General features: G+C 42.8%; 2 protein-coding genes and 2 long non-coding RNA genes across 8 annotated transcripts; 1 reads left to right on the top strand and 3 right to left on the bottom strand.

Moving 5' to 3' along the window:
• Positions 1 to 19,428: 19,428 nt before the first annotated feature.
• LOC124484731 lies at positions 19,429 to 22,151 on the bottom strand. The gene is made up of 2 exons (XM_047045801.1): positions 20,375 to 22,151; positions 19,429 to 20,091 (listed from the first exon to the last, which is right to left on the bottom strand). The coding sequence occupies exons 1-2, from the start codon at positions 21,829 to 21,831 to the stop codon at positions 20,061 to 20,063; spliced, it is 1,488 nt and encodes a 495-aa protein (XP_046901757.1). The 5' UTR covers positions 21,832 to 22,151; the 3' UTR covers positions 19,429 to 20,060.
• A 25,698-nt stretch (positions 22,152 to 47,849) lies between these two features.
• On the bottom strand, positions 47,850 to 53,327 carry LOC124483798. 2 transcript variants are annotated; one of them, XR_006957914.1, is made up of 4 exons: positions 53,273 to 53,327; positions 48,721 to 51,369; positions 48,532 to 48,612; positions 47,850 to 48,395 (listed from the first exon to the last, which is right to left on the bottom strand). It is a non-coding gene; the product is annotated as an uncharacterized LOC124483798 (long non-coding RNA). The 2 variants fall into 2 exon arrangements; XR_006957915.1 differs by having other exon boundaries at positions 48,732 to 51,369.
• On the top strand, positions 51,269 to 56,225 carry LOC124483797. Of its 2 annotated transcripts, XM_047044325.1 has the most exons (5): positions 51,269 to 51,385; positions 53,618 to 53,684; positions 54,958 to 55,175; positions 55,449 to 55,608; positions 55,942 to 56,225. In XM_047044325.1, the coding sequence occupies exons 1-5, from the start codon at positions 51,269 to 51,271 to the stop codon at positions 56,058 to 56,060; spliced, it is 681 nt and encodes a 226-aa protein (XP_046900281.1). In that variant the 3' UTR covers positions 56,061 to 56,225. The 2 variants fall into 2 exon arrangements, with proteins under 2 accessions (XP_046900281.1, XP_046900280.1); XM_047044324.1 differs by lacking the exons at positions 51,269 to 51,385; positions 53,618 to 53,684; positions 55,942 to 56,225 and adding an exon at positions 53,870 to 54,562 and having other exon boundaries at positions 54,958 to 55,679.
• Positions 56,226 to 57,080: 855 nt separating this feature from the next.
• LOC124484621 lies at positions 57,081 to 58,249 on the bottom strand. 3 transcript variants are annotated; one of them, XR_006957988.1, is made up of 5 exons: positions 58,218 to 58,249; positions 57,989 to 58,144; positions 57,586 to 57,813; positions 57,397 to 57,486; positions 57,081 to 57,306 (listed from the first exon to the last, which is right to left on the bottom strand). It is a non-coding gene; the product is annotated as an uncharacterized LOC124484621 (long non-coding RNA). The 3 variants fall into 3 exon arrangements; XR_006957989.1 differs by having other exon boundaries at positions 57,397 to 57,483; XR_006957990.1 differs by having other exon boundaries at positions 57,397 to 57,483; positions 57,760 to 57,813.
• Between the last annotated feature and the right edge of the window lie 13,840 nt (positions 58,250 to 72,089).

The following is a 72,089-nucleotide window of genomic DNA, read 5'->3' as shown; positions in this document are numbered from 1 at the left end:
TAATATATAATATAAGTAACCTAATTTACAATCTAACCTAAAAATACAGATAGTGCAAACGATACAATAGTGCAAATTGAAATGTGCAGGGTGTCATTGTGCAGATTGTGATTTAAAGTCAGTATGAGTCCTTGGCCTTGTTAAAGAGGCCAACAGCGGATGGGAAGAAACTGTTCTTGTGGCGTGAGGTTTTGGACTTGATGGACCGCAGCCTTCTGCCGGAGGGGAGTAGCTGGAACAGGGAGTGTCCAGGGTGGGAGGTGTCGGCCACAATCTTCCTCGCTCGCCTAAGGGACCTCGAGGTGTGCAGATCCTCGAGGGAAGGTAGATTGCAGCCGATCACCTTCTCAGCAGTGCGGATGACACGCTGCAGTCTGCTCTTGTCCTTGGCAGTGGCAGCAGTGTACCAGATGGTGATAGAAGAAGTGAGGATGGACTCAATGATGGCTGTGTAGAAGTGCACCATCATTGTCTTTGGCAGGTTGAATTTCTTCAGCTGCCGTAGGAAGTACATCCTCTGTTGTGCTTTTTTGGTGAGGGAGCTGATGTTCAGTTCCCACTTGAGGTCCTGGGAGAGGATAGTGCCCAGGAAGCTGAAGGACTCCACAGTGTTGACTGGGGAGTCACTCAGGGTGATGGGGGTGAGTGGGGCTGTGTTCTTCCTGAAGTCCACAACCATCTCCACTGTCTTAAGAGCATTGAGCTCTAAGTTGTTCTGGCTACACCAGGTCACCAGGTTGTCAGCTTCCCACCTGTAGTCAGACTCGTCCCCGCCAGAGATGAGCCCAATGAGGGTGGTGTCATCCGCAAACTTCAAGAGTTTGACAGACGGATGACTCGAAGTGCAGCTGTTGGTGTACAGGGAGAAGAGCAGAGGAGAAGGACGCAGCCCTGAGGAGATCCGTTGCTGATGGACAGGGAGTCAGAGACTTGTGTTCCCAGCTTAACGCACTGCTTCCTGTCAGACAGGAAGTCTGTGATCCACCTGCAGGTGGAGTCGGGCACGTTCAGCTGGGAGAGCTTGTCCTGGAGCAGGGCGGGGATGATGGTGTTGAAGGCAGAGCTGAAGTCCACAAACAGGATCCTGGCGTAGGATGCTGGGGAGTCCAGATGCTGTAGGGTGAGGTGGAGGGCCATGTTAACGGCATCATCCACCGACCTGTTGGCTCTGTAGGCAAACTGCAGTGGGTCCAGGAAGGGGTCTGTGATGGATTTGTGGTGTGCCAGCACAAGGCGCTCAAAATACTTTATTACCACAGAGGTCAGGGCGACGGGTCTGTAGTCATTAAGTCCTGTTGGCCTTGGTTTTTTAGGCACAGGGATGATGGTGGAGGACTTGAGACAGGCTGGCACATGGCATGTCTCCAGGGAAGTGTTAAAGATGTTTGTAAACACAGGAGACAGCTGGTCAGCGCAGTGCTTGAGGGTGGCTGGAGAGACAGAGTCCGGCCCAGCTGCTTTGCGGGGGTTCTGCCTCTTGACAAGTTTGTTAACTTCACCCTCCTGAATGGAGAGAGTTGTCACAGTGGAGGGGGGGAGGGGGGAGGCCATAGGTATCACTGAAGATCCATCAGCACTGAGGAGGTGGATGGTAGCTGGACCTGAGGTCAGCCGCTTGGTTCTTTAATATGAAGCATTAGCCAGTGCCAGGGAGGGTGCAAAGCACACCAGTCACCGTGAACAGACAGAACATGCTCAGATATCATTCCTTGATAGAGTGAATAAGCTAACCAGTGTTGTCGAGGATCTGGGGAATCCTTTTGCTGAGGAGAGCCATGATCTGTTTTCACTTGACACCAAGGATATTGCCAACCCAAGTGTCGCTGTGTTAATTCATACCCACTTTGAGAGAGGTACAGCCTGTTTCAAAGAGTTCATGAAAGGGTTTGAGGAAAAAGAGCCCAGGCTTTATGAGCCTGTCAAGAAGAACTACACAAACTTCTTCCATCATGGCTCACCCTCAGTCAATTGCTCAAAAGAGAAAGTGCTGAAGGAGGACTGCCAGCTTTTCTCCAAGCTTTTTATCTCATGTCAGAGCAGAGAATGTGATCTCAAAGAGTTTTTTAAACATGAGAATCAGCCATTCCCTGCTGCCTTGAGTGATGGTGGGAGGCTGCACACTGTTCAAAAAGCTCAGTTGGCAGCCATACTTGAGTCTCTTATCAGAATCTATGATACCAAACCAGAAGTAGAAACCATTATCATTGGTGGCTCTGCACTCATCAACAGTTTGCCCCCACGGAGCTCAAAGACATTTGACGACTATGCATCATTTGAGTTTCTCCCAAAGGTACAGGCATACGCTGTGAAATACGAGAGAACAGACATAGTCTTTGACGTGTACCAGCAATCAAGTCTGAAAGCAGAGACCAGGTCTAAGAGAGGACATGGAGCCAGAAGGAAAGTGACCAGCAATGGCAAAATACCAACTAACTGGCGGAACTTTCTTAGAAATGATGACAATAAAACCGAGTTGTTCCACTTCCTTGCTGACAAGGTTACACAAACATTGACACCAAATGTGCTTATAGTGACCAAAGAGGAGCAGGCTGTCAGCAATCATTCCATCAACCTAGATGAAGTCAGTTCATGCCCTCTGTGACATGCTTGCGTGTAAAAAGGGCTATACAAATAAACCAGGATCTTTGTCCATGCCAAGCATGCAGTCAAAAATGGCAGCAAAAACATCATGGTCAAAGCCAGCGATACAGACATCCTTGTTATAGCAGTCAGTGCTTTGTCAGTTCTTCAAGCAGCAGGTCTAAAACAATTATGGATTGCTTTTGGTCAAGGAGTTAACATGAGGTGGATCCCTGTACATGACCTCTGTCAGTGTATAGGAAGAGAGAGGAGCAGAGGAATCCTTTTCTTCCATGCCTTTAAAGGCTGTGATGTTGTTTCAGCCTTCCGTGGCAAAGGGAAGAAGACTGCTTGGCAAACGTGGGCTGCATTTGATGAAGCCTCTGAAGTTTTCACTAAACTCAGCCAATATCATTGTTTTAGGTTTGTATACATAGTACCCATAGCAACAGAATCTCCGCAGTGGAATACATGGCTGGATGAAAGTGTGACCCCTACAGGGGTTAGTGAAAAGAAGAAAAATCAAGGTAAAACTGAGAGTATCTGTATTGGTCGTCATTTCCAAACAGCTCATATTTAACATGGACGTAAAAATAACGGGATACATTTAATTTAATATTGTGTATTTTGTGTATATTTAATGCTAACTCTAAAACTAATATTAGCAGGCTAACACGGCATGAGACTTTGGAGGGAAAGGGGGGACATGTCATTTCCACCACAGTCATTTCCACCACGGTGTTCATTGTGGTGGTAAAGACAGGTTGTGGTGGAAATGACAATGTTTGTGCTGAACAGCCAATTATTTGAAATTTAAAAAAAAAATTACGTTAAGATAGTAATGAAGTATTTTATTATTTATTACAATATTATTGGTAAATAAGAGAACAATAGATAATTAAGTTTGACATAATGTCTTGGCTCTTTCTTTAAGATGGCCAGCAATACCACAGCACAGAGGTCAAGATCATAAAGAGAAAGAATAAAATCAGATCCACTTAAATATGCAGAGTCCATCAAAAGGGACAGAGAAAGATACCTGAAGAAAAAGCAACAAGGTGTTGTTAAATCTGTGACAGAAATGCCAAAAAGAGAACAACAGAAAATGAGAAGACAGTGGCGAATTTCTCAACAAAACAGACGTAGGAAATTGAAAATAGTCTCAGCAGTGAATTGTTTTATGGCACATACAACACCACCACAATCACCTGACAACATGAATGTTAATGCGGAAGACACCCCTGAAACACCTCAGCTGTGTGAGCACCACAGAGAACTCCACAGGGGAAAAGAGGGAGAAAAAAGGTTGCGAAGGCAAGAGCAAAGGTGTACAGAGATCATAATGACATTAAAGAAAAGCTTGCGGATGCCCTCAGAAAAGTTGAAAAATACAAAAAAAGTAAGTGTTCGACTTAGGAAGAACCTGGGGACCCTAGAGTCACCTAAAATGAAAACAACAGATGCAGTAAGGAAGCAAACAGTTAAAGAAAACACTCCTATTCCAAAATACCATTATGTCAGAAATAAGAAAAGAATATCAGAATGTTGAGAATCGTAAAGCTCGGCAACTGATCTGAAACATAACTGAACCTCTGGTCCATATGCAAGTTTGACAGATACAGTATTTAGCAAATACAATGTCTATTTAGTCAGATTCAACTTATTATTCCACATGATTACATTTGACGTCAGCACAGGCATTTAGCATATACGTTTTCTATTTCAAAATATATTGCCTATTTTATCTGTTAATCTACATTATATTCAACTGGTTATATTAGATTATGATGACATAAAGGGTTTGCTCTAGTTTGTACTAGTTTGCCCTAGTTCGTACTAGTTTGCTTTAGTTCAAGCTCTCCCTCCCCACATTGCCGCAGTCTCCCGGTCTTGTAGATTCACCCTCTACAACATCCGGAAGATCAGGAGATACCTGTCTGATAGGGATGTGCATCTCCATCACTGAGGACGATGCAATACACATCTCGATGCACTGCCAACGATCCGATACATTAAAGATACATTAAAGCAACTACTAATACGATACGATTCACCCCTATTGCGATGCAGTGCGATTCGACACAATGCGATTCAATGAGATGCGATACAAAGGGAATATTATGCTATGCAATTTAATATGGTACATAATGATTTACATTTATGCTATGATTTATTTCTTTGTCAAACTGGAAATCATCAATTAACTAAACAAGTGAAAGTTTTATTTTACATATTAAACAAAGTCTCTGACAAAAGAAGATAAAATAACATCAGGCCTGGACCTTGCCTTAAACCAGTTCTTCTTTCCTGTTGTATGTGTTCTCTGGATGTGAAAATGGGTAAACTATTACTGGCAGTCACAAGCTGCTGTAAACACTGTCATTTAACATCACACACGATTGGACTCATACGTCATACTGTTCCTACTCATTCGTCCTACTTAAGATTTTTCTCAATGACTCCGCTATCTCTCGTCTTACTTTGTCGTACACAACAGGGATTTGTTTTGTCGGAGAATAGCTTCCTATTCTTGCTAAGGGTACCGGTGGAGCTAGCCACTGACTGTAGCCATAGCTGAATCCGAGGGGGAGGCAGACGTCTCCACACAAACACCATGTAGCCTCTTCAGGTGACAACCTAAATTAGCCGTGCTGCCTGTGTACTTTATAACAGTACGATATATCTTGCCAATGCATGGGTCTTGTCAAATTGCCTATCTTTCTTGTAAAATCCGTAGTGTTGCCAAACCTTGGATTTATTGCAATTTGTAGTAACGTGTAACCCTTCCTCCGCCATGATAACACTCGCCCAAACACGCCTCCAACTCGCGCGAAACTTTGTCGAGAGACTTCGCGAGAATCGGCCACTGACAGCAGTGGAGATAAATGCGTGCCCAAGAAACTATCTAAATATAAAATTATTGGTCACAAATCATTGGTCAAATTTCTAAATACTAAAGGTGTTCGCATACACATAATTCTATATAAATACATCGGATTATACCGATGCAAAGATGTTAGAAACGATGCATCGCGATTTCATTCCACATTGTATCCGGGCCATCGCATCGTGAGCTTTTATGCCGATGCACCGATGCGAATCGGTGAATCTTCCCATCCCTACTGTCTGAGCATTTCACCTAGCTGCTAGTCCAAGCACTGGTCCTCTCCAAGTTGGACTACTGCAACTCGCTGCTCGCTGGTCTCCCAGCATGTGCAACCCGCCCTCTTCAGAGGATTCAGAATGCAGCGGCCCGCCTGGTCTACAATCTACCCAGACGCTCTCATGTTACCCTGCTCCTCATCTCTCTCCACTAGCTACCCGTCAACGCCCGTATCAGATTCAAGACCCTGGTACTGACCTTCCGAGCAGTGAACAGGACTGCACCCGACTACATCAAGTCTCTCCTGCAACCTTACACCCCCACCCGTCACCTACGGTCTTCTTCAGACAACCGCCTGGTGGTCTCACCGCTCAAGACTCCCTGGTCCCAACAGAAGCTCTTCTCCTGCCTAGCCCCCCAATGGTGGAACCAGCTCCCCACCTCCATCAGGGACACTGACTGTCTCCCCACCTTCAAGAAAAGGCTCAAGAAGCACTTGTTCCGGGAGTACAACGGCACTTAAGAATGCTTGGCTGGACCTGATGTTAGTTTCCTCCAGGATCAAATTGACTCCTATTGAGTGATTTGTTGCTCTTGTAGGTTAGTTATAACGAAGTTAAGTGTTGTACTCGCTGTGAAATATTTTACTGTTAATTGTTCTTCTACAGGTACAGGTACAGTTCTGGTTCATGTTGTTTTAATTTGTAACTTGTATAACTGCATGCTCTTATGGGTCTTCCCTTTTGGCACTTGTTTAGTTTTTTCACAATGTATGCTTCATGTTTTGGCTGCTTGCAATGTTTGGGACTACCTCGTTGTTATGATCAGTGACCTATGCTCTTTTGTAAAGCTCTCTCTTGGAAGTTGCTTTGGATAAAAGCGTCTGCTAAATGCATAAATGTAAATATAGTTCAGAATATAGAAAGCAGTGAAGAAATGATTTGCAGATTTCTAACACAGATTAATTTTTTTTCATTTTTTGGATTGTTTTTCATTTGAAAATATTGGTTAGATGTTACTGATTTGCTCTGGTTCACCACAGAGCAGTAGAAAATGTGTTTTTAATTGGAAATTGCCTATCTATGTCATTTCCACCACACACTGTCTCTCTTCCGCCACACCATGTCATTTCCACCACAACACATATTTTAAAGTAAAACATCAAAAACATACAAACAAACCAACGATATTCAGTGCTGTTTATAATTGTGCAGTTATGGGTTAGATACGTATATACCCTTTGAGAAATACATGATTTTGAGCTATGATAAGTAAATTAAATGTTCCAGTGACCTAGTTTTAGGTGTACTTAGTGTAAACATTGTAAAATATTTAAATGTACATTTTTGAAAAACAAATAACTAATTTGAATCAAATATATTTATAACAGAAGACATTTAATTATTTTCTCTTAAAAACACATGTTTTGTTATGTGATGGAAATGACAGTTTTCTTGGGCTGTCAGATAAAAATGGCAAAAAATATATATTGTTCAATACAAATCATTGCAGCCAACTTAAGGGAAGGTTTGTAGACAGATTGAGAAACTAACTGATACTAAAAAACAGTTTCTAGAAATGTTTTCATTTTCTGAAACTGTCTAGCTCAAAGAGTACCATAGTTGAAGAATTACCCTTATATATCTATGGTGTGTACTGTGTTCGATGCCACAGCTAAACTTTATGCCAAAAGAAACATTCTAATTTCCGGCGCTAATGTCAAACTTATCTATATTTTGGGGGGCATATTTTTGTATCCACCACCTGGCTGTCTTCACAAGTCATATCCTCATAACATTGCCCTCTTTCTGTTTTTTGATTTAGAATTGACCAAACTATAAAATTACGAAAATACTACTATGACGCTTTCTACCATGGCTGTTGCCTAAGACTAGCCCTTAGACGCGTACGAACATACCGCTATGTCCAGTCCTGGCTGGTCCCTGAAGCGTACGGACATACCCGTATGTTTAGAATGCGTCTTTAGAACGTCCAGTTTTCTTTATTTCGTCACAATAGAGAGTTCAACATTAGCCTACCTGTATATTATGAACATAAGTCTCAATTTACTGTATATTTTGAGAAAGTTTACCTTTATTATCTATATGAAAACGGTCAGACAATTTAGTTTAGCTAATGTAAGCTAACAGCTAACCAAAAATAACTCACGCTTTACTCATGTCACCTAGTAAACCATGATATTATCCGTTTTCCTTGACTTGGCTATCACTTTCAACACATTTTACTATTGTATAACCAACCACAGATCTAAATAATATATATACATTCACAAATATGCATCTAAAACATCCGACAATCGTCTTGAGTTTCATCTCGTTTACATGCCGCCATCTTAGATTTGTTTGTGTTCCGGCAACAAAGATGAACTTTGATGACATCCTACTTGACCCCATACACCTCAGTATTTTCTTGTGAGAAGAGTAGGTTAATTCGTTGACCCTTTGACGACACCCACAATGCATTGAGTACTGATCAAAAAAAAATAATAGGGCAGCCCACATGATCGGTTATAGCCAAGTTAGCTTGTTGACAGCTACACTATGATCCTATATCCAGGGTTCATACACATTGTGACCAACGGATTTCCATGACTTTTCCATGCCTTTTCAATGACTTTAAACCAAATTTCCCTGACCTAACTTTTTGTGAAATCTTGGTGTATACGTTAAAAAGTTGTATTACACGGCTGTTCGTAATACTCTAGAATGCTCCATTCACTTAAATAGGGCTTCCCAACGTTCTGCGGTGAACAATTTTTTTACATTTGAACTTTGCTATGCATATTTGACCGCTGTCAAGGGAAGTGGCCTTTTTGCCTCGGATTCACATCTTTCGTAGCACTCCGCAAGCAGTCCGGTAACTTTTCAACCCCAGCGTACTCCGTTGCTTAGCGACGTCAGCTGATTTGAAGCCTAAAGAATGTTCAACGTCTATGAAGTTCAATGTCTAACTATTTTTCTGCTGATCAACACTACGAACGATAACAAATAAATTGTGAAAAGACACACTGTGTTAAGTAATTTTTTTGGCAAGTAGCCGTGTAATAAGCGGCATAATGTATAGAACGCCGGTCATAGTCGGGAACATTAGCCCCTTCAGCCCACATTACCTCCGCAGTTAGGACATTTTTTGTCACAGCATCGGTTATCGAGCCCTGCTGCTAGGCGTAGCAGTGGACCTCGCTGTGGTGAGAAAGCCGGTGATGGGTGCTGCTGTAGCTTTACTAGCAGCACCCATCACCGGGCTGCTGTAGCTTTGCTAGCAGCAGCGCTCTGATGTTTGCTACCTTTGGAATGGCTAGTTAATGCCGCCTCTCCCATGTTTGAAATGTCGAATGATTTTCCACCACACAACCGACATTTTGCTCGTCCCGGGTCTTTGTCTGTTTAATGTATCTTTCCATTTGCCAAGCATCATTAAAGCTACACTTTCCTGGCATTTTGAATTATCCCTCGCGCTTCTCTGAGTTACTGTTGCTATGGCCATCTAACTTTTCAGTTAGTATGAGAGCATATGCCTGCTTATATTTTGAACATATTTCTTTTACAACATTAAATATGATTAGAACAACTTTCCATGACTTTTCCAAAACTTTTGGTATTTAATTTTTTTCAAGTACTTTTCCAGGCCTGGAAATAACCATTTTAAAATTCCATGACTTTTCCATGTTTTCCATGACCGTACGAACCCTGTATATCATATCCGATCACTGTGGGATAAGTTATATGAAAATTTCCAATTCGGAACAGTAATGACAGCAATAAGTTATACCCCTGATTTGCCACAACCTATAAAAAACCCACACAAACACATTTCTTAATTTTTACCACAGCATCCTTGAATTAGTTTCAGGTACATGTCCAGGAAAGGGTACAATTATGTCACTCTCACGTTACATATCAAGGAATATCATTAGCACAAACATTGATCCATAAAACATATCACATCAAAATAATATAAAACATTGATGCTGTGTAGGGGTAAGGCTTAGGGCAAGGCTTCTGTCAATATTCCATCAAAGATGTACATCATGTTTGAGTTGTGAGATGTACTGGCTATATTTAGGACATGATCCTTTACACAGGATCCACTATGGACATCCAGGATCATGATGGGCTTGGGATTTATGTTGTCTTGACAAGTCAACTGGCATTTATTGTCATCATATACTTACATTACACAATGAAACAGAACAACATTCTTCCAGGACCTAGTCATAACCTAGACAACTACAACAACTAAGTAGAATTAGGTATATAAAATTGGTCCAACAAGACAAGATGACATTTGTGACATGCCCCAAGACACAAAGAGGTGGGGATACTTCAAGTTCAAGTATTTTATTGTCAGATGCTCAGAACACCACAAGGTGAGACTGGGCACTGAAATTCTTGGGACAAGAAGGACACACAAGGCAACCAGGCATAACATATAAGTACATAGAACATAGATTACATCTATTACAAGCTAAAATATAGGGAACATCCTAAATATACAGATAATATACAATATGTGAATGTAAACATAAAATACTAATACCATGTGTGGACATCAGTTATTGAGGTAGCAGCCATATGCAAAAATGCGTGTGGGGTGCAAGGGTTTGTCCACAATGCGTGTGGCTTTGCGGATGCAGCATTAGGTATGTTTGTGAGGGAGGGAAGAGAGGCCCTGACTATCTTCTCGGCTGTCCTCACCATCCTCTGCAGAGTTGCAGTTTGAAGCAGTGCAGTTCCAGAACCAGGTCTTGATGCAGCTCCTCGGGAAGCTCTCTATAGTCCCTCTATGCAATGTGGTGAAGATGAGGGATGGGAGATGGGCTTTCAGCCACTGCTGGTACACCAAGGAATTAGGTGCTAGACGGTTTAGTTGATGTTCAGCAGAGATGGGTCGTTTTGTGCTGACCTTACTTGCTCTCCACACCTGAGAGAAGGCCATGTAGTACTATACATGGACAATTTGTACAGCAGTGCAACCCTCTTTTAAAATTTTCTGTCTCTTGGAACAGGGCCTGTGCGGGCCACCATTCACATTCACCTGTAAAATTAGAAAGGGAGACGTTCAATATATAGAAAACGGTCAACAGCAGGCAGTCAAGTGGTATGAGAAAATCCCAGACAGCAAAATGTGTTTGGGCCAGATTTGGAACAGGTCTTCATTAGCATTTGGCGCAGATCCACTAAACGGACCTGGACCGGGCTCATCCTTTCCAACGGCCCAATACCGGAACAGTTGGAATTACGGATCAGAGACAGATCTGGGCCAGAAGTGGCCCCAGTACAGCAAAATGTGTTTGGGACAGATTAGGACCAGGTCTTCATTAGCATTTCGGCCCAATACCGGAACAGGTTGGATTCATACTTAGGCTATCAGACAATTAAGGGCCAAACAAATACCCACACAATTTGTAATTTTCAAACGTTTATTTTAATTTTAAACAGGCAAATGAGAACATTACAACATAAAAAACATTTGTTATGGGAATATGTACCGGTTCATTTCAATTTTATTTCATAGTGTGTTGATGTTGAAGACTATATGTGTATAATACAGTGAGACTTTAGATATGGTATTGACATCCCAACTAGTTTATGTATTTGGACGTGATCACAGCAGTGTAGTACTAGGTTAGCTACAGACAGAAGAGTGGGTATAGTGGCTAGCGCTAACATGGCTACGATGTTGCAGCTAACACACAATGGACACGATATTCAGCAATGTTGGTAAATAATAAGCAAAGATAACCGATTTGGCCTGATTTTCACATTAGTTGTGGATGTTTAAAAGAACCTATACTACTGTATCAGCTAACCGTAGCTATGCTACTAGCTTGTCTAGCACGTAAGCTTCGTTTGAGTTTGTCAGAATAATGTGGTGTAAACTAAGTTTGGAAACTTTTATGTTTAGTATAAATATTTAACAGACTAACATGACATCAACAACAGTTTACTTTTAAATTTTTACTTAGGCCTACTAATAATGCACATACCAACAATCACAAATCACAACAATCACAAAGACGTTGCAGCCTGCGGTCTTCCACTATACTGTCAGATAGAGTGGCAGGTTTATGCGGGGGAAAAGTGTTCCGTTAGTTGTGGTGCGTCTGGTCTGCTTAGCTCCCGCAGATCCGGCCTAGAGCCATAGAAAAATACTTTTTATAATATTTGTATATGCCTCTGATCCGGCCCACGCCCTCCGGGCGGACTCGATTCAGTTGTGGCGCGTCTGGTCTGCGCAGCTCCCGCGGATCCGGCCCAGAGCCATAGAAAAATAATTGTTATCATATTTGTATATGGCTCTGATCCGGCCCACACCCGCCGGGCGGACTCGATTCAGTTGTGGCGCGTCTGGTCTGCGCAGCTGCCCCGGATCGGCGCCGCAACCGCCGGACGGAATGTCACAGCGAGAATTGCTATCGAGGTCTGGCGCAAATTTGGTGCAGATCTGCATAGTGAGTGCGACTGTTACGCAAATCTGCTGATTCTAAAACGGATCTGGCACAGATGTAAATGCTGGTGCGTTCATAACCCTATGAAACATTACAGTCATACATTACTGTCTTGTCATTTCAATAGTTGTTATATTGAAAAGGCTTAAAGTCTGGTTCATTCTATGTCGTCCATCAAGTATCTCTAGCCTTGATTTTCCAAACGAATTACACTTGCCTCATTTTAGCAAATGTTCCATCATCACGGAAATGATTGGCAGTAGATGGTAGCAAGAGATCACAAAACATAGCCATCAATTTAGAATGGATGTCTGCATTATTGTGATTGCTCTAATTAGACTAAACATAGCAAGTTACGAGCTAGCTAGCAAAAACATCAGATCGTGGAAATCAACAACAGGTCATGCTTTCATCTCAATATCATGGCACAGGTAGCCTATGTTTATAACTTGTGTGTATAAATAATGTACCCACCAGAAAGGTTCTCCCAGAAATATAGAAGCCAACCAAAAAGGTTTGAAGGTATCCAAGCAGCATGAGCTCAAGCTTGATTGCCTTTGGTCGAAGGGTCTGGGAGTCATTTTCCAGTCTCGCCTATGGCTCAACTTGTTTGACATTGAATCAATAGTTGTTGATCATTTACTAGGCTATGTTACGTTGTTTGTGTGGTCAGATTAAATCGAGTACAAATAAATGCAGGTGCAGCCAGTCAGACTAACTTGCTAGGATGCATCATTTTATTTTCCTTACTTATTTTGTGAACACGGGCAGAGTTGCCAACTCAGTAGTTTTACGAGACAGAAGCCAGCTAGAGAAAACAAAATGATGCATAGCAATCAAGTTAGACTGATTGGATGTATCTGAATTATTGTGTATTTGTTACAGTTCGACTACACAAACAATGTAACATAACCTAGAAAATTAGCAACAGCTAACTTGTTGATTGACACTTTACTACACTATGAACTATCTAGTTTGGCCAACAAATGAACAAAAGAAAAATACGTCACGAGAAGGTGGGATAAACAAAATAACCAATGAATAGGGGTTCTTCCGGGTCACTAATGCGTGGTGCAAACTAGTGCTGTGTTCGAAAACTTAGACAGCTGTCTTAATCCTTGATGTCTTACTAGACAGGTGTCTAACGAGACAGCTCTCTTCGGGGTAGGGTATCTTAAAAACCATTGTTTTCGAACAGCCTAAGACAGGATGTACGTCATCGCGCTGTGTGTACTTGTGTGCTCGCACTAGCGCACTTTGTCAGACGGCAGTCAATTGCATTGAGTTTATTGTCACACTAAGTCAAGTTAAGCTGTATTTAAACTTGTGTTAGATATAGGCTCAATAACATTTGTGTTTGTATTTCACTCATTTGATAGGATTATGATTAAACACAGCAACTAGCTAGTGTCTGCTCTGCACTGCAATGCTAGGTACTGTACGTTATCGAAAAGTCGGAGCAAATTTACAAATTAGGAGTGTTATGTTAAGGATAGTGTAAACTGGGTGTTGAGAGGAAGAATGATACACGGTTAAGCATCGGACCAAGTTATTTGTAGTTTAATTAGTAATGATGCAATCACAAGATACACAATGAAAACAATACACCAAGATGTCCGTAGTCTAGTACAATGAATCAGTCGATGATGCAACAGCAGTCGTCCCACCAAAACAGAGTATAAGATTAGAACGAACGAAGGCCTTCGTTGAGAAAGTGGTTGTGACAGAATATCCGAGAAAGTTCTGCCCCTCCCAAGTTCTGTCTCCCCGCCCTTGGGAGACAGATCTTGTACTCCCCAGAGAGGGAGGTCTGGTGAGTGGCCATTGGTCAGGAGACCTTGGGGTGGCTATTGTTAACCAATTAAATGTCCAGGGCGTTCATGCTGGCGCAAGGTGGGCAGTCCACGGACCTGGTGATGTTAGGAGAGGGAGGGGGCAGAGAAGACCCACAGGTCTGGTGTTGTTCAGGGAGGGGGGTGGACAAGACCCACAGGTCTGATGCAATCCAAGGGGGGGGGGGGGTTTGAGTTCTCCAGAGTTGAGAGCAGGTCATCTCGAGGTCCTGATGATATACGGGGTGGGGTCTTCAAGGGGAAGGGGAGAGGGTAAGACCACTCCTAGGTCAGATGATGTAAAGGGGCAGATGGGCTCCAAGGAGAAGGGGGGCATCCAGTGAGAAGGGGGGGGGGCAGGGTCTCCAGGGGAAGGGGGCATATTATCCATAGTAAGAACTGTCCGGTCTGACTCGTCCTGAAGCAGAGAAGAGTTATGTTCCCAGCATCACCTTATCTCCCAAGTTGACACTTTTACTCCCATGAGCTGACTAGCTCATTGTGCTCACACCAGTCCCTGAGCGTCACGAACTCGCCTCCCAAGTCAGTTTGCCTGACATCTGCATTCTTGTCCACACACCAAAGTTACATTTCAATGTTTCTTATCTGTTACTTTATTAAATCAATTGATCACATTCAATATTTGTATCTTAGTTATTAGCATTACAAAACATGTGTGTTTACATATTCATATTAGATATTGATTGGTATAGCAGCATTGATCAGCAGTATAATGCTATCATTCCCTCACAATCCCTCCTTTGACACCACTATGTGGTGTCAACATTAAAACTGGATATTTTAAAGTTTCATGGATCCCTCCTTTCACACCCTCTAAAGGGTGTGACAACACAAATTTAAAATATCCCAGTCTGGCAGTAAAGGCAAATCAGTTGTTAATTAGGTTAAACATGCGTAAAACACTTAAGCAATGAACCAAAATACAGTCAAACTAGATGTTAAAATGCAAAATCAGTCGATAACTAGGTTAAACATGCGCATATGGTCATCAAAACAGTCAAAATTTAATATTTTAAAGTTTTCATGGATCCCTCCTTTCACACCCTTTAAAGGGTGTGACTACACAAATTTAAAATATTATGAACCTGTGTGAGCAAACAATGGAGGTTAGTTCAGATGAGCAATAAGAAACAGTCAGTCAGATTACAGGAAGATATATATAACCTTTTTTTTTTTTTTCACTAGAACTCACCCTCCTTTCACACCCTCTAAAGGGTGTGACGACCATATCTTACGATCAGTCAATCTGTTAAACAGAACATTAAAAGAGTCAATACATGTAGAAAGAAACTGTTAATTCGGACAGGATATTTTAAAGTTTTCTTGGAATCCCTCCTTTCACACCCTTTAAAGGGTGTGACAACTAACACAAAATTTAAAATATCCCGTTAAGGAACACAATGCTTAGAACGATAATAATGAGACTATGCAGCGTTATGGCCAAGTGGTGTGGACACACTGGACACAGTGGGAAAACCCACCGACACTCCACAGAGTGGACATTCGACATCCATGTACCCACGGCAGACCTGAACATACTCACAGGTCCCCTTCACCACATACATACAACTTTAGCCAAGCTTTTAGAATTGTAATAAAATAAATTTGAGAACATTGAATAACAATCAAACTGGATATTACTGATTAAGATATGTCCCAGTGTAAATAAGGACGTGATTAGTGAAAGTAAAGGGGTTCAAAAGATAATGCCGTGAGGAAAGAGAACATGGCCCTAGCGACAGCCGTCGCTCCAGTCCTGTCCACTTGTAGCCTCACAGAAACGCTCGATCTCTGAGTGAACTTCAAATTCCAATGCCCTCCTCCAGATAACACTGTGCCTGCTGCCCTGTTAAAGTGTTGGTCAGTCTTCCAATCAGGTTCTTAGCGCAGGGTATGAAACAGCAGCTGCACATGATCAGAATGACTACCGTCGCTGTCACTGCCCCCACCACTGAGACAATAGTAGATGTCCATTTACCGAACCAGGACTGCAACATTGATGTGAAGTAGTTGTCCACTCCACTGTTCTCGGCCAGTTCCTTACTCAGAGACGTCAGTCCCTTCAATGCCCTGGATACGGAGCCATCTGGTGCAGTGTTGTTAGGGACAAATGTGCAGCACAGGGTTCCAAAAATCCTGCACACTCCGCCCTTCTCGGCCAACAACATATCCAATGCCATGCGATTCTGCAGTGTCATGGTGCTGGTTCGGTCTAGCTGCTCGGCTAGTCCCCCTATAGCGTCTCTAGTAAAGTTCACAAATCGTTGCTGATTGTAGTATATGTAATTTATCCACTCCATGTTTTTGTTTATCGATGGGAAGATGAACAGTGACTCAAAACCTGCCAGAATCGGATTTCTTGCCTTGTATTCGTCTGGAACTCCTCTTGGTACGCCTATAGCATCCATCCAGATACCAGAGTCAAATGATCCTTTAACTGCCCTTGTCTGTCTCTTGATGTGGCCAATACCTCTGTCTGCCAGCCTCTCGATCTCATCGGCCGTCCGTGGAATGGCATAGAATGGCATTACAAGCTGAATTGGCGCACACACTCCTGTCCAGTCATGAGGCAATATTGGATACAATGTCGTCCCACAGAGCCACCACACATCCGCTCTAGGATAATGCATTTCATTCAGAATGTCGAGTGTGTGTCCACTTGGTGTGTAAGTTTGGTTGCACTGTGTTAGGCGGCCGACATCAACGTGCCCTGACAGTTTTCGAATGCAGGTGTATCTTCCATCATATGGGGTGAAATGGGGCGGCCTTGCCATGGGTACTGAGGGAAACAGCAGTTTGATAGTGGTGCAACCTTCTGGGTGTAGCTGGCTGAAAAGTTTCAACAGGCATTCAAACGTTTTTTCATCATCCCTCGGGGTGATAGGAAAAGGTACCGTTCCTAGTAGTGGCCTTGCGGTCCCGCAAGCCACACAGTTTTTAACTCTATGCTGTTCCGCAGTGTACATCATCCAGTCTACCCACTCATTTCTGTCGGTGTATCCTGTTTCAGCTACAATGGTGTCCTTGAGTGTGGTCTGTCCTGAGTTCTGGGCTTTGGTGCTGTCTGGAAATGTGTTCTTTGATATTATGATCTCAAAAGTTCTGATTGTGTCTTTTCCCTTTTCCTCCATTCCTAGACAGTAGCTTCCCCTATCTCCTTCGTAGGGATCTTTTAGGGTGACAAGCAGTGGGTTGCATGATGATTTAGGTTTGCAGTCCTTGGGAGCCTTCCCTCTGCTTATAGACAGTCTCTCCAGTTGGTTTATGTTTCCATTACTGACCCTTTTTAGCGCAGTGGCAGGCTTGTATCCCCAGTCATGTGGTCCAGTGTTCCATCCGATATCTCCCCATGAGCTACAGTGTGTGGTTATTCCCATGTAGATGTTTACTGAACTGTAGTACTCTTGACTGCCCCAATTGCATGGTAACATTTCGCAGAGGTCTACCTTCAGTGTCGCTGTTTGGCCCAGGGTGTATTTCAGGCTGCTTAGGCACTCAGTGGTTGTTTTGAGACAACCCATGGCGCAGACGAGCAGTCCCCAAAAGCACAATCTAGACATATCGATGTGTTGCCGCGGAATGTGTGAAGTGAGGAAACCGGTTGGGCTAGAAGAAGTGTCGTATGATTATTAAGCATATGATGAGTACGTCCACTTTTTCGATCTGGACTGCAGCTCTGTCTCGTTCTGTCCTCTTCCTTAAACTTCAGGTTTGTCGGTGGGTTTGTCTTCAAGGCAACACAGATCCTTTCTAACTTCCCCCAGAGTGCGGGAGGGGGCCTCCGCCGATGCACAGTGTGTGAGGTGATGCCAATGATCTCCGTTTTTTCCTCTGACTTTCAAAGCGTGGGAGGCACGTTCTGTTACCTGCCACGGACCTGTCCACCGAGGTTCAGTCCACTTTCGTTTGTGTACTTTAACTCTCACCCAGTCTCCAGGCCCTACTGCTGTGTCCTGGTGCTCGTCTGCTTCCTGCTCGGCCTGCCGCACCTGTGTGGACAAAACGTTGGTAAGGTCCGTCAGTGCTTTCATATACTCAGAAGCCTCTATCTTCCATAAGTCTAGAATTGGGCCCCTGCCCCCATCCCTAGGCGGTCCTGGCATGGGTCTCCCAGTCAGCAATTCATGTGGGGACAAGTGTGTCTTTTCGGATTGGGAACTTCTCATTGACATTAGGGCTAGTGGTAGGGCATCCACCCATGACATCTTGGTGCCATAGCAGATCTTAGCAGTCTTCCGTTTCAATGTTCCGTTCACCCTTTCTACTATTCCTTGTGATGCCGGATGGTATACTGCCCCAAAGCTGTGTGTTATTCCCAACTGTTGCTCCACTTTTGCCAGGTGTTGGCTTGTGAAATGGCTGCCGTTGTCTGATCGTATTCTTGCTGGGACCCCATATCTGGGTATGAGTTCGTTCTTTAACCATTTGATCACGGAATTCGCGTCTTCTCGTTTTGTGGGTATTGCCTCCACCCACTTTGTGAATCTGTCCACCATCACCAGCATGTATCTGAAACCTCGTACTACGTTTTCTGCCCCCATGTCCGTGTAGTCTATGCATATTTCTTTAAACGGGGCCTCCGGAACCGGGAATCTCCCCATCGGGCAGGTGAAGGTTTTCTTGTCATTAAATGCCAGGCATGTGTCGCATTCGCGTACATAGTTCTCGACTAACTCCTTCATGTACGGATGCCACCAGTCTGTCTCTATGGTTTTTGTGGTTCGTCTTCTGCTTTCATGGGCTGGTCCATGCGCTTGCGCTATCAGTATTGTCACTAATTTTGCCGGTGCTACTAATCGTCCGTCGTGTGCTCTCCACAGTCCATCTTTTTCTGTAGCTCCTTTGTGTATCCACTGGCTCTGTTCGTACACTCCTGCTTCCTTTTGTATCTCCACTAGGTCTTGTGTGGTCAGGGCTGGTCTGATTGGCTCGGCCAGACACATCAATTGCTTGGTGTATCCTCCTGCCATTTTGGCTGCTCTGTCGGCCGCATCATTTCCTTGGGCAACATGATTATTGCTTTTTTGGTGTCCTGGACATTTCATTATGGCTACCCTAGTGGGCAGCAGTACTGCCTCGAGCAGTCTCTTAAGAGTCGTGGAGTGTCTGACGGCGGTTCCATTGGTCGTAAGAAATCCTCTCCTTTTCCACTGTGGCCCGTCTACATGCACTGCTCCATGTGCATAGGCTGAGTCGGTGTAGATGTTTACGGCTTTCCCTTGGCTTAATTCCAACGCCCTTGTGAGCCCGTGGATTTCTGCTAACTGTGCCGATGCTGGTTGTGGAATGATTTCTGCTTCCCAGGTAGTGTGATTGTTCCATTTGCCAGTTCCTTCCTGCTGAACAACTGCATAGGAGGCCACATTTCCAGTGTTTCCCTTGTAGCAACATCCGTCGCTAAACAGTGTCCTGTCCGGGTCTTTTAGTGGTGTGGTGGTAAGGTCGGGTCTTATCTTCAGATCCTTCTGAGATACATATTCACAGTTGTGTGGTATGAGTTCAGCAGGATCCAACTCAGGGGCCATGTTGATGTTTCCAGTCTCATAGAAAATGTGTGGTTTTGTCAATGTCCCACATATTTTTGCTTTTCGTACTGCAGAGATGGTGAAAGCCCTTGAGGTAAGAAATGACACCACCCCATGTGTTGTGTTGACTTTTAGCGGGTGGCACATGACAATGTGTGCTGTCTTTTCGATGGCCTTGGCTAAAGCCGCCAGGTGTCTGCCGCACCCTGTTTGTCCCATTTCTACATTACTAAGTTTTGAACTGTGATACATAAGTACTCTTCTTTCTCCCTCCTTTCTCTGAAACAGAACTGCCGTAACAGTACCACCTGTTTCAGAAACATCCAGATGAAATGGTTTTGTGTAGTCCGGGGGACAGAGGTGTTCGGCCTGTCCCAGTGCTTGTTTGGTGCGGATAAATGCTTGCTCGGCCTCTGGTGTCCAGACGAGTACTTGTTGGTGTTCCCTGATTCCGGCAGTGTTGAGTATGTCCCTTAGTGGTTGGGTTAGCGACACGTAGTCAGGGATGTGGTTTCGGCTGTATCCGGTCAATCCCAGAAATGCCAGCATGTGTTTGACAATTGTTGGTTTCCCATGGTTCAAAATGGACTCCTTTTGTGAGTCTGTTAGTGTCATGCTGTTGGCTGAGATCAATCTGCCCAAATACGTGACTGTTCGTCTGGCAATCTGAGTTTTTTCTTTCTTCACCTTATATCCTTTTTCCGCCAGCACTGTCAGCAATGTTCGGGTTGCTTCGAGGCACTGCTCAGCCGAGGTCGCCGCTAGTAATAAATCATCCACATATTGGATAATTACTGTCCCTTGTGGCAGGGTAATGTCTGACAGGTCATCGCGCAACACTAAGTTAAAGATTCCCGGGGAGTCCTTGTATCCTTGTGGCATGCGGTTGTAGGTGTATCGCCGTCCATTGTATGTGAATGCAAACCAGTCCTGTACTTGACGCAGCGGGATGCAGAAGAAAGCGTTCGCCAGATCTATGACTGAGAAGTGGGTTTGTTCTGGCGACAAATTCATGAGCGAGACATAGGGATCTGGTACGACCAACAGTCGCGTGTTTGTTACATCGTTGATTGGGCGGAGATCATGCACCATTCTCCATCCTTTTCCTCCTGCTTTTGGTACTGGCAGTATTGGTGTGTTCCATTGAGAGTTTGACGGCCGTATCACTCCAGCTGCTAGCAACCCGGCAATGGTCTCGCCAATCCCTTCTATCTGTTCTTCTTTGAGTTTATATTGGGGACGCCAGATTGGTGTGTCAGATGGATTCTTCAGTGTCATCCCAATCTCGCTGGTCACCTTCCCTACATCATATGGTCCTGTTGTCCACAACTTGTCTGGGACATCTTTTAGATAGTGGTCCGTGTTTGGGTGATTTGTGTGTTCCCGTCCATGGTCCCTTTCCAGCTCCACTTCTTCCATATCTCCTTTGTTGTCTTGTGTGTCAGAAATTCTCCACATGTCTCCTGCGGCGTTCACATGCAATTTTGGTGCTGTTGTGGGCAGCCATGTCATCGTCAGTGCTTTTTTCACCATTGGACCGAGACACCTTGCTTTTCCTCCTGCTGCAACTGATAGGGTGATGTGGGGCACAGATTCAGTGGTCAGTGTGTACCATGCCATCTGGTCAGGTGTTAGTTCACAATATGCTGCGACTCCTTCTTTTCCCACATATATGTCTCTTGATCTGATTGTCTCTGTTTTTCCCTCTTTGTGTGTCTGCCACGCCTCCTGATATACTTCGTCTGGTGCCCGTAGATAGTTGTATGTGCAATGTGGGGGGTCCGGGGGTGGTCCGTATGGATGTAGTTCATTGATCCATGCCTTCCAGTCCATGTAGGTTTTGAGCGCTCCTTTCGTTTCTCCTGGCGGAGACAGTCTTGTCCAGTATATTTGCGTCATTTCTGTCATTCCTACTGGTGTCTTTGTGTTAGTGCCCATGAACAGTATCCTCTGGCCATCACTGATTGTTTTTGATGTTTCTACTCCTGGCATATACAACGCCAATCCTTTTGTGGAGCAGGTGATGGTAACTCCTATTTTCAGCAGCAGGTCTCTCCCCATCAGGTTCATGGGGCATTTGGGGGCATGCAGAAATGAATGTGTCAGTGTTTGTGAGCCGACTGTGGTGATTAGTGGCTGGGTGTACCGCTGTTCTTCGCTTTGTCCCGAGTATCCAACTGTCCTGATGGTTTTAGAAGAGAGTGGGGTTGTCCCTTTTAGATTGTTCAGGCATGACACTGCCGCACCTGTGTCCACCATTAACTCCACTTTTTCTCCATCAATCATGCAGGTGACCATTGGTACTTTACTGGCTTGGATGTCACCTGCAGTCGGATCCTCTGGGCCTCCTCATTGGTCGCCATCCCACTGGTCCAGGGTCCATGTCGCGACCGGCATCTGTGTCGCATTCGGTGGCTGAAGCAGAGGCAGACCCGCTGGTTGCTGAGTTTGTTGCGGCTGTGGTACCTGTAGGTTCAGAGTTATTTGGCCTCTACCTCCTCCTCTCTTGTTGTAGCCACCTCTTCCTCGTTTGTTCTGGCCTTGAGGGCATTCCCTGGCGAAGTGTGTCGTCTCTCCACATGTGTAGCACGCTCCTCGCTGGCCTCCTCGTCCGCCGCCTGTAGTGTAGGCATATTGAGGGGCATTTTGTGGAAACGCCGATGGATACTGATATTGGGGTTGGGGGTATTGGGGTTGGGGTTGTTGGGGAAGAGGGTATTGTGGTTGAGGGGGTAATTGGGGAAAGGGGTATTGTGGTTGTGGAAGAGGGTGTTGTGGTTGGGGAAGAGGGTATTGAGGTTGTGGAAGAGGGTGTTGTGGTTGTGGAAGAGGGTGTTGTGGTTGGGGAAGAGGGTATTGAGGTTGTGGGGGTTTTGGTCGCACTTCCACTGCCATTTGCTCAAACAGAGGTTCTTCCACTATCATTTGTGTCTTGGTAGCTTTCTTCTTCTCATTGGCCATGTCGTGTCTATCTGCGATCCGACCCCTCAGGAGCTGTCTGTTCATGTCACTGTCTTTCAGACATAGTTCTTTTTCAGCTTTATCATGCTTCTTTTGGTAATGTATAAGGTAGTTTGTCCACTCAGCCATAGGTTTGTAGGTCAGACCCACCACGTCCTCGAGTTCGTCTCGGACGGCTTTCGGGAGTGCTCTCACTACTGCAGACTTCCAAAACAATAATTGGCCTTTAGTGACATCGTGGCGTTCTCCAGTTCCTTCCAACCACACATCCTCAGCTCTTCTGAGAAATGCGTGCATCTTCTCTCCAGGCTCCATTTCCAAGCTTTCCAGGGCTGCCAAGCTCTGCTCTTGTGGGTAGATGTCTCTTATGGCATCCCAATATCTTCCTCTGGCATTGTTGAACGGTTCTCTGTCGTCATCCCCCTCGCATTTAGCCTTCTGGTCGATAGCTCGAACCTTCACTTTCCCATCCAGTCGTAAGATGATGGCTCGGATGTCTCCCATTGCCAGGCGGTCTTGTGCCGTCAGCTTCTCGAAAGCCCTTATCCATTGGGCTCCTCCGGCCGACAGTGGAGGGAGTACAGTGACTAACTCGTTCATGTCTCTATGGCTCCATGGTTCGTACCGGGCTGCCCCGCCTGCATCCAACAGCAGTGGGCATTGGAACTGGCTGTTGTCGCTCCACCCTCCTTTGTGGGCCTGGTGTGACCTGGTTCTGGCGGACATTCCTCTTTGATCTACTTCCATTTCTTTTCCTGTTATTATTACAGAATCTGTCTTTTCGTGGCGGCTTTTCCTCTGGCTCCGCTTGTATCTCTCCTCTTCTTCAAGTCTTTCCAGTCTTTCTTCCAGCACCCTTCGTTGTTCTTCTGGGATTTCTTCACACTCCCCTTCAATCAGGCTATCCTGGTCAAGTTCATGGCTTGCGTAGCCAGTTATTCTGGGAATGCTGGACTGGCACAGGCTACTGTTTAGGTCAGGTTCATACCCTGTTCTTTGGGGAATGTCGGGCTGGGTCTGGCTGTAGTTGCGAGGTCTCGTTTGGCTGTTTAAAGAGGCTGGGGCTGGACGTTCTCTTGATTCGTTTTCTTCCCTCCTTTCTTGCTCCATCATCGTTATCTGTGTTTTGATGATCCTTTCTCCCAGTATTGATGCCATTTCTGTCAGTTCTTCCACTGTAAGATCATCTGGGATGTCCGTGCGTCTCCCGTTGACTTCTAATTCAAGTTTTCCCGACTTGACCTCGAACACTGGGGCTTGGGTAAATGGATTGTTGGATGAATAAGGTGGGGGAGCTGTAGGGGCTTTTGGGGTCTCCTTGGCGTCTGGAGCTGTTGGAGTTATTGCCTCTGTGATGTCTGGGTACAATTTCTTTTCACTTATTTTTGGCGGCAGGTGGGTTGTTATTGGTTGATTTTCTGGGATGGTCAACATCATTATTAATTCTGTTGCCCTTGCATGTTTCAGCTTAGCTTGTTCATAGGCTCGCTTGCTTCCTCCTATCTTGTGGCTGCCTGCCTTTTCCCATTCATTTTTCTTGGAAATCATCTCTTGTCTCTCAAATTCTGTTATTTTCTTCCTGTCATCCAATGTTACTTCCATTACATCGATATTCAGAATCAGTCCCCTCCTTCCCCAATCCAGGTATAGATGCTCAAATGTCTTGCGTTTCTCCTCTATCTCTTTCTTGGAATTGGTGGCTTCCAGCCTTCTCCACATCACATCCTTTACTGCCTTCAAGGTGGTTGGTCTAAAATAAGTACATTTTCAGCAGCTACACTGCCCATTTCTCGATACATTTTTATTCAGATGCTGATTTACAAGTACCGTTTAGCTGAAATATGAATTGTAAAAACTTAGAGCAATGGCGGTCAAAGGATTCTGTTTAACTTGTTGCTCACGGTAACCCCGCGCACAGAGTTATGGGTAATACGTGCTGCCATTAAGACAGCAAGGCAGCTCAGAAGCTCTCTTAAAAAATGACCGTTATGTGACGTATTTCAAGGTATCTTATTAGACAGGAAGAGAAGATTTAAGACATTTCGAACAGACCTCGCTGTCTTAAAAGGAAGGAAGGAAGGAAGGACGCATTTTAAGACATTTCGAACACAGCCTAGGTCAATTTCAAATGCTGAGCGAGAAGTGCTGAAATTGTCTGGAAATTCGATTTGAATACGTCACAATCAACTTCTGGAACGTTGAAATGAATACTGTTCTGTCGCGCCAAAAGAACTCACTCTGTGGGGGCAGTCAAGAAACTTAAAACTTACTCTTCAAAGGGCTAGGCGGTCTCACAGGCTAAATTCCAACTTGTGTGCTATTGCGAAAAATACTACTATGATGCTTTCTAGCATGGCTGCTGCCTAAGACTAGGCGGTCTCACGGGTGACCCGCACTCGCTAAAATTACAAAGACTTTCACGACTTAAATCAAAAATCTGAGATTGCAGTTCCACTTGAAACAGCTTTCTCAACAAAGCCAAATGGTTGGGATTTTTGGGGGGTGGTATTTTTCACTCATAATTTAAACTCCAATTTGTGTGCTCTTAAAATACTACTATGATGCTTTCTAGCATGGCTGCCGCCTAAGACTAGGCGGTCTCACGGGCGACCCGCACTCGCTCAAATAACAAAGACTTTCACAACCAAATCAAAAATCCGAGATGGCAGTTCCACTCGAAATCACTTTCTCAACAAAGTCCAATGGTTGGGAATTTTTGGGGGTGGTGTTTTTCACTCATAATCCAAATTGCGTGCTAGAACGTCTTTATCACATTGTATCCATGCGTCGTTGCTAACGTGCTGACGTAGTGACGTCACAAAAACATTGTAACCCCCTAAACTGTGCAACGGAACGTAAATTAAAATACAAGCAACTCAATCGGGGCCAAGACGAAACTTTTGACATCTACGTTGTCTATTTAGTCCAAATATTGACTGAGGCTTAGGGGTGTAAAGAGAAACGGTAACGCTTTTGAATAATGGTCCGTTGTTAACAAGTAGCTATGCAGGAAGTAATAGGTAGTTCTTACATTCTACATTAACACCAAATGTAATACTATTAACTAATATGGAACCAAGATTAACTAAGTAGTAAGTAATAGCTAATTTACAACAAAGGTAGTTCCTTGGTAGGACATCCAGCGCGCCTAAGAGATGGCCCCGCCGACAAGTGCTCCGCAAAAACCTAGCTTTTTGTTTGTCATTTTAGTGTTCGTTACTCGTTTTGTCAATGTTATATTGTCGTTTATTCAGTACGACCGGCAGACACTTCTGGACATTAAGTTGTTGGAGGAAGAAGAAACGAGGCCGGCGTGCTGGAGTTCTTGTTCGAACTCGGAAACGGTGCTTCAAACCTGCTTTTCCAACCTTCTTACTAGCTAACGTTCAATCCATCGACAACAAAATGGATAAACTTAACGCTTGTGTCAAATTCCAACGGATCATCAGGAACTGCTGTGTACTGGCGTTCGTCGAGACCTGGCTGTCTCCGGAGATCTCCGACGCAGCGGTTACACCGTTGGGATTCACCATATACTGCCAGGACAGAACAGCTGATTCAGGGAAGTGCAGGGGCGGAGGGGTCTGTGTTATGGTTAACTCTCTCTGGGCTACGGATGTAGCGGTACTAGCATCTCACTGCTCTCCGGTCCTTGAGCTGCTAACTGTAAAAATCAGACCCTTCTACCTACCTCGGGAATTCACTGTGGTCGTCATGAGTGCAGTCAACATCCCCCCCCAGGTAGACAAGGCCGCTGCTTTGGATGAACTGTATGGGATTATCAATGGTCTGGAAAATGTGCACCCAGAGGCAGCCTTCATTGTTGTTGGTGATTTCAACAGAGCTAACATGAAGAAAGTACTGCCCAAGTACTATCTGCACATTGACTTCTTCACACGTGGAGACCAGATCCTTGACCATTGTTATACAACATTCAAGGGCAGTTACAAACCCATCCCCCGCCCTGCTTTTGGGAAGGCTGATCACACCTCCATTCTTGTGTCAGAAATATTAATCTATCAAGCATTGCACAGTCAGTCGGTGAACAAGTTTAAGAAAGCTTTATTGCTTGTGGCCGCCCCACAAGGAGACAAAAACATCACACGGCATTGTGCTACAAAGTTTGTCTGGTTCACAAGTCTTCAAGTAAGACTATTTATTGGTGAGAAGTCTCCTCCCCTGCATATCAGCTGTCAATATGATCGATCCCAGAGACAGAGTGCGCGTGCACGTAGAAACTTACAGAGTTCTCTGACCCTAGGCTTGACCATATGATTCACTCAGCACAGATAAGGTTAACACATTTATTGCACCTCTAGCATACTAATTGTCAATCTAGGTCAGTTTGTCTGCGTAAGCCTAGTGTCATCTATAGGTCATGTGGGGAGAGGGTTCTCTGCTGGCAAGGAATGCTGAACACAGAATCATTCTTATTACAGGATAACAGTTACATCTTCAATTTTTCCAACATATCCCTCCTGTTTATCCAGAATAAAAGATGTTATTCCAAAACCACGCCTACACACAGCCAATAAAATAAAAAATACATAAAATCAAAACAATTCCTAAAAATAAAAAATATGTAATATTCAATTAGACTTTACAGCATTATAGTCTAGTGGTGTGAATGCTTGGACATGACGGAAGCCCATGGTATTGGGTAAAACCCGTCATCACGAAGCAGAATGATCATTTGACGTCTGATGCATTGGACCTCATCTCAGATCTCCTTCACACAAAATCAAATAGAAACAAAGATTGTAACACAGAAAAATCGATACAGAAATGATCAGGATATAAAAACATGCCTACTTGTTGTCAACATGGTCATCTCTAAAACCACCAACCATTCAGTAAACTGTCAGTCAGATTTTTCTAAGACAGTCGAAATCAGGCCCTGATTGTGCTCTTCCTCTCCAGGTTAGGTGATAAGCATTTATCTCCAAGTCAGGGAGTCATCATTTAACCAAACAAAAACCTGTTTAACCCTTAAGTCGCACCAGATTTTGTCTCCAGGTGTACTTCCCCAGTCAAACTTATCTCCATTTTATAGATGGCAAAAGAAGCTCACCGTCCCCAGAATCTGATCTCCTACAGAGCGGCCAGGACTTTTGGTCAACAGACATTTCTCTCCAGCCTGCTGCTAACTCTTTTACAACCTCTGCATGATAAGACACATCACTTTGGCACAAATCCTGAAATCTCATTACATGTTCTCAATTTCTAGTTCTTTTCAAATTAATATCAACTTTCTGTAGTACAAATAGGTTTCTCAAAAACAAAACATTAAGCTTTAATGCAACTCCCAAATAATACTTCATTAAGTCACAAATGAAACAGTATTGTTATCTCCACTTCCGACAGTCTATCACTGTTCTCAAAACATTCAAACTTCTGCCCTGGAACATAACAAATCAGCTGGAACATCTTTACGTAACTGGTAGAACGTATCATGATAGGAGTGTTTGTACCTAAAGTTTATTCCACAGAAAACATTGTTTACTTATCTCAAGATTAAAACTTCACTTCTGAATCTCTTTACCATTTGCATTGTTATCAATAAAACAGTTAAATCATTATATCCGTAGTCATAGCACCATTTAGAATTGTTCATACGTTTGTCAACATACAAAACGCAATGTCATCCCCATGACAATTCCCCTTGTTTCTCAAAGTCCAATTTGCTGAAACTCATGCCATGATTGTGTGCATGGTGATTGTGTAATCTTCTCATAGAAAATGTAGTCCAGTTGATTTAACGGCAACCTCAACGCACTGTACTATAGGCACAGCGCAGAGTTTTCCTTAATCTGACGTCATACAAAGTGCACTCTTGACTCACGTGTACCATGCCATTTCCTCTGACACTAGCCAGGAATGACCCTGTTCACCTTGGGTCATTTTCCAGGACTTGTAACGTGTAAAATCAGTCACCACAATCCAGTCTCCTTAGGACAGGGACCTCTCACTGGATTGAGACAGCATCTCTCTCCTGTCTGCGAATTTCAGAAGAAGTACACTACACAGCAATTAAAATTACATTCTCACAGAGGTCAGTTGAAAGCAACTGACTCGTCGTTGGCCCATTCCTTAATCATTAAATTTCTTTAGCACAATAAAGTTCATGCATATTATGTTTTCTCTCAAATAGGGTACGCTACAAAAGTTTTTTCTTAAAGTTTTTCTTGAATAGTTTGTAAATCCATATGCTGCAGACACTCTTTCGTTATCACTCCCTCCTGTTGAGACATGATTAATCTCATGGCTCAATATTGTAGCATAACGAAATTGATTCTTTAGTATCACAAGTTCCTCCTGTGAATTTACATAACCCCTCATTTTGGTGACACTCCTTGCATATCTCTCAAGACAGTGTCATCCACATTTCCTAATGTTAAGACATCTTGTATGGCTGCCTCTTTTGCTGCCACATCTGCTTTAGCATTCCCAGAAAAATAAAATCAATGTTATCAGTATGAACTTCTAGTTGAGCAAACAAATTCTTCATAATCGCTATCTTTCCTTGTAGATAATCACTGATGTTAAAACATTGCGACTTTTAACCATAGGGAACAGCAATGAGCTGCTCTTGCATTGTTCAGTAACATAAAACTATTGTTACAACATTGAATTATACATTGTAAACCTGTGTATTCTGTTTAATAACTCAGCCGGAATAGCACTGTGCCTGGTTGAGGTCTAGCTTTGGCACATGCAAGACAGTTGAACTGCCCTTTTTTTATGCGAGCAGTAAACATTATCCATTCCAACCACTAATTCAGTAGTAGTCAGTCAGTCAGTCAGTAGTCAGTAAATCTAGTTCTTAATACTAGTGTGTTCTGCTCGTCTGAGCGATGTTGTCTTTATCTGTCCTATTGTTTCCACTTGTGGCATCATACAGGAGCAATCACCTTTTCAAACCATAGTATAGGGAAGACTATTATGAATATTAGCAACAGTAAGCTACATATGGTACCATGAAGGTCACAATACTACGGATGAGGAAATAGGTCACCCATCCTTTCTACCTTTCCCTGCTTACTGTCTCCTATCTTTTTAGTCTATTTAGTCTACACCCTGTCTCTGTTGGCCGTTGATTTCTTCACTGAGTTTGAGACGCGCCGTTCTTTACATTTACATTACATTTAGTCATTTAGCAGACGCTCTTATCCAGAGCGACTTACAGTAAGTACAGGGACATTCTCCCCGAGGCAAGTAGGGTGAAGTGCCTTGCCCAAGGACACAACATCATGTGCACCGACCGGGAATCGAACTGGCAACCTTCAGATTACTAGCCCGATGCTCTACCCGCTCAGCCACCTGACTCCCGTCTTTAAGAGAACGACTCCCCTATGTAGTCAGGTGGCTGAGCGGTTAGGGAATCGGGCTTGTAATCTGAAGGTCGCCAGTTCGATTCCCGGCCGAGCCAAATGACGTTGTGTCCTTGGGCAAGGCACTTCACCCTACTTGCCTCGGGGAATGTCCCTGTACTTAATGTAAGTCGCTCTGGATAAGAGCGTCTGCCAAATGACTAAATGTAAATGTAAATGTAGTCAGACTTGTGCCTCAAGACTGTGGTGAGTAACTAATCTGTCCCTGGATCAATGTCCCTTACTTTCTTACAATGTAACAAATGTATCCAAGACGTCCTCTCTGCTATTTTGACTGCAGTGAGTGTGGTGAGTAGTACCTGATACAGTCCCTCCCACCTGGGCTGGACCAGTTATTTCTTTTTGATAACTTTAATCAATACCCAACCTCCTGGTTTGACTCATCCACTCTTTGGTTTACTGCTTCACCTGGAACAGAATTTAGCAGAAGATATATCTTTTCTAGTTAGCATTTTGTGTAAAATCGGTTAACTTTTTGATCCACCTCTTCAGGAATTTGGACTACTTGTAGTAGAACCAACAAGTTCTTCAGAATTCTTATCTTTCCAGGTGATCATTGCCCTATTTATCCATTGTTGAGCAAACATATATAACAAGACAATACCTCATCATTTGATATTCAACTCCTATTACTTATGTCTATAGATCTGTTTCTTTGTTCCCCTTTAAACAAAATCAACTGTTAGTCTAATTTCTTTCACTCCAAAAACCTTTTCTTTCTTTGAAAACAGTTAAGTTTAAGACCTATGTTGTTCTAGATTATCTATTTTACCAAATCAAACCTCTTTTTGTCAAAGATATGATAAAAACCATTGTCTTTATCCCAAACCAGAATTCAATTTGTGCGTTTCTCAAATAAAAATATAGACTAAATAATGTTCCCAATGTAGCTATTCCTTATCACAGCCTAACTGTTTATCCAAAACATTGCGTCAGGCTCTTGATAAAACATGCAATCAAACTTAAAGCCAAATTACAATAAAACTCAAAATAAAAATACATTTTAGTTATTTTCTCTTTCTCATTTCATAACTAAATTGCATCCAATACCTTTATCAAAACTCTTAAAACCCCTAGATTTTACTATTTTGATTTAAAATGTTTTCCCATACATTCAAAGTATGTGCAATGTTCCCTTTTCAGAACATCGTGTTTAAACCAATCATCTCTTCACATCCACAAAACGTTCTCTTGCTTGAACGTGAACTTTTTATGGTTCACTCTAACCAATCTTTCATGTAACCATCTAATCACTTTCTCAATCTTTCATATTTCCTTTCCTCAAACCAAAATAAAACATTTGTGAAAAAACACAGCTTCAAAATAACCCAACTAGAAAAGTGCCATCAATTGATTCCATGTCAATGGATATTTGATGTGCATGTGGTTATTAAAATCAGATGTAGATAATAAAGTTACAATTTCAAATGAACTCAAATCCTTAAACAAAACACATTCCTTCGCCAAATAAAAACAACCTTCCTGTCAAAACACAAACTTCCCATAAGTTCCCATAACACACAAGGTTGCAATTATTGACTTAATTTCGCCTTTGATTTCAAAATGAGCCTTCTACTAATTCTCTGAGCCACATTTTAATTTGCTTTAAACTATCGTTATCATAATGTTGTTTCATCAAATCAATGTTCGGACAGTTAAAACTGCTCCCAGACCTAAGTCACTCATGCCAGTATTATGCTCCGTAATCACGTCAACCATGTCTTAATGTCCTTAAGACAAAAGAAAATATAAATACTCCCTTTTTCTTTTTAAACCTTTAAATTCACAATTTAACAAGAGTAACATAAGCCCGTAAAGGAAAACCTTATTCTTTAACTTCTCAAAAGTAATATCAAAGCATGTAATACAGAATACTCCTTTGAATATTCCTATATTTACCAGCCATTGTGCCCTCGGCATGCGTAATGCACGGACAATTCTTAAAATCTCCATTTTGCGGACCAAAACCCTAAATGAAAATATTTAATTTGAATATTTTGTAGTTTGTATTATGATTTAATGCAACTCTCTTGTTACTTTCTCAATTACTCTTAATCTTGAATAACTCAAATCTATCACATTGTTTCCATCAGCGCCGGCTTCAAACTCGAATCAAACAAACAACGCGCTCTGGAACAAAGCAAAAACTCAACTTCTTTTTTTGTTATTGTTTACCTTCTATTCACTTAATTTTGCTCTATAACTCTTCTGATTGTAGGTATTAGAACCAATTTATAAACCAGGGGTTAAATTTCTGCATTTTTATTGAATACCATCACACATCACAGATAAGCCGTTTATAAATACAAGTTCTGGTCGGAAAGGCTTCAATAAACCTTCCCTGTTTGGCTAGGAATTACAACAAATGTTGATCACGCATTTGTTAACCACCAAACTTCGAATTCATCCAAACGGACACATCTCTCACCATTAATACTCACATAATTATGCAGAATTACCCTCTGGGATCACCTTTCCTCGGAATTTCTGAAACTCATGTAAAATGTACTCAAACAACCAAAAACCTTGTTAGCAAATGTATCAAAATAGGATACTCATCACTTAATATATTTCAAAAGTAACCAAATTAATGTCAAATTCGCTCCAAATTCATCAATTTCTCTAAATTTGCGTCTTCAATCTCTCAATTTCTCAATGAGTCTGCGCATGAGTCATGTGGTCACTCATCTGGATCTCAAATGTCAAGCTGCAATTCCTTTACTAGCCTGTACCCGCCGCCATCGCTGTTGAGTCTGTCTGTAAGTTTGTTAGCTACAAATGTCGTTACCATAGTTGCAAATTCAACTTCCTGGACTCTCCTCGGTCTCAGGACAGAGCAAAATCTCTGGCAAAATGCACTTTCTCTACGTTTTCACCATTAGCCATTAGCTATTAGCTAACAAAGCCACAGCTTGGATCTTTTACTCTCGGATCCCAAAGCTATCCTAGCAATTTGTAAAATACTTTGTTCAACAGACAGCGGACCGGCAAATTCACTAGAATCATGTCAGCCTTCTTTTAGACACATTTGAGACAAAAGTGGACACATTCTCCTCACTATACTGTACTCTTTTAACTTTAAAAATCGGAACTCAAACAAAACTTCAATTTCACCATTGAACTTGAATTTTGGTTTCCATATTTCAAAGCATTTCACAATTCCTCTGTACAACTTTTAAAACAATTAACCATGGTTAAATATACACACAATAGGTCCGCGGTTTATACAATTATACAATTAGTCCTCATCGACTAATTTAGTACTATCTTTTACGTGCGCACGGAGTCATTTAATCCAGTAGTCTTCTCACAACGACTGTGGACGGCCCATTTACCTCAACGGCTTTCTACAGATTTAGAAAATAGGTTACTACGCTGTTCCCGGTACCCCCGGTGCCATATGTTAGTAAACGTGGCTTCTGTGATTGGCATGCACCATCTCACAACTGGATCTGAATTAAGCAAATGTAGATGATAGAACTGCACGTCTAATTTATCTTTAACTTAAAAATCGACAGTCCAAATTCTGCATTGTACACTGAAAAGTCCTATCTTATGTTCACACATATATCTGAGTCCTGGTCGCCCAGGCCTTTTAAACCTGTTCGTTTGGCTAGGATTTAATAACACATGTTTGTAAGGCACGTGTCTACCACCAGACCCAGATCTATCAAAACAAACACATTTCAGCAACAATAAACGCACTTATGTAGAGCTCCACTCTCTAATGGCATGTCAAACGCCTTTACCATGTGTAAATGACAATTCCCAATTCATCAGCAATAACAATCAGTTATTATGTCAATTTCAACCAACATACATTTACAGGTCAGGATCCATTGTGAGTTTAGTTCACGACTTCACAGCGGAGTATTTCATCCAACTCTGTTTTACTGCAATGGAATTCCCACAGAAATCAGCAATTATCTTTCCATTTGGTTAGGTATTTAACTACCACCAAACTCAGATATATTTCAAATATCTCAGTTCTGGTCGGTCAGGCCGTATCTGATTCTGTTTCCCAGAACTTCCGGCACCATTTCTTAGCAAAACATACAGTCTATTTACTTCACCGATCTATCTGCTCCCAATGCGTCACAGATCACGGGTCTCAGTAAATATGACGGCCCACTCGCTGCACTGGGTTTCCACCAGGTCTTAGCTGGGACCAGAGTGCACCTTTAACGACTACACAATGGAGTTTTTAAAAATCAATTTGGAGCACAAAATTCGACTATATATATATACAATTTCATTCTTACCTTGTCCATCGAAAGCTGTGCCTCTTAGCTAGTCCAGAATTCCGTCACCTTTCCACCCCCCCCAACCCCCCCCCCCCCCCCCCCCCCCTCTCTTTTTAAACAGCCATTTTTGCTGCGAGGTTCTCCATTGTCATGCACTTCTGCATCATTTTAGTTCTTGGGTTCTGGATGGTGGAATGGATTTTGGAATCCGGCTCGAAGGACCATTGTGTCAGAAATATTAATCTATCAAGCATTGCACAGTCAGTCGGTGAACAAGTTTAAGAAAGCTTTATTGCTTGTGGCCGGCCCACAAGGAGACAAAAACATCACACGGCATTGTGCTACAAAGTTTGTCTGGTTCACAAGTCTTCAAGTAAGACTATTTATTGGTGAGAAGTCTCCTTCCCTGCATATCAGCTGTCAATATGATCGATCCCAGAGACAGAGTGCGCATGCACGTGGAAACTTTAAGAGTTCTCTGACCCTAGGCTTGACCATATGATTCACTCAGCACAGATAAGGTTAACACATTTATTGCACCTCTAGCATACTAATGGTCAATCTAGGTCAGTTTGTCTGCGTAAGCCTAGTGTCATCTATAGGTCATGTGGGGAGAGGGTTCTCTGCTGGCAAGGAATGCTGAACACAGAATCATTCTTATTACAGGATAACAGTTACATCTTCAATTTTTCCAACATCTTCTCCTCCCCGCATATGAACAAAAGCTAAAACAGGTCAGACCGGTTGAGAGGTCAGTTCACCTATGGAACCCTAACCCTAACCCTGTCTCCAGCAACATCCAGCACTGCATTGATGACGTTGCCCCCAAGAAGGTTGTCCTGTCTTTCCCAAATCAGAAGCCCTGGGTTGATGCCGCGGTCCGGGCCAAGCTGAGAGCCCGCACTGTCACCTTTAACTCTGGGGACCCTGATGAGTACAGGAAGGCCAGATACAAACTTCTGAAGGCCATCAAAGCAGCGAAAAGGGCTTACAGGACCAAGGTGGAGTCCAGCTACCATGGCTCTGACCCCAGGCGCATGTGGAGTGGACTTAAAGCCATTACTGACTACAAAGGGAGAGGCTACAATGAGACCCAGTCCTCTGTCCTACTGCCAGATGAGCTGAACTCTTTCTACGCTCGCTGTGAGAGGGACAGTGACCCCCCTGCAGTGGAGCTACCTGAAGGCCAAGCCAGTGGTGTGCCTACACTAACTGTAGCCGAGGTGAGGCTGTACTTTAAGAAGATCAACCCTCGCAAGGCACCTGGCCCAGACGGCATATCAGGTAGGGCCCTCAGGGGCTGCGCTGACCAGCTGGCAGGGGTCTTCAGTGACATCTTCAACCTCTCCCTTAACCTGTCTGTACTCCCCACCTGCTTCAAGAGGACCACCATTATCCCTGTGCCCAAGAACACCAAGGTCACATGTCTGAACGGCTATCGCCCGATAGCACTGACCTCTGTCATCATGAAGTGCTTTGAGCGGCTAGTCAAATCATTCATCTGCTCCTCGCTGCCCCCCACACTGGACCCTATGCAGTTTGCATACCGGTCCAACAGGTCTACAGACGATGCCATTGCTCTGACTATGCACACCGCTCTCTCCCACCTTGACAAGGGGAATACATATGTGAGGATGCTGTTCATTGACTACAGCTCTGCATTCAACACCATCATCCCCTCCAAACTGGTCTCCAAGCTTGTGGACCTGGGACTAAGCACCTCCCTCTACAAGTGGATCTTCCACTTCCTGACGGGGAGGCCACAGGTGGTGAGAATCGGTGACCGCACCTCATCCGTACTGATCATCAACACAGGCACCCCCCAGGGCTGTGTGCTCAGCCCTCTCCTGTTGTCCTTGTTCACCCACGACCAACCTCCTTGTTAAGTTTGCTGACGGCACAAGCATCGTGGGCCTCATCTCTGACAGTGACGAGTCAGCCTACAGAAAGGAGGTTGACACCCTGACATCATGGTGTCAGGACAATAACCTCTCTCTTAACATCAGCAAGACCAAGGAGATGATTGTGGGCTATAGGAGGCGGCAGGAAGAGGAGCATGCACCCCTACTCATCAATGGATCGGAAGTGGAGAAGGTCAGGTGCTTCAAGTTCCTTGGGGTGAACATCAGCAATGACCTTACCTGGTCTGTTCACACGGACAAGGTGGTCAAAGCAGCCCATAAGCGCCTCTTCTTCCTGAGGAGACTGAAGAAGTTTGGTATGGACTCAGTCATCCTCACTAACTTTTACAGATGCACTATAGAGAGCATTCTGACTGGTTGTATTACAGTGTGGTATGGGAGCTGCACAGACAGGGACCGCAAGGCCCTACGTAGTGTGGTCCGTTCTGCTGAGTTCATCATCGGCAGGCCCAGCCCTACAGGACACCTACCACACACGTTGCCTAAGGAAAGCCGGCAGGATTCTAAGAGACTGTTCCCACCCATCCTTAAGTCTCTTTACCTCGTTGCCTTCTGGCAGGCGTTACCGCAGCATCCGTTCGCGCACACGGTGACGGGACAACAGTTTTTACCCAAAGGCCATCAGGCTTCTGAATGGACACTGATATGGACATTGATTTACTGCACACTAGTCACTTATACACTGTCACTTTCAGCTACTGGTTGCACTATCAGTAACATTGCACTACTGTACCTCGCCACCAGGCTCCTGTATGGTCATTGACAGTCACTCATCTGCAAATTTGCACTATTGTACTGTACTCCACTTAGGTTAAAATAGGTTATAGGGTTGAAACAGGTTTTATGTGCATTTAGGGTTAGTATAGTGTACTATTTATTGTTATATGTAATTTAGGAAGTTTTAGTATTAGGGTTAATAGAGTCGATTATTTATTGCTCTCTGTATATGTAGGAAGTTTCACTTATTTAAGGTCAGCATAGATGTAAATTATGTTCCGTGTACTTATATGTTATGTTATGCCAGGTGCTTGCGTTGTCTTGTCTTAAGAATTTCAGTGCCCAGTCTAACCTTGTGTTGTTCTGTGTACCTGACATATAAAAGACTTGGACATGTTAACTCCTCACTAATTATTTAAGAGTTACCTTGTCATAGCACAGTAACTGTAATCTGGACCATTATTTCAAAGTGAAAAACATGTTAACACCTCACTAACATGTCACCTCGCAAGATTTACAACATAAAACAACTGCAGTGATCGGAAAACTTTTTTTTAATTATATGCATTGGAAGATTTCCATGAAATCGTCAATGAAAATCCTACATAATACAAAAATGCACATGGGCATGCAAGAATAAAGCCCTTTGTAAAATATGTCTGAATTAAACATTCTTTGTTTGGCACAATGATGAAACCTAAACAAAAAATCTGTATTTTGGAATGAAACTTTCAACAACTGTGATGATAAAACTAAGTCAAACATAATGGCTAAATAAGTAATAAGTAAGTACATGGCTAACCCAAATCAACATATAGGCCTACTCACTCTATAATGAGTCTAGCATTGGCCACTACTGCGAAATACAACAGCAACGCAATTCAAAAGGGATAAAAATGATGAAGGAAGAAAAAACAAATGGCATGACTGTAAAATAACTTGCTAGATACCCCAATTCAGAGAACAGGAACATGGCCCAAAATGCTAGCTACAGTGGTTGCTAGCTGTAAAGCCAGGCTAGCTGTCGGCTAGCTTGCAAAAAGTCCCATTCATACAAACTGTATTGTATTGCAATCGAAATTCACACTAATTCGCACTAATTCTACAATTCGAAATTTTCAATAATTCTACAATTCAAAATTCTAGTGAAATTCATCTAGTCATTGTTGTCGTAAGGGATTATGTAAGCCAAATACTGGATATTTACCATCCATAAAAATGTGTCACTGCCAAATGATTTCGCGCTCCAAACTGACTCATTGAAGTTGCACCAGAGTATAGGTTTAGAGAACATGAGATGGACTTCAGGACAAATAGGTTTCGGTAAACCGAGTTGGCTGGATTTGGGAAATGGACAGGCCGTGATTTGATATTTTCTGAGCTGCAGAAAGAAACCTAATAGTACACACATCTAAATTTCCCGCATAATCAAACAGTATGATCAAATATTGGGGGGATGTGTCCCATAATCATACAGTATGATCAAATATGGGGGGTGGGGGCGTGTTATAACGTTAATATTCATAAACTGGTTTCCACAAAGAACTAATTACAGGCAAAAGCTTCTGAAATGTTATGACCATGTTAAGAGTAAAAAAAACACAATTGTTCACTTTTTAGACATTACTTTTGTGATTATTAATTCATTGGTTATTTTTTCTTAATTGGTCATAGTTCACAAGTAGTTTTCAATGAGGATATATTTATTTAGTAATAATCAAATACCTACCAAGGAACAACATTCGCTATTACTTACTGCTTAGTTAATCTTGGTTCCATATTAGTTAATAGTATTAAATTCTGTGTTATTGTAGAACTACTTATTACTTCCTGCATAGCCCCTAATAATAATGGCCCCTAATAGTAATACTAACAATAACAATAGCTGCCCCTAATAAAAATAATAAGAAAAGGTAGAAACACTTCAACAAGGGGCGATTGACTGGGTTTTTGGGGTATTTCACACTGTTCCTTAAGGTCTCCGAATAGGGTACGTAACATTGGTTGAGCTGAAAATGCCCCAGGTGCTGTTCTATGCCCCTTTACACATCCAGTGAAATTTTCCCGGGAAAAAAATGCTAGGTTTTCTCCTTTTATGTTATGCTCATGAATATATAGATGAGCTGCGCTCTGATTGGTTGGTTTACAATGAGTGATGCTGTGGAGCCAAGACGCAACACGGCCATAGCTATCTAGCATTCCTTGCAAATCAGCATTAATAAAAAGCAGATGAGCTAGAGTCTAGCTAACATTGACTAGACGGGCATGGCTGATGTTTGTCAATACCGTAGCGTAGAAGATCCCTGTGCAGTTCAACCCTCGACACATTTGCGCGAACCATTTCACCAAGGACGGGTTTGAAAACCTGGGCCAGTGTAAAGCAGGATTTGCTATGAAGCTGTTGCTAAAAGAGGTGCGTTCCGACCTTCTGTTCATCACAACCGCAAACTGTAGTATGATTTTGTCGGTAACAGTTATTAGCAATGCTAAACGTATCCTGTATCTAGCACCTGCCTTTCTCCAGTTCTTTCAAATAGATAATCTAGATAGGCGTTAGCAATAGGCCAGACTGCTATTTGTTTTCTGGCAATTTTTTCGGAAGCTTCCCTTCTAATGCCGACTACAGCCAGTCTAGCAAGAGTCATGTGCTAAGTAAGGTATGTTGATGTGTTTAGAAACAGCATTCTACCTATGCTAGCTACAGGAAAGGTTGGCATTGCGAATAGGCTAACTGTTAGAAAATCATACTTACACCTAGCGTTTGTGATGAGCATACAGTTGGAACAGCACCTCTTTTCAGCAACAGCAGTTTAGCAAATCCTTCTTTAAATTGTCCAAGGTTTTCATTTAAAACTGCCCTCTGTGAAATGGTTCAAGGAAATGTGTAATCGAGGGTCAAACTGCACAGATCTTCTCATATAGACAATTACATGACACAGCCCATTGAGTGTTTGGTTCCTTAGGAAGACTCTGAAATGTGTCAGCATTCCATGTACAGTCTGGAACACTGCATTTATTCCCGTAGTCCATTTTCAATATGCTAGAAAAACTTTCTTCATGGAATTATGTGGAAGTACATAGAGCAGCGCGCAGCAAATTTTGGGGCGTGACAAAGGTACAGACCAGGCCAAAAAAGGTGGAGCCCCATTGGGACGTAACTGCTTCTGTCTGGAGAGGGCTCAGGCAGATTACCAATTATAAGCCCAGAGCCCCCCACACCACTAATGACTCCTGCCTGGCCAACGACCTGAACGAGTTCTACTGCAGATTTGAAAGACAATTGGACTGTCCTGAACTACTGCCACTCATACCCCTTTTCCACCAACGCATTTTGGGAGCCGGTTCGGAGCCGGTTCCTAATCGCGAACCAGTTCTTCCTCTTTCGACAGACTGGGAACCGGAAGTGGTTCGTACGTGGGTCGTACGTGGTTCGCAACGAGCACCACTTCGGAGCTGGTGTAGTTTACGAACCAACAAAGAACCGCTTGGGGCGGGGTTACCGTGATCAACAAAACGCTTTGGCCGCCATTGCTCTAAGTTTTTACAATTCATATTTCAGCCAAACGCTACTTGTAAATCAGAATCTGAATGAAAATGTATCGAGAAGGGGGCAGTGTAGTTGCTGAAAATGTGCTTATTTTATTGATGAAACTGCTAATTTGTAAATTTGCTCCGACTTTTATTATTCTCGATTGTAATGTAAACATTCGGGATGCGCGCGCAATGTGGCTGCAGAAAACCGGGAAAGGATAGCATTTTTTATGGCAAAAGGACCACACGGATAATACAAATAGTTAGATTTAAAAAGACCAAAAAGGTCGAGGACAGCCTTCAAAGCGAAAGCGATTACCCATTTATCTGTCGCATCAGAATTTTGATTTGACTTTCACGAAAGTCTTGAAATTTGAGTGAGAATGTCGCCCGGTACAGACCGCATAGTCGAGCGGCAACCATGTCTTCATCATGTCACTAAGTTTGTAGTTTTACAGTTTTAAAAGTCGACAAGGACAGCTTTCAAGAGATATGGGAATTTTGCTTTTAGCCAGCTGGTGCCATTGTTTTTTTGATTTGTTCAAACTGGCAATCTGAGTGATACTGCGTCCCCGTTACACTGTTTTGACGTTAGCCTCAGTCAGACTCGCTCACTGGCAGTGTGCACAATGTTGTGATTCACTCAATTTTACACCAGAAACGTCAGGGAGGACTGCCTAATGTAGATACGAGCCTGATGAAGATAGCCAGCATCTCGGATTTCTTTAACCAAGCCTGTTTAATTCGTAATTTGCCTGAGAAAGCGACCTCCGTCAGCCAGGCTAGTTTTGGCCGATCAATTGGTCAGGTTATTTAAGGGTATTGGGCTCAAGTGAATTTTGTGCATAGACAAGTGAAACGTAAATGTATTTGTCCAAAGGCCAAGAGCCTCAAAAAGTTAATATCAAGCCCTGCAATCCAGTGGCCAGAGATATATGATGACCTGATCGACACTCCAAGTGTAATAGTCCGGGGAGAAGTTCGTCTTTTACAACCGACATGCGCAGTTGAGACTGCTTGACAGTTGTGTGACGTAGGGTGATAATTGGCCTATACAAATGGCGAGTTGAACAAACACGTCGGATGCACCGTGTTTGGATGCCGATGTAGGTTCGCAAAACCATGAGCAACAACAGCAACGAAACGTCCGCCATTGTTGATGTTGTGTTTGGCGCTACCGCGCTAGCGTTGCTGGGAGATATGAGACGTATACAGTGACGTAATGACGTGGCTCTGTGGTGGCTCTCGCCCGTGGAAAAGCAAACCGGTTCTTAGTAAGCTCCGTTCTTGAACCAGCTCCGAACTGGCTCTAGCACCAGCTCCGAACTAGCTCCCGGTTCACTTTGGTGGAAAGGGGGTATCAATCTCTCCTGCCACCCTCAAGCAGTGCCAGCCTGTCTCAAGTCCTCCACCATCATCCATGTGCCCAAAAAGCCAAGGGCAACAGGACTAAATGACTACAGACCTGTCGTCCTGACCTCTGTGGTAATTACATCTTTTGAGCGCCTGGTGCTGGCTCACCTCAAATCCATCACAGACCCCCTCCTGGACCCCCTGCAGTTTGCTACAGAGCCAACAGGTCGGTAGACGATGCAGTTACAGTTTTTCACAATTGTTAACACACTTTTCTTAAACAATAACGGCTTTCTCAAAACTGCACACACCAAATGCTAAATCTGAAACTCGCTTTACAAGATGACTCTTTGCCATCAAATCTCTTACCTGTTCACAAAATGGAACTTGTGTTCTCATTTGGTACACACAGCCATATTTTCAAATGACACACACATCCATTCCATTCATAACTGTACACACAACTAAGCATTTGCTGCACACTACCAAGCATTCATAGTACACTGTAGTGCAAAATTGAAAACACAATTATAGAAATGAAACACACCATATGAATGACAATGACTCTGGAGAATGAGCCATTTCTGCTTTTGTAAAATGTCTCAGTGTAGGTCTACTTTTTTCATAGTCAAACATAAAACAGCACACAAATATGCACACAAAGAAAACATTTGTTCCAGTACACACAGAGAACAGGCTCACGGTCTGGGAGTTCCTGAATGTAGCATGGTCAGCCAGGATCCTAGTTTGTATTTGTCGGAGTGTGACAGCGTTGTTCTCACAAACAATATTTACAATTTCAGTCTCCTGTTCAGCTGTGAAAGTGTGTGTTCTTCCTCCATGGTGTGGTTCTCTTTCAGTCCTGCAAAATACAAATACTGTGATCACACTGTATTCTATTGAAATACAGTTTTACAGTACACAAGGTAAATAGATTTTGTACCTGTTCTCCATCCTGAAGGTTCTAATGAGGGAGTCAGGTGGCTGAGCCGTTAGGGTATTAGGCTAGTAATCAGAAGGTTGCCGGTTCTATTCCTGGCCATGCAAAATGACGTTGTGTCCTTGGGCGAGGCACTTCACCCTACTTGCCTCGGGGAAATGTCCCTGTACTTACTGTAAGTCGCTCTGGATAAGAGCGTCTGCTAAATGACTACATGTAAATGTAATGATGGCAGCAACTGTGAAGCGGCTGAGATTTGGTTTGACCCTCTGGCCAGCCTCCCTCATGCTCAGACTATGGTTGAGCACATGGTCTACCACAGTGGCCCGAATCTCATTAGAGATGATTGTTCTCCTTCTTTACATTTACATTACATTTCCTTGTACTCCTCTTACTCCTCCTTGTCCTCCTCCTCTTCCTTCTCTCTGTCCTCCTACTCCTCTACCTGCTACTCGTCCTCCCCCTTGTCCCCCTCCTTGTTCTCTTCTTCCTCACACTTTTACCCCTCTCCTTCTCTGGTGGTCAATATGTTCTAAGTTCTCCATTGTTCACCAAACAAAACAGAGGCCCAACAAGGCCCTTTATGCAGCAGTCCTGATAGCAAATTGCTCACCAGACTTGAGTGTTTAGAGATTTAAATAGTTGTGTGTTGTAGGTTGATGCTTTGAGATTTTACTTGAGAAGTGTGTGCAACAACCGGACATTGTGTGTACCAGGGCAGCGCCTAATCCAATCAGCAAAAGCCTGTAATCGTGGTTCCAAATAGGTAGATGTCTTCAATGTCCTCCACGGAAAGTGCCGCTGGACACCCGACGCATCCATAGAGTAGCCAGCTACGAACGTCCCGTCAGGACAGTCAGGTTCCCCCAAACCCAAGCTGGTGTCGATTGCATTACAGTTTTTTGCAATCACTGACACATTTTAGAACCATGAGGTCCTTTTTCAAAACTCTGATGATCAAAATGCACATTTTTCAAAACGCTAAGACAATTTTCAATTGCTTGGATACCTTACACATACACCTTAGATCATTTGTTCATTGAAATATAATCATCTGTTCAAAATGACAAGTAAAGATCAAAGTATCACAATTTCAAAATGCTAATTCACACAACATCTGAAATGTCTGTTATTTTCTTACATTACAATGATCTAACTGTCAATTGATACTACTGCTCAAAATGATAAGTAACGGTTGCATTTCTCTTATTGCATTGTTGGAATAAACAATATTCCAAGTTTAGAACATAAAAGTTTCAATGTAGCGAGATCCATTGACACCAATTACTATGAAACATGAACAAATTGGAATAAACCAACATGTTTTCAGATTTGAAAACCAGCAGCACCTGTAGGTATGCGGGCCTTGTACTGTATTTGCTTTGTCAATTTGCAGCCTTGTACTTGACCCCATACGCTCCCTTCCTCAACCGTATTGAGGAATTGGTCTTCACATGGAGGTGTACGATAGGCACCCTCATGAACAAGTTCCTCTTCTCCAGGCCATGGATGAGTGATACAATGACATCGCGGCAGACCAGTGTCAGGCCTGGATTCGCTACGCCTGGAGATTCTTTCAGAGATGTTTGTCAAATGAAAACATCTATTGAGATGTGAATGAAAACTTGTGGCCAAATCCACAAGACATGGGTGATGGAAATATAGGACTGTAATCAATCCTTTACTTTGCTCTGTCTGTTTTTTTGAGCCAGGTGAGGAACACTGCAGTACATGTTCACGTACTGTAGCATCATTTTCTTTTGTAGCTTGGGTGTGTTTGTCTTCGGCAAGGGCACAACCATTGTTATCTATATATTATTTTATTTTTTTGCCCCCCTAAGGCTCAGTCAATATTTGGACTACATAGACAACGGCTGTGTCAAAATGTTTGTCTTAGTCTCGATTGAGTTGCTTGTATTGGGATTTACGTTCCGTTGCACAGTTTAGGAGGTTACAACGTTTTTGTGGCGACAAGGTGCCTTTAGTTGACGAAGGGTAAACTGTAACAGCTACGTCACAACGTCAACACACGTTAGCAACGACGCATGGATACAACCTGATAGACATTCTAGCACGCAAATTGGAGCTTGGATTACGGGTGAAAAATACCACCCCCAAAAAATCAGAACCAGAATTTTTTTGTTGAAAAAGCGATTTCGAATGGAACTGCAATCTCCGATTTTTGATTTAGGTCATGAAAGTCTTTGTAATTTGAGCGAGTGTGGGTCGCCCGTGAGACCGCCTAGTCTTTTAAGCGGCAGCCATGCGTGAAAGCGTCATAGTAGTATTTTCGTACCAAATTTTATAGTTACATTTTACACGAAAAAACTGAAAGAGGGAAATGTTATGACGATATGACTGTTGTGAAGACAGCCAGGTGGTGAGATTTTAATGTAAGTTGCTGAAAAAACGTTGATTTGTTTGCTACGTGAGAGCACCGTCAGCCTCCATTGACGATTGCGGCAGCAACAACAGTGTTGTCAACGAGTGTTGACACTCGTCGACTACAATGAAGCACAAAATAAGTTAGTGTCCTATCAACATAATTGCACGTATGAAAGGGGCTATACAAGTCATAAAAAAATCACATCTAGAATAATATACATCATCAAAAGAATATTATGGGATTCTAGTTTTTGATCACATAGCCATGTGAAAGGTTGGATTGGGAAACTGCAATCATGATTCATTCACCTGGCTTGTTTTGAATGGGCTGACGGGGCGTGTTTGAGTGTCTGTGAGGAGCTCCACAGCCTTCTCTCCCAGTCCCGTCTTCCACTTCATCACAGCATCTGCAATTAGAAGTCATGAACTTATTGTTTGCACCAATTTGAACGTTGAACGCTGCGTGTAAGCCACAGTTCACGGCATCTCAAAACACCTACCACTCTTTCGGAACTCCAGCACCTTAAGGTGCTCCTCAAGGTCTTGGAGTTCAGCCTGTGTTTGGGCCACCTGTAGGTCCATCACTGGCACCTCTTCAGCGTGTCTGCCCTGTAGTCGCCTGAATAGGAGAGCCTCTTGCTGGTTCTCCTCCAATGTCTCCATCTTCTGGAGCATAACCTGTAATGTGTCTGTCAGTAAAGACAAGTAAAACAAGTTTACAAGAGTTAACATGATTGGCATACACTGTGGTTCTTCTAGATGAGCTGTAACATTGATGTGAATAACACATGTTACCTTGAATGGTTGTATACAAAGCATTAGTAAGACAACATTTGTTGTTTTGACAAATATGTATCCCCCTGCCACGATCAGAACAACTTAAGTATGCCTTACAATGAGTTGACAATGCTATTGAGAAGCTTTGAGTGTCTTATATTTGCACTTGCCTGGCTGCCAGCTGTTTTCCTGGACCCCCTATGGGTTCTCCTCCACCAGACCAGAGTTGACACCTAGGGGTCTGGTGATGCAAAAGTGTTAAGTCATGCTTTTGCTTCAAAACATAGCCTTTAGGGTTGCCATGGTTCATACAATTATTGTCACTGTTATAAACGGTCATTCATTACTTTACCATAATTTCCCAGGGACACTGTGCTAGGCCGTGTGACGGTGGTAGCATAATCTGTACAGAAATGAAAGTGGAATGTAGTTTATGTACATAGTATTAGCATTTTGATATTGATATAAAAGGAGTAGCATTGCACATGTGTTATCGTTCGAAAGCAGGGCCCCACAGCGTAGCGTCGCACATGTGATTCTGAACATTCCAACTGACTATTTTCCGATAGACAAACTATGTGACAAACGCTACAGTATGGCTTCAAAATTGACAATTAGTAGGCTAACAAGTAACACTAGCAGGTAGGAGCATTGCTACGAGTATTATGCTAGGTTGCTAGGTAACGGAAGCTAATTAAAGCTACATAGCTGCCGTTTTGGAAAAAACTCACTCGTGGAAGCGTCGGAAATATTTAGAACTCGCGCATCTTAAGGTTAAAACGAATAAACTTATCCAAAAACAGATGTCATGTACAAATTGGAAGAATTAGTGACATGATACTTTTATAGACGCCATTGCTGTGCATGCCATGACCGACTGATCAAAACGTAATCAGCCACGCGCTAGCTCCACAGTCTTTGAAAATCCAGGGCTAAATAAACTATTTTCGGACAAGGTTTTTTCAGTTCTGAACGTTTATTATCACTGATTCTTTTGTGGGTGATTTGTGAGACGCTAAACTTTAATGTATGTATTTTCAGTATTTAAACATAACTTTCTGGAGGGTTTAGCCTTGCCTCTACAGTACATTATACTAGCACTACTACTAGTAGCGAAATCCTAACGTGAACAATGTGAATCGGAAACAGATAACCAGGCTAAATAGCCTAAATTTCAAACTTATACGTAATAGCATGCTCCATCCAATTTCAGAAAATATGTTTATATATTTAAAACTATTTCTGTAAAGAAACTCACCTTTGAAGTAGCTAATTTCCAGTTGAAATCCATGCGTTCAAGACGGTTGAATCCCTGCAAACTCTTCTGAAATCCCAGTTTCAGAGATGCGTTCAAATGGGCATGCGCAAAGTTGTTGCTCAGGGGCAGACTGAGGGGCAGGTTAGCTAGGAAGAATTGTAATATTCTTTGATGACTTGTCTTTGGAAATGAAACTTAAGAATCGCTTACCTTTTGGTCTCATTTATCAATTTAGTATTACAAAATTATTGCAGCTCAAACTTGCTTTGTGTGTCTTACAGCTTTGGTGTGCTGGACAAAGAATGTTTGCTTAATCATGTTACACATCACACATTGATTGCTTTTGTACATGTAAAGAATGAAATACTTATATTTTAATATAGGCCTAAGGCTAAGAATATAAGAATTATATTCCAAATTCAGTCTTTTATTTATTAAAGCTACCCAGCTAACACACGACGTAACGGCAACGTTGTATGTTCGTACTTTTTGGTCGGTTCCTGACTTACCAGCTAGAGACGTTGTGGTTACGTCATTTGACGGTCATTTCATTACCAGGAGTTTTAAACCAGATTTTACCAATCCATGACGTTGTGGTTACGTCTCCCAATGGTAACTTTGTGACCAATTATCCGTTGGTCACAAGTCACCAGCTGGCAACTATAGCTAATACAGTTACGTTGCCCATACGTAACTAGGACGTAATTTGATGACCAAACCTTTGTCACCAACATTACACACATATAAGAATTGCAATTCCTCTGAGATATTTTGTATGGAGAATGAAGATTAATAAAATGATCAATGTTTAAAACAGTTTTAATAAGTAGGCCTAGCTATATACAAGCACATTACAGCTTAAATGGATAATAGCCTGCATTGTTACCTTTAAATAACTGTGGAATAGCCTACCATCTAAAACATTGGTGGCATCAAGGGTAAGAGAACATAACCATATTACCTATCAAGTCACAGATTAAAAACTGTCATCAGTTTCATTGTTTTACTATGGCGCATTATGGTATTATTATTCTGAGAATTACATTTATTGAGTATGATTAGTCTATTTATATTCAGACAGTAACTTCAAGCTGGAAGCTCAATTATCAATATGTCTGAGTCCTTGTGTGTCAATAAACCTGGAGGAACATTATAGTAATGATGAAGCAGTATTTTTGTTCATACCAAACCCAACTACACTATGTTCGGCTACAATCAATATTCTGGCTACAATCAGTGGACTGGCAAAAGTAAAGGTATTAAAGGTTGTGGAGGCACTACTGACAGCTGATGAGGGAAAGGCGAAGATGGCAGACGTGGAACTGTCGAGGCTGTGGCGTGGTTGGACAACAGAGGAGCGGTAGGCAGTCTGGTGTGACGTTCCTGAGGCAGAGGGAAAAATTACTGGCATAGGTGATCATTGACAGACACGCACATGCCACAGATGGTTTGAGTCAGAAAACATAATTTTGTATTGCAAACCAAAACTTTCAATGTAGAATAAGATACAAATGTATACTTTTTGAAAGTGGTAAATGGCCTCACGAGGTGAGTGTTCTTGGAGTTACATTTCAGGAGATGCAGCTCTTCCTTCGTGATCCTATTGCCATATGATGGGAAGTAATGTTATAATATATATCTCTTGGGTAATGTTATAATATAAATGTCTTAGTTAAGACAACTACTGAAGTGTAACACATTTCATTACCAATGTTTCACCTTTCTTGCACTGAGGTTTAAGGGACCAGGAGACGTTTTCAGAAATGTGGACACCGGGGAAATTGAAACTGGAGACAAAGATAGGTTCTATGAGGGTAATATTCGTTTTACAGTAGTATCAAGTAGATCAACATCTATATATTAAATATGATTGGTCACAAAGTTACTTTGACAGAATGCATGTCAGTTACATCAACAGTCCATGAGTGAAAAACATACTTGTACAAGTTTGTAACATGTTCCCAGTACTACTAACACAGTACTGGATTATACAACACGTATGGGACAAAAGTCTGTATATTGGTTACAGAAACGCAATACACCAAGCTGTCTGAATAGAGCCAGAGACTGAGCTTGCGGGTCGGCACCTGCCTATGGTCGGAACGTCTCGTGGATAGTTCAACAACATTCAAATTCTGCTAACGTTATTCTTCGCAGTTGTTGGTGGATTACAGAGAAACAAGACGTACAGTATTGACCTAGAAATAAAAGTTGGAGTTTAGCTAGTATTTATATAAGTTTTATTACAGTCGTTATTTATATAGAGTAGCATAGCCTAATCGTTTTTGATAGTTGTTATTAGCGTTAGATAGTGTATAGATTAGCTTTTTGTATTTTTTAGCGTAAGAATAGTTTAATATTATATGTAGTTTAATCCTTCGTTTTCGATTAGTTTTTAGTGTAATTTATTGTAGATATTTTGCTGTATATTGTAGTTAAATTAGTTTTAGCGTTAGATATAGAGCTAGCTAGAGCTAGGTTTGTACGGTACGGTACAGTAGCTGACCAAGACCAACAATCAGGTGAGACTACACTGGTGTACTAGTATGTAGTTGTACATGTAGCTAAATGTAAAGTATTTAATCGTTGATGGGGATGTGAAAGATTTAGTTATTAATCAGATTTTTCTTACTATAACCATTTGGTAAGGTCAGGTTCCCTGTGCTAATCTGACAGTTATAACCTCGGAGCTAACGGCTAAACGCAATTGCACGAGCGAATGAACAAGCTAGAGCTAGCGACCTGGGTGTCAACGTTAGAGCTAACGTACTGATCAGCCTTACGTTACTCGCGGTAACCTTCAAATACGCGACATCATGATACCTGATAAACGAATATTTATGTGACAATGACACCATTAATCCCCAGATAGCAGCTGATTCCGCGACGGATCTGGCTGAGTTCCGGCAGATCCGCGTAACAGTCGCATCCGTTTTGCGGATCCGTTCCAGATCTGATACAAATGCTACATTCTAAGTATCATTTTACGGAACTGGCCCGTTTTTGGAACGGATTCGGACATTTCTCTATCATTAATTTTACACTCAAATTTGCTCAGTCTATTTTCGTCATTGACGACGTCTTAATCGAGTTTCAAACACCTTTCACACATTCCCAGACATGAAAAGTATTGGACATCGAGTGTTTAAAAGACAGCTTGCATATTTAATAGTCTACGTTAATAACATTGTCATTTAGCCGACTCTTATCCAGTAATAACCTGTGTCATCGGAACATTTTCCTTAACCCTCATTGTGTGCTACACTTTGTATTGTAAGACAATGTCAATGGTCACACTCATAGGCCTACCTGCATTACTACCTGATATACACAAGGCCAATTATACACCATTCTACCCCATAATACAACATCAGAAACCACGGTTGGCAAACTCGGTGCAGCCACATGTAGGTGGTTAAACAAACAATAACACACAATTAGCACCACAATGTGTGATTAAAAAGTCAGTTTATGTATAATGGCCAAGACTACAACTTAAGGCCACTTAGGGGCTGCTATACAGACTTAAAACTGTCTATGCCTATAACTACCTGACGCGCTTTCTTCTACCTTACGCCGCTCCGTAGCTGGCAGTTGAAATTACAGACTCCTTGTTGTCCGTGTTTTGATGGCCCTTATTGATCACAATGTTCTTCCATTGAACATGCAAGTACATGTGTCCATCAAGCTCCATCAACAAACATTTTTACATTCCCATGAGTGTTGCGGTGTGTGCAAATTGATGCGAAATATAAACCAATGAAAATGGCTCTTACATAAGGGATGCAAAACCTGTGCAATATCAAGCCAGTCAACTGCATTAAACTTGTAAGATGGCAGATTTATTGACAGTCTGAACTAACAAACATGAATGTGCATATTCCAGGAGGGATATCCTTAGCGGAGCTTATGAGAGAAGCCCTCTGGAAATTGTAATGAAGATGTGCAATTATAATAGGGAGGCTATATGGATTGATAACATTGGATAGTCAGTGACACACCAGCCAGGTTGTCACCAAATTGCCTACCGTGCTAAAAAAACATTTACATAACTTTGAAAAACATTTACGTAACCAAGCACGACTACACCATCTGATTTCACTTTGTGGCTCCCGTTTCATAAAGAGCAGCAATTCAATTGTAAAATCAGCTGGTATAGTGGTTGTTTGAATGAAAACCCACACCCTCTTGGCACATGATTGCTGTACACAATTGACAAATGAGTAGAAACAACAGCTATATTTGTGGAATGGAGAATGGTTGTTATAGCAGGAAGTGAGAAGAAGCACACAGAAGTCCCCAACACTGTTGATGATGGGCAGCAGATCACCAGGAAGAATCTTCAACGCTCTGCTCACTGGAAAATAAAAGTAGTAAGTACATTTAGTCATTTAGCAGATGCTCTTACAGAAACAGCCAAGAAAATTAAACTCATCTTGCTACAGAACCATGTTAAATATTTGCTCATTACATGCTAAATAAGAGTCACCATAAACAACAACCCACTGGCAATCAGAACATAACATTAGAAGAGGAGGAGTAATCCAACAGGCCTACTCTGGTAATTAAGGAGGTCTTTAGTTGGTTAAATAGCCGAGCTAACTCATGACTTAAAAGGTATTTTTGACATAATTTGACATTTGCTGTTAGACTTTTAGAAGTGCATGGCAACTATCAGTTAAGCATTTACTTTTGCAGTATACCGATAGACCTCGTATATTACTTTACATCCCAAACTGTATATAAAAACAACGTTAAACCGGTACAAACAAGTACTGTAAATGTTTTTGTCCAGTTATAATCAACAAGGGGCAAGCTGATCGCACGAGATGGCTGTCTCGTGAATTTGTGGCTAAACATTCGGACACAAGCCGTTATTTGTGGCAGTTAGAGGACACCAGCAAACTAGGTGGTCTAACGATACAGTACCAGCTTTTGAAAAGTAACGTTGAGTAAGTAGATAGAAGTTTATAATATTATTGTAACTAAAAATGACTTAATGTAAGTGTACATCTCATTATACATTTGCTGTTAGACTTTTAGAAGTGCATGGCAACTATCAGTTAAGCATTTACTTTTGCAGTATACCGATAGACCTCGTATATTACTTTACATCCCAAACTGTATATAAAAACAACGTTAAACCGGTACAAACAAGTACTGTAAATGTTTTTGTCCAGTTATAATCAACAAGGGGCAAGCTGATCGCACGAGATGGCTGTCTCGTGAATTTGTGGCTAAACATTCGGACACAAGCCGTTATTTGTGGCAGTTAGAGGACACCAGCAAACTAGGTGGTCTAACGATACAGTACCAGCTTTTGAAAAGTAACGTTGAGTAAGTAGATAGAAGTTTATAATATTATTGTAACTAAAAATGACTTAATGTAAGTGTACATCTCATTATACATTTGCTGTTAGACTTTTAGAAGTGCATGGCAACTATCAGTTAAGCATTTACTTTTGCAGTATACCGATAGACCTCGTATATTACTTTACATCCCAAACTGTATATAAAAACAACGTTAAACCGGTACAAACAAGTACTGTAAATGTTTTTGTCCAGTTATAATCAACAAGGGGCAAGCTGATCGCACGAGATGGCTGTCTCGTGAATTTGTGGCTAAACATTCGGACACAAGCCGTTATTTGTGGCAGTTAGAGGACACCAGCAAACTAGGTGGTCTAACGATACAGTACCAGCTTTTGAAAAGTAACGTTGAGTAAGTAGATAGAAGTTTATAATATTATTGTAACTAAAAATGACTTAATGTAAGTGTACATCTCATTATACAGTGCGTATACTAGCTGCTGTAGCTAGATGGCGCTAGCAATATAGCTACATCGAATACGATCCAGTGGTGTACTCTGTTAAATTGTTAGAGCTAAGCTAACGCTATTTCTACTGGCCGGGCATGCCTCTTTATGGATAGACCTGTAGCTACCAACTTGTTATATGTATATATACATAGTAATTACCGATTGGTTTGTCCATTCTACAATTTTAAAAGCTATTGTAAAACCACGACTGGAAGAACTGCTATAAAATAAACCAGTAGCTATAGTGCTAGCTCGAGCTACTAATGTACTGTTAGCTCTAGCTTTGTCTACTGTAGCTCGGTCCTACTAACGGAACATTAGCCAGATATGCCATAGTTAGCGAGCTACGACACAAACGTAACAAATACACTGTGTTCCATCATTTTAATTAAATATGACTTGTTGCACATGTTATTTATATTATTATATTATCACGCTTACCTCGATGTTGAACAGTTCTCTTCAACGTCGCTGTCCGTTGCTCATTTGTAGCTCTACAGTCCTACAGTAGGATCTTTAGCCAGACAGGATATGGATGAGCATTGGCAACGGCAACTGTCAATTACTTGAAATGACCATTCAGAAGCAAGTTGTTGCTTGTGAATAGCTAGTTTTCAGAGTCAATCGGCCAATCAAAAATCATGCACTTTCCATTGTATTTTATTATTTCACCATATAATTTGAAACGGCATTTAATTAGTTGATTCTGATCTGAGAAATAATATCTGATCGTATTCATTTGTTAAAACAATAATAATCTTAATCATGTAAAAAATGTTCTTTCAGTTTGAGGTTTATCTGGAATACTGTAACAGAAAGGAGTCACACATCACGTCTTCAGCACAACAGGAAGGTGAGTCAAACACACAAACATACAATGTGTTACAATATTTATGGGTATAAGGAGTAAAAAGTGTTAACTTGTTTAGTTTTTTTTGTATTAACTTTGTTGTTATTCAGATAAATGTCTGATACACACACATATACAGTGGAAAATAAATAAATAAAGATCAGTAGAGGGCTGGGGTTAAACCCCAGATGGACCCTAAAACATGTATTTCTGTCAGAATCTATTTTAGAGAGAAGATGAAAAGGAGGCAACCTCCATTAACAGACTCCGGAGTCAGGCGGAGGGCACGCTTTGCATTAGAAAAACGACTCCATGACATTGCAGACGACTCTCATTTAACAGAACAGGCGGTAGAAAACAGGGCAGACCCATGTGACAACACCAATGACAGCGATGGCAACCATGATTGTGACTCTAGCGTTACTCCTCAAGTGGAGGATGACAATTCAGATGACCATCACACAGACATAGAATGGGGGGGAGAAGAAATGGTTTCAGAGTCTGATGATGACACTGATGAAGAGCATGTGAGCCTTTTGGACAGCTTAGCCAATTGGGCTGTACAGTTCAGTATTTCTTTGGTCGCGCTCACAGCCCTCCTTACCCTGTTGAGGGTGTACCACCCAGAACTGCCAAAAGATGCTAGGACTGTCCTCAAAACAGAAATTAATTACAAAATACAAGAAAAATGTGGTGGGTTGTATCATTATACAGGTATCTTGGCAGCGCTTCGTAACACCTTATCTCAACATATACGCAATGTTGCTGATGGCTTTAAATTCAAGCTGCAGATTAATATTGATGGGTTACCACTGTTTAAAAGCTTTTCGTTCCTAGCTTTAGACTGGGGAAGACCGGCACTGGACCTGTTCCTTGCTCTGGTACAATCATTTTAAAACAGACTGTGACCATATAAATGGTTAAATAAGTCAATATGAAAAAATATTTGTACTTACATTATGTGCTCTTTGAAACTATATTCAGGGGTGTCAAACCCTGGTCCTCGAGGGCCGCTGTCCTGCATGTTTTAGATGTTGCCCTGCTCCAACACACCTGATTCAATTAAATGGGTTGTTATAACGACCATTCATTCGAATCAGGTGAGCTGGATCAGGGAAACATCTAAAACATGCAGGACAGCGGCCCTCGAGGACCAGGGTTTGACACCCCTAATATATATCATACTTCATATGATAGATAAATAAATGATGAAGAGAGGAATAGCATGTAACAGCTAAAAGTAACACTTTTAATTGTTTCTTAACTCTTTCTGTAGCGGCTCAGCTGCACATCCTGACCCTGCTGGAACACATCAAGCAGCAACAAATGCAACTTGCTGCTGCTGTCAACAGTCTTGCTGCAAGAGTGGGTACAGAAACTCCAGTGGCTGAGATGCCGGACAATATGAATTTCCCACTGACCACCGTGTCTGAAGTGGAGGAGTTGGAGGAGTGGCTGAAAGACTCAAGGAATTCTCATGCTAAGCAAAACATGGTATAAAGCCAACAACTTCATTGTCTTTTTACATCATCACCTTTAAGGCGACATCCATCACTGCTGTTTAGTCTACTGGGTTTTAATATTGTTTAGCTGGTGTTGAGTGCAGGGTTCTGTTCAGATAAACCCAGCATTTGATGCAGAATTGCAAACTTCATAGAGTTCACAAAACAACATTTTTAGACCTGATTTCATGAGCCAACAAAACTGTGCATAATTGTAGCAAATATTTTGTCTTGATCAAGAAGAAACCTTTTTTTATCTTGTCAGATTTCTGCGCTTGGTGCAGTAGGAGGACAGAACACCAAGAGAATATCCTGGAATGTTCTATCAAAGATTTTCTCCGACACAGTGGCCAAAATAATTAATTGGAAAGGAGTAAATGGCAAAAAATGTTTCAAAGAAATGCTCACGAGAACTCTGTTAATCAGTAAGTATTGTAAAATACAGTGAAGTAGCTGTCAAAACAATGGAGCAGTGGTTCTCAAGGACCACCTGTCCTGCATGTTTTAGATGTTTCCCTGCTCCAACACACCTGATTCAAATGCATGTTCGTAAACAGGCTTCTACAGAGCTAGATAACGACCTATTCATTTGAATCAGGTTTGTTAGAGCAGGGAAACATCTAAAACAAGCAGGACAGGTGGTCCCTTAGGACAGGTTTGAGAACCACTGCAATGAAGAATTAGCTGGAATAAGTGGAAACATTCAGAATATCTGTTAGTGACAGTTTTATTAAGTGATGGACAAACTCCCTCAACAGAAGCTGTAAGGAAGAATCATCAGAGTGAGATTGACTCTTGCGCCATAAGATGGTTCAACCTGGCATCTGACAGGGGAGGCGGCCGCAAAGACAGGGCGATGGCCAAGGAGACCTCTTAGTTTGTGTCTTCTGTCTAACTCATTGTTCATTCCTGTTTTATGTGTGCATTTAGTATTGTTAAAGTGAATCATTAAACTAGGACATGGTTTTCTTCCTCTTATGCATTTGATTTGATTTAATAAAAGATTTGTATTTTTTATTATTTGTATTTTTATACATTTGTGTTTTTTGTTATGTTAAAATTTGAGAATGTACATATATTTAAACTAATGGCTTGAAAATTAATAAAAGTATTTTATTTGAAAATCTTCGTGTTTTTTTTCTTACTGAGAACTATATTGAGCGTGAACTAACATATATGGGGAATATAACCTAAATAATCGTTGCCGTTTTTGAACTGGCCCAGTGTCGGTCCGGATGTGAACCACATCCGTAAAACGGATCCGCGCCGGTATTGGCCCATTGTGCCGTTGGACACCGGCCCGAGTCCATTTTACGGATCTGGCCCAGACTTTATGGAGGCTCTGGCCCGGATCTGGGCCAGATGATTTTTGCTATCTGGGTCGACACCAAGCATATCCTTCTGTATGAAACAATTTAGCTCTCCCTAGTGTTGTGGATGATTCCCCTCGTTCAAGTGCATTCTTCAATTAGGTTTGACGCCAAGTGGCCGGAACTTTCTAGGTTTGACGCCAAGTGGCCGGAACATCTTTAAAGAGTGCCGTAAATAATTGTAAATTATTGACTGCATATTTAATACATTATTTGTCTCTGCCAACACATACAGTTTCCCAACTGTACTGTTGCCAAGAAACAATTACATTTCCCTGAACAAGCTTGCTTGCTACTTTAGGTCTCATGACACTGCAAGCCAGCTATTTTGTTTCATGTACATTTATGTTTCCATTTATTGCGCAACCAGTGAAATAAGGTAATCTTTGCTGCCCAAAGTGTGATACAATCTAAAACACAACAATTGTTGTTAAATAGTAAATAGTCTACACATTTCTCAACAGAATGAGTGATGAGAAGCAAGAAAGATCAAGGCAATACCTCCGATCCTGGAGATCAGCTAAACGTGTGCTCAAAAAGATAGACACAGAGAATCTGATTGATGACAGCCACATGGGCAACCACGTGGACGACACTGAAAACATGTCATCCCCACAGTCCATTACAGCATCATTAGAGTTGGAGGAATACTTGCAGGATGACATGGAGGTAGCCTTGGACGATGATAGGGGAGAAGCCTATGAAGACGACAGGGAGGTAGCGTTTGAGGATGATGGGGAGGTACCCACTGACCTTGAGGAAAGTAATGATGAGGAGTCCGACAAAGAAAACAACATAGAAAGTACATCACTTGCATCAGATCTGGCAACCTGGGCCACTCACTGTCAGGTGAAGAACAATGCCGTTGATCAGTTGTTGAAGATTCTTCAGAATCATGGCCACTCGGATCTCCCATCCTCCGCTCGTACCCTGCTAAAAACACCAAGGCAGGTAAATACAACACAGAAGTCTGGAATGGAGTATCTGAATTATCCATTGCGTGATACATTGCTAGACACCCTGAAGAAATACCCATTTGAACAGCTGTCTGACTGCGACACAGTTAATCTGTCCCCCAACATTGATGGATTGCCGCTGTTCAAGAGCTCAGGGAAAGCAATGTGGCCTGTCCTATGTGCTGTCCACCTCAAGCCCATCACTGTTTTCCCAATCACACTGACGTGCGGAAACAAGCGGCCAACCGACCTGCATTTTTTAGATGACATGGTGGCAGACCTCAATGATCTACAATCTAGTGGCCTGCAACACAGAGAGAAACATTTAAAGTTAATGTTCTTTGCATTGTGTGCGATGCTCCAGCAAAAGCCTTGGTCCGTAACACAAAGCTGTGCTCAGGTTATTACGGCTGTGATAAATGCACTCAGAAAGGACAGTGGTTTAACAGAGTTACATATCAGGAAACAGAAGAACTCACCCTGCGAACAGACGAAGCATTCAGACATCAAACCCAAGAAGAGCACCATCATGGCAACACTCCCCTGCTAAACTTGCCTATCGACATGGTAAAAGCCTTCCCCATTGACTACATGCATCAGGCATGCTTGGGTGTCATGAAAAAGCTTCTCCTCATCTGGAACAGAGGAGAGAAAGGTTGTAGAATGTCTGTGACACAAATACAGGAGGTGAGCAGCAGGCTTCTTCACCTTAAACCTGAAATTCCCTCCATCTTCTTCGCAAACCACGAGGTCTTGAAGAGCTGGAAAGGTGGAAAGCCACGGAATTCCGGCAGTTTATGCTGTACACTGGTAAGGTGGTCCTGAGGGGAATCCTGAGGGATGACCTGTACCTCCACTTCTTGTCCTTCAGTGTGGCGATGTGCATTTTAGTGAGCTCTACGACTCTCAAGCAGTATTCACAATACGCTCAACAACTACTGCAGTACTTTGTTGTGAGAGGACGGGAGCTTTATGGCAAGACGTTTCTTGTGTACAATACGGACACAATGCTCCACATAACTGCAGATGCCGTTTTGTTCGATGGGTTGGACAACTGCAGTGCCTTTAAATTTGAAAGTTTCTTGCACACCATGAAGAGGATGGTGAGGAATGGAAGATGCCCCCTTTCCCAGGTGGTGAAGAGGATCGAGGAGAGAAAAGAAGAACCCCTGCAAGTGCAAAAACAGAAAATTACAAATAGCCCAAAGGACAGAGCGTTCGTGCTGGATAGTGAGGAAGGCTGCGATGTCATTGATGAGACAGAAAAAAATGGGTGCCACCTGTGCCGTGTATATAGTAATCCGCAACCACTGTTTTTGGAGCCTTGTAACTCATCCATCATTTGAGTGTTTCAATACAAGAACACAACCACAACAATGAGATGGATTCCCTGCGAAACAATAAAGAGTATCGCCATGAAGAAACAAATGGGGGATAAAACGATCTTCATAAAAATCTTACACAAACTATGAGTATGTATAAATGTTGTGAAAGTATACTCGCAAATTACGTTGTTGTTACGAATCCACGACTTTCACTTTTCTGGTTGCCACGACGTAATGTAATTACGTTGTGGCGACGAAAGTTTGGTCATCAAATTACGTCCTAGTTACGTAAGGGCGACGTAACTGTGTTAGCTGGGTATGTTCCTGCATATGAGAAAATTGATGACCATGCTGGGGCTGAGCTGCACATGAATTACATACATTGTCTACATTTATACGTTCTAGGTGCAACATTTAATATTGTGTGATTGAAATTCATGTCGACTATGGCTACATTACAAAAGTGTCAGAACTGAGAGCAGTCCAGTGTGATCTCTCCATGGATAAACCACTGCACTCGAGATCCGTTGTCCTACGACCAAAGAGCGACTTAACGGCAACTTAACCCATGGTACCAAAATTAATGTATCCAGCCGACCAAGGGACAACGTCACGGCAACGTTGTCCACGGGACCAAAAATAACAGTATCCAACCGACCAAGGTACGACGTCGCGGTAACGTTGTCCACGGGACCAAAATTAACGTAACCAGCCAACCAAGGTACAACGTTGCGGCAACGTTGTCCATGGGACCAAAAAATTACGTAACCAGCCGACCAAGGTACAACGTCGCAGCAATGTTGTCCATGGGACCAAGAAATAACGTAACCAGCCGACCAAGGTACAACGTCGCGGCAACGTTGCCCACGGACCTAAAAATGACGTTACCAGCCGACCAAGGTACAACGTTGTGGCAACGTTGCCCACGGACCTAAAAATTACGTTACCAGCCGACCAAGGTACGACGTCGTGGCAACGTTGTCCATGGGACCAACTGGCAACTTTCCCTTTATAACGTTGCTACGACGTTGCCACGACGTTGCCAGAAGGTAACGTCACGGCTAACCAACTGAGCACTTACTGGCAACGTTGCCGTGTTATTTAGCTCTATAACTTGCAACTACTAGCGAGATATTAAAAACAAACATGCCCGTTAACTAGGGTGACCAGACGTCCTCTTTTACCCGGACATGTCCTCTTTTCGAGACCAAAAAAATGCGTCCGGCAGGCAGCCATTTCCAATCTGGCAACACTGAGCACCTTGCGCCACCAGTTAAATTATTTACAACAGCACATGACATCTGCAGCCATGCCAAAACGTAAATGTGTCTTTATTTTCCCATTTGAATATGTCGCCAATAATATGCTACATTTATTGCTATTACATTTATTGCTTTAATATATGGACAAGACACATAAACCCCCCCCCCGTAACGAAGTGTGCTCTTTTTCACAAACTCAAATCTTGTCACCCTACATTAACATGTAGACACTTACCCCTTAATGCTATCAAATGTTGGTTGCAATGCACATTGAGAAAGTATATGAAAATAATGTTTATAGTTTTTGTGGCTTTGGATACCTTTCATAGAAGGTCGGCACAAACGGGGGAGAAATCTTAAACGAAAGTTTAGAATGTTTTCTTCAAAATAAGGTATGTTTAGTCAATTTCAAAACATATACATTTTGAGAAAAATCTAGTTGAAGTAATGTTGATGAAAATCCCATAGGAATGCATTGAAAACTGAACGTTTGTTCTAGGTTGGTTTTTCCCATGTAACTTTTTTCAGCATTTCGGCACAACATTGACACTTCCTGAAAAGCTAAGTTACGTATAAACACGTCATCAGTCAAATTTTAAAGAAAATCGAAAGACATACATTTTGAGTTTTGGCTCCCTGAATGAGTCTTTCAGAAACCTGTGACGTGAGACGTTTTCAGCCTCTGTAACTCCCGCGCTTGACTCAAGCTAGGCTGCTTCCAATGCTCAAGTCAACTGATTATTACGTTGGTAATATAAAACCCACTCTCTTGGTGACTTTTTAAATAAATGTTTCTACCGAAATGATTCATGGTAGTGATATGCAAATGTTGTTGTCACGTAGCACAAATCGGAACCAATCATTACCTTTTTTGTCTGTCAGGAAATGCAAAACTATTTAAAAAAAAGCGTGAATATTCTTTCTATCTGGCAATCAATTTTGCAAGAAAAGAAATTCTATGGCAGATAAATAAACAAGAACTACTGAAAGTGCATTCATAGGTGAGGGGGAGCAACACATAGCCACAAAAGATTAGTGTTCTGTCTTACCTTTAAATGTAAGATGCATGTGTTTTTAGCACCCCCTGCTGGCCAGCAGTGTATTTACCAGGCAGCTATTTAGTTTCAGTTAGAAGTTCACCTCACATAACATACTGTCGAGTTCCGAAGTGTTGTTGTTCTTCCGTGCGTAAGCATTGCTTGTGAGTATTGTGTTCTTCTAAGTCGCTTTTCTATGCTGTTTGTTTGCTTATATACAACCCACATTTTTATTGTTTTCTGTATTTTTTACAGTTTCACTCCTTTATCATTTTCGAAATAAATCTGGAGCTAGAAGGCTAATTCCCGAGTCCCGTGTCGTGATGATAGGAGTTTGGCTGGCTGTCTAATTCGGGTTAGAAACACCTTAAGGAGGACAGTACAGTGAAAAAGCAAGCGACCAGCCGGTTAATTAACATCGTTGGAACTCAACCGAAATTAGACGATAGAAGAAAGCAGAGACAAAATCAGTGTCTCTCAGGCTAGCTCAAGATCTTCATCAACGGCTAGCGCAGCTGCAAGGCTAGGTGCCCGTGCTAGGGCAGAAGCAGCACGCGCACGCACCTCATTTGCCGAAAAGGAAGTTAAGTTAAAGATGGAAAAGGCTAAACTGGATGCTGAACTAGGAGCATTGACGCTGCATAGAGATGCGGCTGCAGCTATAGCCCAGACAGAAGCCTTAGAGGCAGCAGTGGAATTTGAAGGCAGAGGAGTCCCTTACAATAAAGACAATAAATCTGTATCTCAGAAAGATATCTCAGAACGCACGACGGAGTATGTTCAAGAACAAGCTAAGTTTCATATCATCCCTACGCCTCCCGATGGTGTCAAAGGCCCATCTTCACTACACACTAATGACAGTACTTTTACATAGTTGACACTCCATTTTAATAAACCCAATGCACATAAACCTGAACCCGCGGTTGTGTCGTCAGACTCCAAACACGCAGCTATCTCCACTCAGGTCTTTTCAAACCTACAACAGTCTGACCCAGGACTGCACAGCCAACCTGTAGATCCACAGACTCAGCATTACGCTCCCCAACTTGACTCAGGCTCGTCTCCTGCAGGTCAAGCCCTGGATTTCGCCAAGTACCTAGCACGTCGTGAGCTTGTAAATACAGGACTCACTCAGTTTGATGATAGCCCTGAGAGGTTTAGAGCATGGCAGTCAAGCTTCCTTAACGCCATCAGAGGTCTAGACCTTTTAGCAAGCGAGGAACTGGACCTACTAATGAAGTGGCTAGGTAAGAATTCTATCCAACACGTGAAACGATCAGATCGAAAGATCAGCGCACATCAGTAATCCCAACGCAGCACTCAGAAAGGCCTGGGATAGATTAGTGGAGTGCTACGCCTCACCAGAGGTAATCGAAGATGCACTCTTCAAGAAATAAGACAATTTTCCAAAGTTCGCAGCCAAAGACTATCCCAAGCTAAGAGAGCTAGGAGATCTTTTGATGGAGGTTCAGTCTGCAAAAGAAGATGGCTACTTACCTGGATTAACCTACTTGGACACTGCCCGAGGGATCAGCCCTATCATAGAGAAGCTCCCCTATGGTCTCCAGGAGAACTGGATTTCTCCAAGTTTAAAGAGCAACATCATGGACATTTTCCACCTTTCTCCTTCTTCACCTGGTTTATCTGCCAGGAAGCGCGTACCAGAAATGACCCCAGCTTTGCACTTGTCAGCAACAACAGTGAAATTAGGAGGTCGGAAAAACCAAGTCAGCAGAGATCCCACATATCTGTCCACAAAACACACGTCTTCACAGCAGCTGGTTCCAACGGGAATCATCATCAATCATCAAAAATTCCAACGGGACATCAGGAACTGCTGTGTACTGGCGTTCGTCGAGACCTGGCTGTCTCCGGAGATCTCCGACGTAGCGGTTACACCGTTGGTATTCACCATATACCGCCAGGACAGAACAGCTGACTCAGGGAAGTGCAGGGGCGGAGGGGTCTGTGTTATGGTTAACTCTCTCTGGGCTACGGATGTAGCGGTATTAGCATCTCACTGCTCTCCGGTCCTTGAGCTGCTAACTATAAAAATCAGACCCTTCCATCTACCTTGGGAATTCACTGCGGTCGTCATGAGTGCAGTCTACATCCCCCCCAGGTAGACAAGGCCGCTGCTTTGGATGAACTGTATGGGATTATCAATGGTCTGGAAAATGTGCACCCAGAGGCAGCCTTCATTGTTGTTGGTGATTTCAACAGGGCTAACATGAAGAAAGTCCTGCCCAAGTACTATCAGCATATATTGACTTCTTCACACGTGGAGACCAGATCCTTGACCATTGTTACACAACATTCAAGGGCAGTTACAAACCCCTCCCCCGCCCTGCCTTTGGGAAGGCTGATCACACCTCCATTCTTCTCCTCCCTACATATGAACAAAAGCTTAAGCAGGTCAGACCGGTTGAGAGGTCAGTTCACCTATGGAGTGACGTGTGTGACGACCCTCCAGGACTGCTTTGACACCACTGACTGGCTAATGTTCAGGGAGGCAGCTGATGGGGACATTAACAAATACTCAGACACTGTCTCCAGCTACATCCAGCACTGCATTGATGACGTTGGCCCCAAGAAGGTTGTCCGGTCTTTCCCAAATCAGAAGCCCTGGGTTGATGCCGCAGTCCGGGCCAAGCTAAGAGCCCGCACTGTCGCCTTTAACTCTGGGGACCCTGATGAGTACAGGAAGGCCAGATACAACCTTCTAAAGGCCATCAAAGCAGCGAAAAGGGCTTACAGGACCAAGGTGGAGTCCAGCTACCATGGCTCTGACCCCAGGCGCATGTGGAGTGGACTTAAAGCCATAACAGACTACAAAGGGAGAGGCTACAATGAGACCCAGTCCTCTGTCCTACTGCCAGACGAGCTGAACTCCTTCTACGCTCGGTTTGAGAGAGACAGTGACTCCCCTGCAGTGGAGCTACCTGAAGGCCAAGCCAGTGGTGTGCCTACACCAACTGTGGCTAAGGTGAGGCTGTGCTTTAAGAAGATCAACCCTCGCAAGGCACCTGGCCCAGACGGCATATCAGGTAGGGCCCTCAGGGGCTGCGCTGACCAGCTGGCAGGGGTCTTCAGCGACATCTTCAACCTCTCCCTTAACCCGTCTGTACTCCCCACCTGCTTCAAGAGGACCACCATTATCCCTGTGCCCAAGAACACCAAGGTCACATGTCTGAACGGCTATCGCCCAATAGCACTGACCTCTGTCATCATGCAGTGCTTCAAGCGGCTAGTCAAATCATTCATCTGCTCCTCGCTGCCCCCCACACTGGACCCTATGCAGTTTGCATACCGGTCCAACAGGTCTACAGACGATGCCATCGCTCTAACTATGCACACCACTCTCTCCCACCTGGACAAGGGGAATACATATGTGAGGATGCTGTTCATTGACTACAGCTCTGCATTCAACACCATCATCCCCTCCAGACTGGTCTCCAAGCTTGTGGACCTGGGACTAAGCACCTCCCTCTGCAAGTGGATCTTCCACTTCCTGACGGGGAGGCCACAGGTGGTGAGAATCGGTGACCGCACCTCATCCGTACTGATCACCAACACAGGCACTCCCCAGGGCTGTGTGCTCAGCCCTCTCCTGTTCTCCTTGTTCACCCACGACTGTGCGGCAACGCACAGCTCCAACCTCCTTGTCAAGTTTGCTGATGACACAACCATCGTGGGCCTCATCTCTGACAGTGACGAGTCAGCCTACAGAGAGGAGGTTGACACCCTGACATTTACATTTATGCATTTAGCAGACGCTTTTATCCAAAGCGACTTCCAAGAGAGAGCTTTACAAAAGAGCATAGGTCACTGATCATAACAACGAGGTAGTCCCAAACATTGCAAGCAGCCAAAACATGAAGCATACATTGTGAAAAAACTAAACAAGTGCCAAAAGGGGAGACCCATAAGAGCATGCAGTTATACAAGTTACAAATTAAAACAACATGAACCACAAAAGTGCAGGACTGTACCTGTAGAAGAACAATCTATAGTAAAATATTTAACAGCGAGTACAAGACTTAACTTCGTTATAACTAACCGACAAGAGTAACAAGTCACTCAATAAGAGTCATTGTGATCCTGGAGGAAACTAACAACAGGTCCAGCCAAGCATTCCTAAGTGCCGTTGTACTCCCGGAACAAGTGCGTCTTGAGCCTTGTCTTGAAGGTGGGAAGGCAGTCAGTGTCCCTGATGGAGGTGGGGAGCTGGTTCCACCATTGGGGGGCCAGGCAGGAGAAGAGCTTGTGTTGGGACCTGGCAGTCTTGAGCGGTGGGACCACCAGGCGGTTGTCTGAGGAAAACCGTAGGTGACGGGTGGGGGTGTAAGGTTGCAGGAGAGACTTGATGTAGTCGGGTGCAGTCCCGTTCACTGCTCGGAAGGTCAGTACCAGGGTCTTGAATCTGATACGGGCGTTGATGGGTAGCCAGTGGAGAGAGATGAGGAGCGGGGTAACATGGGAGCGTCTGGGTAGATTGTAGACCAGGCGGGCCGCTGCGTTCTGAATCCTCTGAAGAGGGCGGGTTGCACATGCTCCCAGCATGTGCAACCACACACATCATGGTGTCAGGACAATAACCTCTCTCTTAACATCAGCAAGACCAAGGAGATGATTGTGGACTATAGAAGGCGGCAGGAGGAGGAGCATGCACCCCTACTCATCAATGGATCGGAAGTGGAGAAGGTCAGGTGCTTCAAGTTCCTCGGGGTGAACATCAGCAATGACCTCACCTGGTCTGTTCACACGGACAAGGTGGTCAAAGCGGCCCGTAAGCGCCTCTTCTTCCTGAGGAGACTGAAGACGTTTGGTATGGACTCAGTCATCCTCACTAACTTTTACAGATGCACTATAGAGAGCATTCTGACTGGTTGTATTACAGTGTGGTATGGGAGCTGCACAGACCGGGACCACAAGGCCCTACGAAGTGTGGTCCGTTCTGCTGAGTTCATCATCGGCAGGCAGCTCCCAGCCCTACAGGACACCTACCACACACGTTGCCTAAGGAAAGCCGGCAGGATTCTAAGAGACTGTTCCCACCCATCCTTCAGTCTCTTTACCCCGTTGCCTTCTGGCAGGCGTTACCGCAGCATCCGGTCGCGCACACGCAGACTGGACAACAGTTTTTACCCAAGGGCCATCAGGCTTCTGAATGGACACTGATATGGACATTGTTTTTCTGCACACTAGTCACTTCACTTCACTTCACCATCACTTATACACTGTCACTTTCAGCTACTGGTTGCTCTATCAGTAACTTGCACTACTGTACCTCACTGTACCTCGCCAACATGCTCCTGTATGGTCATCGACATAGTCACTGATCTGCAAATTTGCACTATTGCATTGTACTCCACTTAGGTTAGAATAGGTTATACGGTTGAAACAGGTTTTTTTGTGCATTTAGGGTTAGTATAGTGTACTATCTATTGTTATCTGTAATTTAGGAAGTTTTAGTATTAGGGTTAGTATTGTCGATATTTATTGCTCTCTGTATATTTAGGAAGTTTCACTTATTTAAGCTCAGCATTGATGTAAATTGTGTTCCGTGTACTTATATGTTATGTTATGCCAGGTGCTTGCGTTGTCTTGTCTTAAGAATTTCAGTGCCCAGTCTAATCTTGTGTTGTTCTGTGTACCTGACAAATAAAAGACTTGAACTTGAACTTGGTTCCCGTGCAGATGTCACAACGACCATAAGTGAAGGATCCAGTAAAAATTGTCTTCTCCACAACAAACCACACCCACTCGGGAAATGCAGAGGCTTCCGAGCAAAACCCCTGGAAGAAAGAAAGGCCTTTCTCAAAGAGAACGGAATCTGCTTCAAATGCTGCACATCGTCTATTCACCTCGCCAAGGACTGTAAAATTGAGGTGAATTGTAGTGAATGTGGAAGCAACAGTCATAGCACAGCCATGCATCCTGGACCACCACCTTGGACTACAGGGTCTCCCACACCAAAGGACGGCGGGGAGGGAGAAGACACAACCTCAGCTGCAGTCAGCTCCCTCTGTACTGAGGTGTGTGGTAAAGGACAAGCAGCTAGATCATGCGCTAAGATCTGCTTAGTTAACGTGTATCCTCAAGGACAGCGAGAGAGAGCTGTAAAGATGAACGCCATGCTCGATGACCAGAGCAATCGCTCACTGGCCAAGTCGGACTTCTTTAAGTTGTTTGATATCCAGAGCCCCAGCACGCCATATTCACTCCGAACCTGTTCTGGGCTCATAGATATGTCAGGGAGAAAAAGCAGATGGGTTTCAAGTAGAGGCATTGAATTGTGAAGTCAGTCTTTCTCTAACATCTCTAATAGAGTGCAATCACATTCTCGACAACAGGATGGAAATACCTACCCCAGAGGTAGCTCTTCAATACCAGCATCTAAAGGCTATAGCTACTTGCATCCCAGAGCTTGATAAGTACGCCAAAAACCTTCTCCTACTAGGGAGAGACATCGTAAGAGTGCATAAAGTAAGAGATCAGGTCAATGGGCCACACAATGCCCCCTTTGCCCAGAAGCTGGATTTGGGCTGGGTTAGGGGGGGGGGGAAGTGTGCTTAGGGAATGTCCACATACCCACTGTGAGCACATTTAAGACCAATGTGTAGGATGGTGGGCGCCCTTCCTTCCTCACCCCCTGCGAAAGCTTCATGCAGCTGAAAGAGAAAGCTAGCTTCGGCTTGAAGAGAAACAGTGTCTCTAACCTATTCGAAAATAGAGCAAATATAGAAAAGGTGACGGAACACAATATTGGACAGAATGTGTTCCTCCAGACCGAGAATGACAATAAACCTGCTCCATCTATCGAAGATACTGTCTTCCTAAAGATCATGGATGAAGAAGTCTACCAGGACGAGGCAAACTAACTAACATTATGAGAATTAGTAAGAAAGAATATTATAGAAAATTAATAGATAATAATAAAAACTATATTAAAGGTCTATGGAAGATACTGAATAATGTTATTGGAAATGGTTCTAGACAAGTTAATTATCCGCATGAGTTTATTGAAAATGATATGACTATTGATAATATGGATGAAGCAGTAAATGGCTTCAATCAATATTTTGTAAATGTTGGACCAGTACTGGCTGAAAAAATACCTGTTCCTGTGATATCTGATGACAGGATTAATGATTTCATAGACATTAATCCAAAATCAATGTTTCTAACAGCAGTGGAAGAGAGTGAAATTATAGAGATTGTCAATAAATGCAAAAATAAAACTTCTACTGACTATGGTGACATTGATATGAGAATAGTCAAAGAGGTAATTCACGGAATTTCGAAGCCATTGACCCACATCTGTAATTTATCATTTAAAACTGGTAAATTCCCAAGAAAAATGAAAATTGCAAAAGTCATACCGCTGTACAAAACTGGAGACAAACACCACTTCACAAACTACAGGCCTATTTCACTGCTTCCTCAATTCTCAAAAATCTTAGAAAAAGTATTTGCTGCTAGACCTAATAAATTCATCAATAAACACAATTTACTAACTGACAGCCAATACGGATTCAGACCCAACCGATCCACTTCATTAGCAGTCATTGAGCTAATTGAAAAGATTACAAATTCCCTGGACCAAAAGAAATATGCAGCTGGTGTTTTTATTGATCTCAAAAAAGCATTTGATACCATAAATCATGATATATTAATTAATAAATTAGAACGGTATGGTATCAGGGGGGTTGTATTAAACTGGCTGAGGAGCTATCTACAGAACAGGCAACAGTTTGTGAAGATGGGTGAATACGTGTCAGCTTGTTTGGACATTGCTTGTGGGGTCCCCCAGGGGTCAGTGTTAGGGCCAATTCTTTTTATTCTCTACATAAATGACATATGTAAAACATCAAATATTTTACAATTTGTGTTATTTGCAGATGACACAAATATTTTTTGTACGGGAGAGGACTTGCAGCAGCTTCTGGAGTCAATTACATCTGAAATGAGCAAATTAAAAAGGTGGTTTAACAATAATAAATTATCATTGAATTTAAGCAAAACTAAAATCATGTTGTTTGGAAATTGTAATTTAAATAGTGATGTAAATGTCACGATAGATGGTGTTAATATTGAAAGAGTGTATGTAAATAAATTCTTGGGTGTGACAATAGACCACAAGCTATGCTGGAAACCTCACATAAATCATGTTAAATCTAAACTGTCACGAAGCATCTCAGTCCTGGGTAAAGCAAAGCATATATTGGATCACAAATCATTGCATATTCTTTACTGCTCAATGATCTTACCTTATTTAAATTACTGTGTGGAGGTCTGGGGGACCACTTACAAAAGCTCACTGCAACCACTAGTCACACTTCAAAAACGAGCCATAAGAATAATCAACAAAGCTGGATATTATGATCACACCAACCTCCTCTTTTTACATTCCTGTTACATAAAGTTCAATGACCTGGTTGAATATCAAGTTGCACAAATCATGTTCAAAGCTAGAAATAAACTGCTACCAGGTAACATACAAAAACTTTTCTTTGACCGAGAGGGGGGTTACAATTTGAGGCAACAGTTAAACTTTAAGACACTGGCGGTACGCACGACTTTAAAATGTCATTGCATCTCAATTGGGGGTGTGAAACTGTGGAATGGGATGAGCACGGAGCTAAAGCAATGTCCAAACATGATCCAGTTTAAAAGAAGGTTCAAATCAATGATTTTCATAAGGTACAGGGATAAGGGTGTGAATTAAGAAGGAAATTATAATTATATGGATATAAATACGGATTGTATAGATATGTATGTAGATATGGATATATTGATTGTTTATAAATATAAATATAGATATATGCATTGTATAAATATATAAAATATAAAAGATTTATAGTATATTGGGTTGTATGTAAATGGCAAGTGTGGTGTGGAGGAAAGGGGCAGGATTAAATAAGTGTAAACTTCTTCCTGCTCCTTTTCAGGCATATCTCAACAACACAGATATTTGTTTTTTGTTTTGTTTTTTTTGTTTGTTGTATTTCCATGCTTTTCATTTTGTTTTGTATGTGGATATGTCTGAAATAAAACTAAAATCAAAATCAAATCAATCAAATAGCTGGGTCGCCCCTCTTCCTTTTAGAGTGCCGAGGCAGCTTCTTCCCAACAACCGCTAGCAGGCATTGACACGCCTCACCTCTCTGCGTCGCAGTCTGGACAAAAAGCCAGAGATGAAAGAGCAGTTCTTTACCTTCATGGGAAAGATCTTTGATAACGACCACGCTGAGCCAGCACCTCCACTGGAAAAGGGAACAGAGTCTACCTTCGGAGTCTACCATCCACAAAAGCCTGGTCAAATCAGGGTGGTCTTTGACTCCAGTGCACAGCAGTATGGTGTCTCCCTCAACAATGTACTTCTGACTGGCCCAGATTTAAATAACAGCCTACTTGGTGTCCTGATACGCTTCAGGAAAGAACCTGTAGCAATCACAGCCGACATCCAACAGATGTTTCATTGTTTTGTCGTTCGACAAGATCACAGAGACTACCTGAGGTTTCTGTGGTTCAGAGACAACGACATCACCAAGGACATCACAGAGTATAGAATGAAAGTCCACGTCTTTGGCAACAGCCCCTCTCACGCATTTGCTATCTATGGGCTCAGACGAGCCGCCCAGGAAGGCGCACAAGCACATGGAGCAGACACACAACGGTATGTGGACAGGCATTTCTATGTTGATGACGGGCTCCAGTCCCTGCCCACTGCTACAGAAGCCATCGACCTCCGTAGGAGAACTCAAGCGTCACTGGCAGAGTCCAATCTAAGGCTGCAGAAAATTGCTTCAAATTGTGCCGCTGTCATAGATGCCTTCCCTCCCGAAGACCATGCGAAGGGTGTAAAAGACATGGACCTCAGTGGAGAAAACACACCCGTACAACGTAGCCTTGGATTGTGCTGGGAAATAGCCACAGACACGTTCACCTTTGGAGTATCAGCCGATGAGAAACCATTCACACGTTGCGGCGTTCTGTCCACAGTGAACAGCCTCTTCGACCCGCTAGGGTTGGTAGCTCCAGTAACCATACAGGGAAGAGCTCTACTGCGGGAGTTCACCACAGACATATATGACTGGGACACACCACTCCAACATGAAAGGTTAAGAGAATGGGAAGTATGGAGGGATTCTCTTCAAGATTTGAAGCAGTTTCACATCCCACGCACTTATACCTCCAAGTCGCTCTCCAACATGAAATACACAGAGCTATGTGTGTTTTCAGATGCCTCCGCTAAGGCCTCTGCTGTGTCTTACCTGAAAGCCATAGATGGACATGGTAAATCACATGTAGGATTAGTTCTAGGCAAGGCCAAACTAGCCCCCTTGTCTGATCCTACCATTCCTCGTCTCGAACTTTGCGCTGCAGTTCTTGCCGTAGAGATGGCAGAGCTTGTACTAGAAGAGATGGACTTTGAACTTGACGCTGTCCACTTCTATTGCGATAGTAAAGTGGTCCTGGGATACATACACAACGAGACAAAACGCTTCTATGTATATGTGCACAATGGAGTGCAGCGCATCCGTCAGTCGCCACAGCCAGAACAATGGCACTACGTTCCCACCGAGCACAATCCAGCTGACCATGCATCCAGGTCAGTCCCAGCATCCCACCTTACTCAGACTACATTGCTCACTGGACCAGCCTTCCTCCACAAACTCACAGATGGTAATCCAGGAAAACAAGGCCCCTTTGAGCTAGTAAATCCAGAGTTAGATGCAGAAATACGGCCTCAGGTGACATGCTTCAAAACGCAAGCCAAGGGGAGAGGCCTCACATCTGAACGCTTCAAACGGTTCTCCAGCTGGAGGTCATTACTGAGAGCTGTGGCACTGCTCATCCATATTGCTCGCTCTCACAAGTCTTTAAACAAGACATCTGAATGTTACGGTTGGCACCAGTGCAAAAAACCCTGCACACCAGTAGAGCTCA

Source organism: Hypomesus transpacificus, chromosome 22 (assembly GCF_021917145.1).
Source record: "Hypomesus transpacificus isolate Combined female chromosome 22, fHypTra1, whole genome shotgun sequence".
NCBI lineage: Eukaryota > Metazoa > Chordata > Actinopteri > Osmeriformes > Osmeridae > Hypomesus > Hypomesus transpacificus.
Note: the sequence above shows the minus strand (reverse complement) of the source record. Positions and strands in the feature narration are given on the sequence as shown.

Excerpts from the sequence above, each read along its gene's own strand:
- LOC124484731 (XM_047045801.1), bottom strand. The coding sequence starts at position 21,831 with ATGGTCACCTGCATGATTGATGGAGAAAAAGTGGAGTTAATGGTGGAC. Across the intron at positions 20,092-20,374 it reads TCCCCGGGAATCTTTAACTT|GTCAAACACATGCTGGCATT; the intron begins AGTGTTGCGCGA and ends AAACCAACAATT.
- LOC124483797 (XM_047044324.1), top strand. The coding sequence starts at position 53,870 with ATGGACCCTAAAACATGTATTTCTGTCAGAATCTATTTTAGAGAGAAG. Across the intron at positions 54,563-54,957 it reads TGGACCTGTTCCTTGCTCTG|CGGCTCAGCTGCACATCCTG; the intron begins GTACAATCATTT and ends CTCTTTCTGTAG.